Source organism: Aethalodelphis obliquidens, unplaced genomic scaffold, assembly GCF_003676395.1.
Source record: "Aethalodelphis obliquidens isolate GAN/ISIS:26980383/991018 unplaced genomic scaffold, ASM367639v1 scaffold58, whole genome shotgun sequence".
Taxonomy (NCBI): domain Eukaryota; kingdom Metazoa; phylum Chordata; class Mammalia; order Artiodactyla; family Delphinidae; genus Aethalodelphis; species Aethalodelphis obliquidens.
The window spans coordinates 7,119,190-7,182,724 of NW_020838002.1; the positions used below are offsets into that span (position 1 = coordinate 7,119,190).

Genomic DNA, 63,535 nt, shown 5'->3' on the forward strand with positions numbered 1-63,535 from the left:
GCTCCAGCTCTGGAATCAGCTATTTCAGTAAACAGTCCTGCTTCCTTTGAGTGGAGAATGGTATTTAGAAGGCAAACTTGGGTGCTGGGTGTGCTCACTGTTACATATATATATATATATATATATATATATATATATATATATATATATATATACATTTCTCCTTTCCCAATCCAGCATCACAGAACTTAGAACTTATTCTGTTTTTCCCTTTCCACACTTATAACTATTTTCTCTGCTGAGGAACCTGGCTCTCATAATCCTTTATATAAATATATGAAATTCACTTCACCTAAAATTAACTTTTTCAAGTGTACAATTTAGTGGCATTTAGTATTTTCACAGTGTTGTGCAGCCATCACCTCTGTCTTGTTCCAAAACACTTCATCCCCCCGAAAGGATTTCCCATACCCACTAAGCAGTCATTCCCCATTCTCTCCCCTCTCCTCAGCTCCTGGAAACCACTAGTCCGCTTTATGGACTTACCTATATTACCTATATGGATTACCTATATGGACTTACCTATATGGACTTACCTCTATATTTCATAAAGTAGAATGATAAAATATTTGTGTCTGGCTTCTTGCACTTAGCACAATGTCAATAAGGTTAGTTTACACTGTAGTATGTATTAATACTTCATTCTTTTTTGGCCATGACGCATGGCTTGAGGGATCTTAGTTCCCCCATCAAGGATTGAATCTGCGCCCTCAGCAGTGAAAGCATGGAGTCCTAACAACTGGACCGCAAGGGAATTCCCTGTACTCCATTCTTTTTTATGGCTGAATACTATTCCATTGTCTGGATACAGCACATTTTGTTTACCCATTCATCTGATGAATGACATTTTAGTTGTTTACATCTTTTGCCTATTGTGTGTAGTGCTGCTGTTAGCCTTTGTAAGTATTTGTTTGAGTACCTGTTTTCAGGACTTTCAAGTATATACCTAGGAGTAGAATTGCTAGGTCATACGGTTAATTCTATATGTAACTTGTTGAAGAACTGCCAAAGTGTTTTCCACAGCAGCAGTACCCTTTTTTGTTCCCACTAGCAATTATGAGGCTTCTAAATTCCTCACATCTTCTCTAACACTTGTAATTTTCTATTGTTGTTATTATTATTACCATCCTATCATGTATGAAGTGGTATCTCATTGTGATTTTGATTTTCATTTCCCTAATTACTAATGACGTTGAGCATCTTTTCATGTTGAGCATTTTTTCTTGTTGGACATTTGTGTATCTTCTTTGCAGAAATGTATATTCAAATCCATTGCCTATTTTTTTTAAATTGGGTTGTCTTTTTTGTTGTCAAGTTGTAGCAGTTCATTACATATTCTGGATAATAGATCCTTGTCAAATTTTGATTTGCAAATACTTTCTCCCATTCTTTGGAAGAAATCTTTTCACTTTTTTCATAAGGGTCTTTGATGCACACATTTTTAAATTAGGATGAAGTCCAATTTATCATAATTTCTTTTGTTGCTTGTGTTCTTGTTATCATACCTGAGTATGCCTTGCCAAATCCAAGTTCATAAAGATTTACCTCTATGTTTGCTTCTAAGATTTTTATAGTTTTGTCTCTTACATTTAGGACTTTGATCCACTTTGAGTTAATTTTTTGTAGATGGTATGAGGTAGTGGTCCAACTTTATTCTTTTGCATGTGGATATCCAGTTGTCCCAGCACAATTAATGAAGAGACAATTCTTTCCCCATTGAATAATCTTGGCACTCTCGGTGAAAATCAATTGACCATAAAAATATGGTTTATTTCTGGACTCTCAATTCTATTCTCAATTCTATTCTGTGTAGGGATGGGCCCTTGGAGTTCCCTACTCTGCCATTTTCTCTGACATCACTCTATCAATTTTTTAACTTGTTTCATTCATCCCCCTGTATACAACCATCTCCCATAGCAGTTCTGTCCATGTTTCCACTCTCTCTCCTGATGCTTTCCTCACTCCAGTTGGGCTTTGGTATCATACAGCAGACCAGCCCCCTGCTCAGACACTTTCCTTACCCTACTCGTGCTCCAACACCCCCATCAGAATATCCCCCATGTGGAAACCCTCCTCACCCTGCTTGGGCTCTGACACCTGACATCAGGGTGCACCTGTGCATAGACACCCTTCTCATCCATTTGGAGTTTTGCTCCCCACACTGAGTCATCCCACTATGGGAATATTCTTCTCACTGTGCTTTAATGTTCACAACTGGTGGCTCCCAAAAGGGATATCCAGGCTCTGACAACCCATGCTGGGCCCCATCCTGTGGAAACTCTATTCAAACTGTGTTTTTATTCTACACTAGGAGGATTTTCTCAACTCTACCTTCCAATCTCTCTATTAAAGTTTTCATTTCTGTCAACATATTTTAATATCCAAGAACGCTTTTTTGTTCTATGATTTTTAATACCATCTTGTTCTTATTTATGGATCCTATGTCTTCTTGTTTCTCTGAAAGGATGTTAATTATATAAACTTTTCTTCTATTTCCTATGTCATTTCTGTTTGCGTCTCATTTATTTTTCTATTTATTTTTTTTCCCTTTTGTATTAGTGGTCTTCCTGTTGATCCTTGGCTATCTACATTTAAGAGTAAGGGAATAAAATATGAATTCATACCTCTATGTATTAAAGCTTTTAAACTTTACCTTAGGGGTTCAGATGGAAATCAGCTCTTTACTGGAGGACACCCAAGTACCAATACATGGAGATCTATTTTTCAGGAGTTGTTGTTTCTGCAAAGAAAAATCTTGATTTCCTGTCTTTGGCTTAGATGCTCAAATTTTGTTCTGGGGTGAGGAGCGTGATGATCCTCAGTACCTCTTAGACAGAGAAATTACCGCTGACCTCCTTTTCTTATTTGAGTGTGTGACCTCACATTTGAGTTCATGACCTCTACTGTTAGAAGAGTTATCCTACATATGACAGACTTTGCATCCCTGTCAGTATTCTCTTGCCTCTGGTCCATCATGTTCATCCCCGTTTCCAGGTGCTTTATAAGAAGATAGCCTTGTTCTTGGGTGTCTACCCAAAGCCATTGCCAACCACCTCCCCCTTGCTTGTCCCCTATCATAAGTGTTCACCTTCCCAGAACACTTAGAAGACAGGAGTGCTCATGTGTTCATGTGATCCGGTTCATGTGATCACAACAAACAGTGTGTTAGCCTAGGAGATTCTGGGAAAGATTTCTCCTCCAGGAGTAGAGGCAAGAGATGCAGGAGGAGAAGGAAACTGCCCTCCACCCGTTTCCTCCCCACCAACCTTTGAATGAGATCTGTGAGGACTTACACCATAAGGAAGCATGGAGGCCATCTCGGCTCATGAGGGAGAGGCCAAGGGCACCACAGACCCACTGAATCAGGGTCTTGATATCACTGAGCCATGGGTCCTTGTTGGCTCGTCGGCTTTCACACTCTGAATTTTCTTAATTACCTATTTATCCTCCTCCTTCTGTTCTTAGCTCCCATCTTCTTTTCCCTTTCTCCTCTAGCTCTTCACCCTCCTCACATCTTTAATGATTTTGAAGCTGGGATGGGCTGGGTAACGAACACAGAACACTTATAAGCTCCTAACTGCCCTCACGAAGTCTCTTCTGAAACAGGATGGGGTATGAATAAACAGAGGAGCTGCACCGCTATGTTCATCCTCTCAACTCTCTCATCTCTCTTCCTCCCTGCTGCCAGAGAGGCCCGCATCTGTAGGTCATTCTTCTGCATAACGTCCTCCACCGGCTTCTCACCTCCCTCAAGGTAAAACTTAAGTGTATGAGCCTGATCTCTTAACACTATTCACAGTGATTCCTGCCTCCTTTCTACCCTAATGTCCCTTCACTTCCCCTGTGCTCCAACCTTGCCAAGGCCCTGAGGGCTCTTGGAGTGTATGCTGTGCCAGTTCATCCCTGGACCTCTGGTCTTCCTGTCAGAAACACACTTTCCCTCCTTTGTCTGCCTAACACATTTGAACTTTACCTCTGTAAAGTTCATCCCTGAGCATTTTTTCTTGTTGGACATTTGTATATCCAACAAGATATTTGTATAGTCTCCATGTGTTTTGTATAGTCTCCATGTGTTAAGACTCCGAAGTCTTCCTTCTCTTCCAGTCATGGTTAGCTGCTCAGCCTTTTAACCGTTGGCCATTCTGCTAGTAGAGGTATCTCCTCTCTGAAGTGCCTTTATGTGTTCCTGGGTCTGTTTTTCGCATCAACCTGTGAGTTCCTTGAGAGGAGAATGGATTTCTTATTTTTGTATCCGCAACATTGTGCATTGAGGTGTACCCAACCTTCCTTTTACTGCTCTCCTATTCTTAAAAAAGGATAACTTTCAGTTATGCTAACAAATAGACTGCCAAATATTTCCCAGCAAAGATGGGTTTATTCAGGATCAGCAGAGAATTGCAATTCAGGGTCTGCACCCATAGTGAGCCACGTGCAAGTCCCCAGTGGGAAGGGAACTTCTTTATTTAGAGAGAAAAAAGAAGGTGGCAGGCTGTAGTAAAAAAAAGAGCCCATGGCTTTTCTTTGGCTGAGTTCTTGCCAGGAAAGAAGCAGAGTCTTTCTTTTTCCTGTTGGGCTCTGCTATTGTCACAAGGTTTGAGAGCTCCCCCTTCTGGTCTCTCAACACTATTTAATTGAAGCTTCTGTTTATTAATTTTTACACATTTATTGAATGTTCACAACGGCCCAAGTACAATAACTCCAAAACAATAAGCCACATTGTAATCAATTTCTAAAACAGATAACTTGTCCACAATCATGCTCTGAGGAATCAACTTTGGGGTTGAAATGTGTTTACAAACATTTATGTGACTTGAGAGGAGAAATATATAAAGTAGAAGATATAATGGCTTTCTTATTGAAAACCCAATCAGAATTATAACGAATTAGTCCAGGTAATTTAATTAGTTATTGTTAATAATGTTACAGTTAGTGACATCTGACAGTCAAGGAGATTGATAAGACCTAGTCCCTTCCCCAGCCTCAACCCAGGCTATTTTAACGGGTGGTTGGTTTTTAAGTGGAATAAAGCTCTAAATGTTGGGAAGAATTCATGTTTTTTTAAATCTATATCTCTTGTATTTGGACAAAACCAGAGCTTCAGATAGTGTTTTTCTATGTTCTTGCTAAGTATAAATATTTGTAACAAAAGAACTCAGATCATCCTGGAAATCTCATGTAGAAAGGAAAGCTACTGGACACCAAGATTAGAAATTCCAATTCTGGTTCATCATAATAAGAAAATATATGCACTTCCTGTACTAGTCCTTGTATGAAAGGAAGGATCTTACTGAGTAATAATTCATATATAAAGGGTACTAGAATGTTATAGATGGTGCAATAGAATTGGATATGGATGGGGAATCAACCTTGGGATCCGGTTGACAAAATAAAAGACAGATTTATAGGTTTTGTTTCCAATGTAGTATACAAATATCTTCCCACCTATAATGTTGTCCAAGTCAAGGTCAATTAATTCTTTTTAAAAAAGTAAACTATTAAACCAGTCGCCTTGATGATGCTGTGAGAAAGAACTGTTCATTCTGCTGACAAGAACAGTGAAACTCAAAGTCAGTGGTTCTCAAACTGTGAGATAAGCAGCATCAGCATCACCTGAAAACTTGTTAGAAATGTGAATTTTCAGGCTCCACCCAAACCTACTAAGTCAAAAATTCTGCATGGGAGTGTCTGTGTTTTGACATTCCCTCCAGGTGATTCTAATGCATGTTTAAGTGTGTGAACCACTGGTCTATGAAGTGGGTCCTTCCAAAAATCCCAGAAATTTTGAGAGTTTCTGGCCTTTCTAATCTTGATCTCCTAATCTTACATGTCATGAATCGCTACAATTTTCATTGTCATTGGTGGGTTTTTGTTTTGTTGTTTTTTGTGGGTTTTTAAAAAAAATTTTGTTTGCTTGCTTGCTTTTTGCCCTCAAGGCAGACCTTTCAAATAGTAAGTGTTATTTTTTGTTGCTGTGTTGTTTTGTTTTTGGAGTTTTCATATAGAATTATTTTATTTGCACTTAAGCAGATGCATTAACAGAAGGTAGTTTGGTTATAGTCTCCATGTGTTAAATTATTTGCTCATGCGTTAATTCAGTTAATATTCATTAAGCTTCCAATATGTTCCAGGTATTCTTTTTCTGGGGGGAAGGGAGTTTGCAATTTTTTTAATTTTATTTTTTATACAATTTTTCAAGGTTACACTCCCTTTACAATTATTACAAAATATTGGCTATATTCCTCGTGTTGTACAATACATCCCTGTATCCTATCTTACACCCAATAGTTTGTACCTCCCACTCCCCATCTCTATATCACCCCTCACCCTTCTTCCCACTGATAACCACTAGTTTGTTCTCTGTGTCTGTGAATCTGCTTCTTTTTTTGCTTTTTTCACTAATTTGTTATACTTTTTTAGATTGCACATATAAGTGATATCATATAGCATTTGTCTTTCTCTGTCTGACTTATTTCACTCAGCGTAATGCCCTCGAAGTCCATCCATGTTACTGCAAATGGTAAAATTTCATTCTTTTTTATGGCTGATTAGTATTCTGTCGTATCTATATACTGCATCTTTATCCATTCATCTGTTGATGGGCACTTAGGTTGCTTTCATACTTTGGCAATTGTAAATAATACTGCTAGGAACATTGGGGTGCATGTATTTTTTTCAAATTAGTGCTTTTGTTTTTTACGGATATACACCTAAGGGTGGAATTGCTTGGTCATATGGTAGTTCTATTCTTAGTTTTTTGAGAAACCCGCATACCGTTTTCCACGTGGCTGCACCAATTTACAGTCCCAACAGTGTACAAGGGCTCCCTTTTCTCCACATTCTGGCCAACATTTGTTATTTCTGTTCTTTCTGATAACCATTCTGACAGGTGTGAGGTAATGTCTCATTGTAGTTTTAATTTGCATTTCCATGATGATTAGCATTGCTGAGAATCTTTTCATGTACGCGTTGGCCATCTGCATTTCCTCTTTGGAAAAAATGTCTATTAAGTTCTGCCAATTTTTAATTGGTTTTTTTGTTTTATTGATGTTGAGTTGTACGAGCTGTTTATATATGTTGGCTATTAACCCATTATTGGTCCTATCATTTGCAAATATTTTCTCCCATTCAGTAGGTTGTCTTTTCGTTTTATCGAGGGTTTCCTTTGCTCTACAAAAGCTGTGAAGTTTAATTAGGTCCCATTTGTTTATTTATTTTTTATTTTTTGCGGTACGTGGGCCTCTCACTGTTGTGGCCTCTCCCGTTACGGAGCACGAGCTCCAGACGCGCAGGCTTATTGGCCATGGCTTACGGGCCTAGCCGCTCCGCGGCATGTGGGATCTTCCTGAACCGGGGCATGAACCCGTGTCCCCTGCATCAGCAGGCAGACTGTCAACAACTGCACCACCAGGGAAGCCCCCATTTGTTTATTTTTGCTTTTATTTTCTTTACTTTAGGAGACATATCTCAAAAAATATTGTGGCAATTTATGTGAAAGAGTGTTCTGCCTATGTTATAGTATACAGTTGTACATTTATGTCTTTAATCCATTTTGTGTTTATTTTTCTATATAGTGTTAGAGAATATTCTAATTTCATTCTTTTATATGTAGCTATCCAGTTTTCCCAGCACCAATTATTGAAGAGCCTGTCTTTCCTCCATTGTATTGCCTCCTCTGTTGGAGATTAATTGACTATAAGTGCATGGGTTTATTTCTGGCTATCCTGTTCCATTGATCTGTGTGTCTGTTTTTGCGCCCATACCATTCTGTATTGATTACTATAGCTTTGTAGTATAGTCTGGAGTCAGAGTGCATAATTCCTCCAACCCTGATCTTCATTCTCAAGATTGTTTTGGCTATTTGGGGTCTTTTGTGGTTCCATACAAATTTTTAAATTATTTGTTCTAGTACTGTGAAAAATGCCTTTGGTACTTTGATAGGGATTGCATTGAATCTGTAGGTTGCCTTGGGGAGTATGGTCAAATAGCAAGTGTTTCTGAAAGACTTAGAAACTTTTCTTTTTTTGCAGTACGCGGGCCTCTCACTGTTGTGGCCTCTCCCGTTGCAGAGCACAGGCTCCGGACGCGCAGGCTCAGCGGCCATGGCTCACGGGCCCAGCCGCTCTGCGGCATGTGGGATCTTCCCGGACTGGGGCACGAACCCGTGTCCTCTGCATCGGCAGGCGGACTCTCAACCACTGCGCCACCAGGGAAGCCCGACTTAGAAACTTTTTAGCAACTCCCATTGTTCCCTTGTCCCCAGCAAGACTCATTCCAGCTCTGCTTCCTGTTCCCAGTCCAATAATTTCTCCCTAAGGATATCCCTTCGTCCCCAGGGTCATGCCGATGAGTTGTGTGTGTGAGGTATGGGCAGAGATCAGAAAGCTGTGAAGCTGCATAGAGAGGACCTCCCAGAAATATGTAAGACCTGAACTCTCTTCCCCCATTCGGGGCTGAAGGAAGGTGAGAGTCTGAGGGTTTCCACACTTCCGAATAGGTCAATAGTAGCTAGGTTCTTGCAAACACCTGCTGGAGGCTGGAGAGAATAAAAAAGTGATATAGACTTGATGGTACTAAGTTTAAAGTTGGAGGAGAGCCTTGGGAAGTAATTGAGGGGATGTGCTTTTAAGCAGCTGCTTTAGGTTGCATGTAAAACCCAGTAATTTTAACAACCAGTTATAGATGTGGCTTTATGAGATAGGGAACATAGGATAAGTAAATTCACTTTAAAAATCTCCACATAATCAATTACCTCCTTAATACATTAACTTGACAATATTTACTGAGCATGTGCTGTATCAGAGTGGCTGTTCCAAGTCCTGGGGTTGCCAAGATATTGAAATTACGATGTAGTAAGTTGAGGAGAGAAGCTGAAAAAATGAATGATGATAAACCTATAGCAGAGTATGTTTTCGATGTTTAAGAACACTGAAAAATGGGGAATTTGTTCTGTATGGGAGAAATGGTGACAGGAATGACAGAGAGGGTGATATTTTAGTGGGCCTTTTCTAGGGTTGAGAAGGTATGAACAGAATTCCAGGGAACCAACATGGAAATAAATAAATATGGAGTGTGTTTAAGACTTTAATCCATTAAAGAGCTAGTGGTTCATCAGAGGCGGAGATACCGATTAGAAAGGCAGATGGAGCTTACGTTTTACAGCCCTGTATGACATGCTGTGTTGCATGCACGTGTACATGTATCCACCCTGACCTGATCCACAAAGTATTGGATGTGGCTCCTAAGGGGCTCTGGTGAGCATCACTACAAGGATAGAAGTGAGGGGAATGTGATCATTTCAGCATTTAGAAAGGTCTCATGGACAGCTGTGTAGAAAGTGGACTGGAGTGAAAACAAATTGAAGTGAAAAATAAGGGAGTGATCTCTCAGACATAAGAGAATAAATGTATGGATACCAAGGGGGGGGGTAGGATGAATTGGGAGATTGGGATTGAAATATATACACTGCTGTGTATAAAATAGATAACTGGTGGGAACCTACTGTGTAGCACAGGAAACTCTACTTGGTGCTCTGTGGTGACCTAGATGGGAGGGAAATCCAGGAAAGAGGGGATATGTGTATACGTATGGCTGATTCACTTTGCTGTACAGTGGAAACTAACACAACATTGTAAAGCAACTGTACTCCAATAAAAATTAATTTAAAAAAATAAGGGAGTGGTCTCTGATAGATAATGGATTGCATGAGGTCAGGGTGGGAGATGAGACGAGGCAGGGGGAGTGGGGAGGGCACTTAACCCTCACCTGTCACCTCTATCTCTCAACCTCTATGTCCTTCTTCCCCTTTGTTCCCATTCCCTCCCCTGCCCACCATCTTTCCATCTCTTCTTCCTTCACTCATTCTATTCCCCCATTTTCCTTCCTTATAATTTCCTTCCTCCCTTTAATTCTTTGTCTATTTCCATTTCTTCTCCTTCAATATTTTTTTCTCTTCTACTCTTGGATTCAATAACATCTTCTGAAATTGCTGTCCTTTCAGAAGAGCTCTAAGTCTCCTTCAAACAATATATTCATCATCTATTTCTTCACTAATGATAGTTACCCCTCTGCCTCTTGTCTCCACCTCTGATCTGGGGAGCCTCACCTAGTAAGGGACGACCTACTGTGAAGGATGGAAAGAAATGGAATGCCCCAGATGTCCAGCTGTATCCAGAGGCTCCCCTGCATGGATCTGCACACACAATAGCTTTTCACCCACTCAGCAGTTAACACCAGCTATTTATTAAGTACTGACTATGAGCAAGGATGGGTACTGCAGGGCACAAATAAATTATGAATCAAGACTTATGTCTGTAGCATATTATGAACTGTGGAGGAAAAATATAGACACATGAAAAATTCATTAACATTATGATGTGCTAACTGTTGTATGAAAAATGATTGGTACAAAAATGTATTAGAGACTGGAAAGGGGAGGACGTCTTTAGAGCAGGAGACTACACAGAGGAGAGTGATTACCATTTATTATTCCAGGCACTGTTCTAGGAACCTTATGTGTTATTTTATTTAATCCCCTAGACAATTTCTATAAAGAAAACATTTTTCTTATAGATGTGGAAACTGAGATTAAGAGAGATTAAGTAACTAGCTCAAGGCCAAATCTCAAGGAAATAGAGGCTTTGAAATTTGACTGCAGGTCTGTTGGACTCCAAGAGCCTTCCCACCACTATATTACACCGAATCTTTGAAAGGCAGGTTGCATGTGTCTCTGGATGGCTTTAAGATATCTCAAGAATGTGTATTCCAGCACTAACTAGTGAACTCTCCAGAGACAAGGCCATTTAATCAGAACTGGTATTACGATCTGCACATAAATTTCCATCAGCTAGACCTGGACACTGAAAGCACTAAATGGGCAAATAGTGACTTCATGCATCTCTGTCTGTGGTTTGCGTTTTTTAGGTGTATGGAGAAGACACCATGGAATCAGGGAGCCTCACGTGAGTATCAGAATTTGTCTTCCTGGGGCTCTCACAGACTCAGGAGCTCCAGCTCTTCTTGTTTCTGGTGTTCCTGTTTGTCTCCACCTCCACTGTCCTGGGAAACCTCCTCATCATGGTCACAGTGACCTTTGGTTCCCACTCCAAACACCCATGTATTTTCTGCTCTGAAATCTGGCTGTGTTAGAGCTCTGTTTCTCCACGGTCACTGCCCCAAAGATGGTGGTGGACCTCCTCGCTGAGAAGAAGGCCATCTCCTATCAGGGCTGCATGGCCCAGATCTTCTCCTTCCACTCTGTGGGAGGGTCCATGGTTTTCTTCCTCTCATTTATGGCCTATGATTGCCTTGTTGCCATCTCTCAGCCCCTCCACTATGTCACCATCATGAACACTCAGATCTGTGTGGGGCTGGTGGTGACTAACTGGGTGGGAGGCTTCATCCATTCCATTTCCCAACTGACTCTGATGATCCCCCTGCCTTTCTGTGGCCCCAATGTCCTAAATAATTTCTACTGTGATGTTCCACAAGTGCTGAGACTTGGCAGCACGGGCACTTCCCTCCTGGAGTTCCTTATCATTTCCAATAGTGGGGTGCTGGTCCTCATCTGGTTCCTCCTTCTCCTGACCTCCTACTCAGCCATCCTGGTGATCCTGAGGTCTCATTCAGGGCAAGTGAGGAGGAAGGCAGCTTCTACCTGCACCACTCACATTGTCGTGGTGTCTATGGTCTTTGTTCCAAGCATTTACCTCTACACCCAGCCCTTTACCTCCTTCTCCATTGACAAGGCTGTATCCATTAGCCAAACTGTCATGACCCCCATGCTCAACCCCATGATCTACACCCTGAGAAACAAGGAGATGCAGGCAGCAGTGAAAAGAGTAAGGAGGTACCAGCTGGTTTATAAAAGGGAGTGACAGTGGGCAGACCACTTCTCTTTGGCTTTGTTTTCTATTTATAAGGTGGAGTGACAGCCACTGTTTACTGCTTCATAGCTTTGGAAATGTTGTGAAGTTCATCTTAGAACTTAATAATTTTGAAATTAAGCAACTCAGTTTTTTAGGAAAAAGGAAAATATCCTTATTTTTTTTGTGTGTGTGTGAAGGTTGATTTGAACACTTCTATGACAGTAAGATATGTTCCCTTGGAAATATGTTGGAAAGCCACCTCTCCTTTATGCCTCTGGTGGACAGTTTTCCCTTAGGATGACAGCATTTCCCCAGAAGAGCAGTTCTGTTTTCTGCCTTTTGATCTCTTTTCCCGATAACCCTTTTGTTCTTTGTCCAGAGTGATAGAGAAAGTGCAGAACTTGGAGACTTGGCCCTAAACTGGGAGCCTTTGTCCCATTACTTACCAAACTAGTAACCTTGAATGAGCCACCTGACCTCTCTTGCATTCATGGATTCTTCCTCACCAAACTAGCATAAAACAATATCTGTCTCAATAATCTCACTTCTGTTATAAGATTCAAATTTTAAAAATGTGTAAGAATATTTTGTAAACCATGGAACCTACGTAAAGATTATTGTTGTTGTCATTATTCCTGACATTTATTCTTCCATCAGTTGAGTAGTGTTTTGGAAGTAGGGCAGATATTCCTAAGTGCAGTGAGGGAGGCATGGAGAGGGTGGGGGCTGAACTCCAGAGGGGTCATGCAACATGCCCCAGGGTGAAACTGAGACTAGAGAGTGACATAAATTCAGGGGCATGCAGACACTATCAAACTCTTAGAGGAAAACATAGGTAGAACACTCTATGACATAAATCACAGCAAGATCCTTTTTGACCCACCTCCTAGAGAAATGGAAATAAAAACAAAAATAAACAAACGGGACCTAATGAAACTTAAAAGCTTTTGCATAGCAAAGGAAACCATAAACAAGATGAAAAGACAACCCTCAGAATGGGAGAAAATATTTGCAAATGAAACAACTGACAAAGGGTTAATCTCCAAAATTTACAAGCAGCTCAATATCAAAAAAAACCAAACAACCCAATCCGACAGAGGTGGGAGTCTGCGAGGGCAGAACCCAGGGCACGCAGATCCAATAGTGCCTGGTTCAGTTTCTTCTCCCTAATAATGGCGACTTCCACAGCGTCCTGGGTTTTATTCCACTCATCTTGAGAAGGCTTCTGCGCATCCTGGTAGAGGGCGCGGCCGCAGCACTGGTTTTGCATTTTCAAGAGACACTGGGCATCCTCACGCTTCTCCTCGGCCAATTGGCGAAAAAAGTGGCCCACACCATCCAGAGTCCCATTGTTGCTGTTGAAATAGAAGCTCAAACAGAGCCACATGGAGGACAGGCTCTGGTGCTCCAGCCAGGCATCAGGGCTGTGCCACTGAGGTGGAACAGCCAAGTTCAGGACACTGGTCCACAAGAGACCTCCCAGCTCCACGTAATATCAAATGGTGAAAATCTCCCAGAGATTTCCATCTCAACGCCAAGACCCAGCTCCACTCAACAACCAGCAAAATACAGTGCAGGACACCCTATTCCAAACAACTAGCAAGACAGGAACACAACCCCACCCATTAGCACAGAGGCTGCCTAAAATCATAATAAACCACAGACACCCCAAAACACACCTCCAGACATGGACCTGCCCACCAGAAAGACAAGATCCAGCCTCATCCAGAACATGGGCACCAGTCCCCACCACCAGGAAGCCTACACAACCCACTGAACCAACCTTAGCCACTGGGGACAGACACAAAAAACAACAGAAACTACGAACGTGCAGCCTGCAAAAAGGAGACCCTAAACACAGTAAGTTAAGTAAAATGAGAAAACAGAGAAAAACACAGTGGATGAAGGAGCAAGGCAAAAACCCAGCTAACAAATGAAGAGGAAATAGGCAGTCTACCTGAAAAAGAATTCAGAATAGTGATAGTAAAGATGATACAAAATCTTGGAAATAGAATGAAGAAAATACAAGAAACGTTTAACAAGGACCTAGAAGAACTAAAGAGCAAACAAACAGTGATGAACAACACGATAAATGAAATTAAAAATTTTCCAGAAGGTATCAATAGCAGAATAACTGAGGCAGAAGAATGGATAAGTGACCTAGAAGATAAAATAGTGGAAATAACTACTGCAGAGAAGAAAAAAGAATGAAAAGAATTCAGGACAGTCTCAGAGACCTCTTGGACAACATTAAGTGCACCAACATTTGAATTATAGGGGTCCCAGAAGAAGAAGAGAAAAAGAAAGAGACTGAGAAAATATTTGAAGAGATTATAGTTGAAAACTTCCCTAACATGGGAAAGGAAATAGTTAATCAAGTCCAGGAAGCACAGAGAGTCCCATACAGGATAAATCCAAGGAGAAACATGCCAAGACACATATTAATCAAACTATCAAAAATTAAATACAAAGATCAAGTATTAAAAGCAGCAAGGGAAAAATAACACAAAAGGGAATCCCCATAAGGTTAACAGCTGATCTTTCAGCAGAAACTCTGCAAGCCAGAAGGGAGTGGCAGGACATAATTAAAGTGATGATGGAGAAAAATCCACAACCAAGATTACTCTACCCAACAAGGATCTCATTCACATTTGACAGAGAAATTAAAAGCTTTACAGACAAGCAAAAGCTAAGAGAATTCAGCACCACCAAACCAGCTTTACAACAAAGACTAAAGGAACTTCTCTAGGCAGGAAACACAAGAGAAGGAAAAGACCTACAATAATAAACCCAAAACAATTAAGAAAATTAGGAACATACATATCGATAATTACCTTAAACGTAAATGGATTAAATGCTCCAACCAAAAGACACAGACTGGCTGAATGGATACAAAAACAAGACCCATATATATGCTGTCTACAAGAAACCCACTTCAGGCCTAGGGACACATATAGACTGAAAGTGAGGGGATGGAAAAAGATATTCCATGCAAATGGAAATCATAGCAATTCTCATATCAGACAAAATAGACTTTAAAACAAAGACTATTACAAGAGACAAAGAAGGACACTACTAATGATCAAGGGATCAATCCAAGAAGAAGATATAACAATTGTAAATATTTATGCACCTAACAAAGAAGCACCTCAATACATAAGGCAAACACTAACAGCCATAAAAGGGGAAATCAACAGTAACACAATCATAGTAGGGGAATCTAACACCCCACTTTCACCAATGGACAGATCATCCAAAATGAAAATAAATAAGGAAACACAAGCTTTAAATGATACATTAAACAAGATGGACTTAATTGATATTTGTAGGACATTCCATTCAAAAACAACACAATACACATTCTTCTCAAGTGCTCGTGGAACATTCTCCAGGATAGATCATATGTTGGGTCACAAATCAAGCCTTGGTTATTTAAGAAAATTGAAATTGTATCAAGTATCTTTTCTGACCACAACGCTATGAGACTAGATATCAATTACAGGAAAAAATCTGTAAGAAATACAAACACATGGAGGCTAAACAACACACTACTTAATAACCAAGAAATCACTGAAGAAATCAAAGAGGAAATTGAAAAATATCTAGAAACAAATGACAATGAAAACACAATGACCCCAAACCTATGGGATGCAGCAAAAGCAGTTCTTAGAGGGAAGTTTATAGCAATATAATCCTACCTCAAGAAACAAGAAACATCTCAAATAAACAACCTAACCTTACACCTAAAGCAATTAGAGAAAGAAGAACAAAAAAACCCCAAAGTTAGTAGAAGGAAAGAAATCATAAAGATCAGATCAGAAATAAATGAAAAAGAAATGAAGGAAACGATAACAAAGATCAATAAAACTAAAAGCTGGTTCTTTGAGAAGATAAACAAAATTGATAAACCATTAGCCAGACTCACGAAGAAAAAAAGGGAGAAGACTCAAATCAATAGAATTAGAAATGAAAAAGGAGAAGTAACAACTGACACTGCAGAAATACAAAGGATCATGAGAGATTACTACAAGCAACTATATGCAAATAAAAGGGACAACCTGGAAAAAATGAACAAATTCTTAGAAATGCACAACCTTCTGGGACTGAACCAGGAAGAAATAGAAAATATGAACAGACCAATCACAAGCACTGAAATTGAAACTGTGATTAAAAATCTTCCAACAAACAAAAACCCAGGACCAAATGGCTTCACAGGAGAATTCTATCAAACATTTAAAGAAGAGCTAACACCTATACTTCTCAAACTCTTCCAAATATAGCAGAGGGAGGAACACTGCCAAACTCATTCTACGAGGCCACCACCACTCTGATATCAAAACCAGACAAAGTTGTCACAAAGAAGGAAAACTACAGGCCAATATCACTGATGAACGTAGATGCAAAAATCCTCAACAAAATACTAGCAAACGGAATCCAACAGCACATTAAAAGGATCATACATTATGATCAACTGGGGTTTATCCCAGGAATGCAAGGATTCTTCAATATACACAAATCAATCAACGTGATACACCATATTAACAAACTGAAGGAGAAAAACCATATGATCATCTCAATAGATGCAGAGAAAGCTTTTGACAAAATTCAACACGCATTTATGATAAAAACCCTCCAGAAAGTAGGCAGAGAGGGAACTTTCCGCAACATAATAGAAGCCGTATATGACAAATCCACAGCCAACATCATCCTCAGTGGTGAAAAACTGAAACTATTTCCACTAAGATCAGGAACAAGACAAGGTTGCTCACTCTCACCACTCTTATTCAACATAGTTTTGGAAGTTTTAGCCACAGCAATCAGAGAAGAAAAAGAAATAAAAGACCACCTTATTATTTCTGGCTTCTCTTTCTGTATCTCAGATTAAATTTACTTATCCCTTCTCATTCTGGTCTCTATCACCTATTACCCTTTTTGGATAATTTTTCAGAAATATTTTCTGAAATATATCAGTCATTTTTCTGAAATATATAAATACACAAATATATACACATAGACATTATGTTTATATACTTAACAACTTATTATTTTTGTTACATATATTTTCTGTTTTATATATGTACATTATCACATGCATATGCATACATTGTAGTTCATTAATTCTCTTCATCTAATGTCTAATCCACCTGTTTAATTTTTAATCATATTTTTAATTGAATAGGTCATATTTGGTTATTTTACAAATCTAATATTTTCTGAAATTATGTTGGTCTTCCTGTATCTTTCAATACCACTTTAAGTCTGTAAACATTTTACACATTAAAAACGTTTTATATAGCGAAAGAAAGAAAGAAAGAAAGAAAAGGAATCCAAATTGGAAAAGAAGAAGTAAAGCTGTCACTGTTTGCAGATGACATGATACTATGCATAGAGAATCCTAAAGATGCTACTAGAAAACTACTAGAGCTAATCAATGAATTTGGTAAAGTAGCAGGATACAAAATTAATGCACAGAAATCTCTGGCATTCCTATACACTAATGATGAAAAATCGGAAAGTGAAATTAAGAAAACACTCCCATTTACCACTGCAACAAAAAAAATAAAATATCTAGGAATAAACCTACCAAAGGAGACAAAAGACCTATATGCAGAAAATTATAAGACACTGATGAAAGAAATCAAAGATGATACAAATAGATGGAGAGATATACCATGTTCTTGGATTTGAAGACCAAACATTGTGAAAATGACTATACTACCCAAAGCAATCTACAGATTCAGTGCAACCCCTATCAAACTACCAATGGCATTTTTCACAAAACTAGAACAAAAAATTTCACAATTTGTGTGGAAACACAAAAGACCCGAATAGCCAAAGCAATCTTGAGAAAGAAAAACGGAGCTGGAGGAATCAGGCTCCCTGACTTCAGGCTATACTACAAAGCTACAGTAATCAAGACAGTATGGTACTGGCACAAAAACAGAAGTATAGATCAGTGGAACAGGATAGAAAGCCCAGAGATAAACCCACGCAATATGGTCACCTTATCTTTGATAAAGGAGGCAAAAATATACAGTGGAGGAAAGACAACCTCTTCAATAAGTGGTGCTTGGAAAACTGGCCAGCTACATGTAAAAGAATGAAATTAAAACACTCCCTAACACCATACACAAAAATAAACTCAAAATGGATTAAAGACCTATATGTAAGGCCAGACACCATCAAACTCTTAGAGGAAAACATAGGCAGAACACTCTATGACATAAATCTCAGCAAGATCCTTTTTGACCCACCTCCTAGAGAAATGGAAATAAAAACAAAAATAAACAAATGGGACCTAATGAAACTTAAAAGCTTTTGCACAACAAAGGAAACCATAAAAAAGACAAAAAGACAACCCTCAGAATGGAAGAAAATATTTGAAAATGAAGCAACGGACAAAGGATTAATCTCCAAAACATACAACCAACTCGTGCAAGTCAATATCAAAAACACAAACAACCCAATCCAAAAATAGGCAGAAGACCTAAATAGACATTTCTCCAAAGAAGACATACAGATTGCCAACAAACACATGAAAGAATGCTCAACATCATTAATCATTAGAGAAATGCAAGTCAAAACTACAATGAGATAACATCTCACACCAGTCAGAATGGCCATCATCAAAAAATCTAGAAACAATAAATGCTGGAGAGGGTGTGGAGAAAAGGGAACCCTCTTGCACTGTTGGTGGAAATGTAAATTGATACAGCCACTATGGAGAACAGTATGGAGGTTCCTTATAAAACTAAAAATAGAACTACCATACGACCCAGCAATCCCTCTATGGGGCATATACCCTGAGAAAACCATAAATCTAAAAGAGTCATGTACCACAATGTTCATTGCAGCTCTATTTACAATAGCCAGGACATGGAAGCAACCTAAGTGTCCATCGACAGATGAATGGATGAAGAAGATGTGACACATATATACAATGGAATATTACTCAGCCATGAAAATAAACGAAACTGAGTTATTTGTAGTGAGGTAGATGGACCTAGAGTCTGTCATACAGAGTGAAGTAAGTCAGAAAGAGAAAAACAAATACTGTATGCTAACACATATATATGGAATCTAAAAAAAAAAAATGGTCATGAAGAACCTAGGGGAAGACGGGAATAAAGACACAGACCTACTAGAGAATGGACTTGAGGACACAGGGAGGGGGAAGGGTAAGCTGAGACAAAGTGAGAGAGTGTCATGGACATATATACACTACCAAATGTAAAATAGCTAGTGGGAAGCAGCTGCATAGCACAGGGAGATTAGCTCGGTGCTTTGTGACCACCTAGAGGGATGGGATAGGGAGGGTGGCAGGGAGGGAGACGTAAGAGGGAAGAGATATGGGGATATATGTGTATGTAGAGCTGATTCACTTTGTTATAAAGCAGAAACTAACACACCATTGTAAAGCAATTATACTCCAATAAAGACGTTAAAAAAAAAATTCAGGGCCATGTCTGCAAGACTCTGACTACTTACTGCTATCCGCCCCCCATTTTCAGACTCAACAATTCTTGCAAACAGGAATGGGAATATCCACTCATTTCCTCATTCATTTATTCATATTTGTAAATATTCCAGCATTCATTTGGGGCTTAATGCATTACTTATCCATAGAAAGTGCTCTATAATGGTTTGTTGATTATCTGTCTCTATATATACCCCCATTCCCCTTCCTCCCGACATTGATTTCTGCCAGTTTAGTCTTCCTTACATCCATCTGGGAATTTCCCCCCCAATTCACTGGTGTGCCCTGCTTGCTCTTTGCCTGGACCTCCATGCCACACACCCATCATTTCTCTCCTCCACTATCACACTGGGGCTTTGGGGTTAAGCAGAGTTGAAGAGAAGAAATAGGCTACGGTTAGATTTGCGAGGGGCTGCAAACCCAACAAGTTTAAATAAAAAGAGGGTGTTTATTTTAAGGATATAAAGCTCTTCTTGAAATAAAGTGAAGTTGGGTATTACGGGAATAAGCAACTGTCAGGTCTGACACAGCAGCTGGTCCCTCCTTCTCCCCCCCTCCATTCATCAGTCCCTGCCTATGCAGTCGCCTTGTACATGGCTCACATGGGAGCCTCTGCCCCAAAACCTGACCTTTTCATGCTCCTTCAGCAGTCAGCTAGGTCAGTGTCTCTGGATTCAAATTCCAAAGTTCTCTGAGAATAATCTGATTGGCTGAGGTTGGACCACATATCCCATGTGGCTGAGGGATGTGCAGGTCGTGTGACATAAGTGTGGCCATCCAAGCCCACCCCTTCAGCAGGGATTGTGGGTGAGGGTTGTCCCCAGAGAAGGAGCGTGTGGGTGGACAGACTCCCCCCAAACATGTCTGGCATGAAAGGAACAAGTAACACACCTCTTAATTGGCACTATCCAGGAAACTTGTCACTAGTTATGTCTAGACATTCGTGTTTTTATTCATTCATTAAGTATTTATTGTGTCTACAATTTACTCCTTCTGTCCTACTTTATTCTTTTTACCCCTAGGTTCTTGGAAAAGTTCCTGAATTTGTTTTGTCTGAACCAAAGAAAGAAAGGACAGGAGCCTGAGGAAGCAGGGCATTCTGAGAGGACGCAGGTGGCTGTGGCAGTGGCTGACCCAGGAGGAGCCATCAGCTGTTTCTGAGGGAGCTGGGATAGAGGGAGAGCTAAAAGCAGGAGAAGAGGCAGCTGGGGTACCCAAGGGCAATGATGCCTGCCTGGATCTCCACCTATGGCCGTGTCTCCTACACTGCATTGACACAGGGACATACCAAGGACAGGGCAGAGGGTGCCTGTACAGGCCATAAGGGTTTTCTTTTTCTCTGTTGAGTTTTAAAACAACAGGAGGTGCTTTTATAATTGCTATGCTCACTAAATAATGTCAGTACTAAAATACTCCTCCCTGCCGGGTGGGTTGCTCCCTACTCTTCATAAACCTGGTACGTGTGTGTGTGTGAGAGACAGAGACAGACAGACAGACAGGATTCTGAGAAAGTGGGAGAATTAGAATTAGAGAGGGAAGAGCAGAGGCCTTATGAGGGAGGAGTGTGAGCGGTTGAAAGAGGGGATCACGTGCTCCCTTAGATTCTGCACAGGTGTCAATAAAGCAGCCAGGCTGTGGGGTGGCCGCTGAGGTGAAGGCTTGGGGGAGGGAGGAGGGTAAGCTGCAGCCTGTCTTCCATGACAGAGAATGTGCCCCAGGAGTCCCTGTATAGCTCTCCCAAGAACCTGGACACGGGGCCATGGGCCTTGGGCTAACCCCGCAGTGCGAACAGACAGAGAAGCCACGATGGCCAGGAGGCGTGCTGCTTTGCACTGGGAACTCTCATGGGGAAAGGACATATTGTCTCCGCTTCTCATCCTCCCCACCTCAATGCCAGACGGGAGGGGCTGGAAAGAGGAAGGAAGAAGTGTGAGGAGATACACAAGGAACAAATGGACAAATAAATAAATAAGATAATTTCATAGAATAAAAGCTATGAAGGAAATGCAGGGGGTAGTGTGACTGATAGGATGGGCAGCATTGTAAAATGTGGCTGGTGACGCAATCTCTGAGGAGGGGCTAATTCAGCAAAGACCTGGGCAATGAGAAGGAGACAGTCAGACAAAGATCCAGGTGACGGGCAAGCATTCCAGAAAGAAGAGACAGCACGTGCAGAGGTCCTGGAGGTTAGAATGAACTTTTTGCCCAGAGGAAAAAGAAAAGGGGACAGTGTAACTGGAGTGTTACGAACAAAAATGATCTTGGTAGGAGGTGAGGTCTGAGGTGTTATGTTAGTTACCTACTACTGCCTAACAAGTCAGCCTCAGACCTAACAGCTTAAAACAAAGCGATCATGTATTATCTGTCACAGGTTCTGTGGGCCAGGAATTCCGGCAGGGCATGGGGGAGACAGCTCATCCCTGCTTCCGGATGTCTGGAGCCTCAGCTGGAAGACTCAAAGGCCAGGGATGGAATCGTTTGCACTTTCACTCACTTACGTCTGGCTGTTGATGTTGGTGTCAACTGGATGCCTAGGTGAGGCTATTGACTAGTTTCTCCATGTGGCCTGGGGTTCCTCACAACATGGTAGTTTCCAAGGACAAGTGTCCTAAGAGAGAGAAGGAGGTGGGAGCTGAATTCTTTCTACATCTAGCCTCAGAAGTCCCATAGCATCACTTCTACCACATTCTATTAGACAGAAGTGAGCATTCAAGGGAGGGGAATTAGACTCCATCTTTTAGATGAGGAGACTCAAAGAATTTGTGGGCATACCTTTAAATTACCACCGATGATGATAGGAACCAGATCATGAAAGCGTTTGAATTTTATTCTAACTGCAATGAAAGTCTTTGGAGGGTTTGGGTGTAGAAGGAAGTAGTGACATGATATAACTTATAATTTAAAGAGGTCGTGTTGGCTGCTAGGCAGAGAATGGTTACAGAGGTCAAACCTGGTGGAGTGGGTTAAGAAGTCGACTTGGATTCAACTTCAAGTTCTCGCACTGATCAGCTGTTACCTTGGGCAAGTCTCCTAACAGTGGAGGGCAGGAGTACGCTTCTACATTTATATGGATTTATGTAGAGGTTTTTCCTCCTTCAGACCTACAGGGGCGCGTTTGTTTCATGCCTCGCCTCTGTTAGATGCCTGTTTTCGTTCACCACCGTAGCCCTAGCACCCAGGGCAGGCCCTGGATTGTAAAGGCTGTCCATAAATTTTTGTTGAAAGCATAACCAAACAAACAACATTGTAAAACCCCGCATTAGTCCTTGAAGACAGTATCCACCAACCCAATAAGCCTTTAGTAACTGGGAGAAGTATCGGGGGAGCACCTGACTCCGTCTCTTCTGGGATAATCCTGTACCCATTCTGGATGTGAGGCCTGATTCCATTCAGAACCATTATCACTGCCTAGATAGACACAAAGAGAGCCAAGACCTGCCCTTGCCCCAGAGCCCAGCACAAGTGGCAGACGGAGGACAGCCCACTCTGGCATCCGGTCATGGTGCATTCGTGGGACGACGTGCCTTCCAGGGACGAGGTGGGAGGAGCAGGGCAGAGCCTTATTCCCTCCCGTGAGCATCTCAGAAGACTGTATTGGGGGCGTAGGACAGCAAGAGGGGCGAGAGAGAGGAACCCTCACTTAGCACAAAGGGCTCTGGCTAGTGGACTTTCTGTCCTTGACACTGGACGCTGGCTCCAGCCACCTCCAGGGCTGCCAAGGGGCTGGGACCACAGACCCGCAGACGCATCACCTCACCAGTGAGAAGCTGAAGAGGCTGTGGCTGGCGGGACGGGGATAAAACCCGCACGATCGTTCAAGTCATTGTTTGCATTTCTGAACCTTCTAAATTGTAAGCGCCCCACGCAAGAGACTGTTGCATTCAACAGGGGGTCTAAATTCCTACCGCTTTCAGGCATTCATTCCTTCTGGATGCACTGAGATGCCAGGAGGCAAAAATGGATGCGTGTGGGCTCTTTCTGGTGGAGAAACTGCGCAGCAGTCCCTCTCAGGCTCTGGGACCCCGCCCACCCCCCTTGCTCCAGACTGGCTCCCATCCCCGTGCTGCAGCGGCCACCCTAGAGGTGGGGAGCTGAGGAGAGACAATCGGAGCAGCCAGGGCGGCCTGTCAGGCCCTCCTCCAGTCCCACCCGTGGGGCAACCTTCTCAGGCCTGAGGCCCCTTCCAGCCTGTGTGTGGAGGCTTCTCTCATCAGGTCACACCCATGCCCTTGGGAGCCTGGGGGAGAAGGAAGCAGCTTGTAGAGTCAGACCCAGGCTGAGATCCCTTCCTGGCTCCAAGATGGTGACACCTTCTTTCCTCTGTACCCCAACAATAAAACTGAGGTCCCGGGCGGTAGCAGCTGCCTCGTAGGGGTGTTGTGAGCACTCAGATGAGTGCAGTAAAGCACAGAGCACAGGCTGGCGAGCAGCAAGGGCTATGGACCACCCCGAGCCAGCCGCGGTGCCCCCCGCCCCTGCTGGAACCCGCACCTCCCGGCCTGTTACCTTACAAGCAGCAGTGCCCGGCGGCTCATATGTCCCACTGAGTCCTCTCACTCATGACGTCGCTCAGGCAAAACACGGTCTGCCGGTTGTGCAAGCCCACGGTCCTCCTCCCCTAGCCCCGCGCCTGCCCCTGGGAGTCCCCAGTCTGATGGAGGAGGTGAGGTACAGCTCTCAGGTAAGGCCAAGGCAGGCGGGAGGGGAAGGGATGGCCCTCAGCTGCCCCCACCCCCAGCCTGGACCTGCACATCTCAAGTGCTCACCAGGGACCACCCCTGCCTCCTGAACATCCCTGCCCTTCGCTGATTTTACCAGCTGGTCAGAGAGGTCAAGCAGCCGGGGTGGCACTGGGCTCCCAGGCCAGCTGGCCAAAGCCCCATGGTGTTTTTCCTGGCTTCCCAAGAAACAGAACACTCTGAGCTGCCTCCCTCTGGGAGCCCTCAGCTCCGGTGCATACCCATACACACAGGACTACACGTTCACACACCCTTGGCCTGCCCCGGCCTCTGGCCCGGGGTGTAGCCGCTGTCGTTTGAGCCAAGCCCCTTAGTCTCCCTGCAGACCTCAGTGTTCTTGTTATGAGAACAGAGCCAAGCGCCCCATTCCCAGGCACCCCCGGGAACAGGAGCAGGCCCTGGGCCCCACTCCACTGCAGCTGTCCCCACGGGGGCCGTTGGAGCTGAGCAGATAAAGAGATCCAATCAGGCCTGTGGCCAGCAGCTCCACCGTGGCTGGCAGACGGTTCTTGTGAAAGCAGTTGCAGAATCTTGAGGTTTCAAGATGGCCAGAGGAGGGCAGGAAGGAAGTTTCTTTGGTATTGACAGCCGAAAGATGCCAGGGTTGGAAGGCTCCCTCGTGGTCCAGGGTCTGGGCGTCAGCCTGGTAGGGCCAGGCCTGCAACAGTATCCACTGACCCAGGGCTTGCCTGGCCCAGGGACAGCAACACCCCTGACCAGAGGCACAGGTCCTAATAGATGTACAGGCACAAATCCGCCCCCTGACCCGAGAGCTGTGACAGGTGAGGCCGTTGATGTGTCCATTCCACACATATGTATTAAAGCCCTGCCAGGCGGTGGGTTAGAGGCTGAGGCTACAGTGAGCAACAGAGCAGGTACGTATCTTCTCTGTGTGGCTCTCACAGACCTGCAGGGAGCTGGGGCTTAATAAAATTCAAGCACAGAAATACATGTATAATCACAGCTCTGCTAAGCTCTAGGAACGCAGCTGCAAGAGTAAGGAACAGGAAGACCTGGCCACCCGAGTCATGGCCAATGGGGCCGGGACAGTAGAAGCTCCGTGTGGATGGGGCCTGGAGGGTCAGCAGGAGGCACCAGGCACAAAGGAGAGGGGCCTTTGTGGTTGAGACCCATCGCACGTGGCGGGAGGCCTGTCTCAGGAGTCGAAGCCAGCGGGGTTAGAGGGCAGAGGAACAGAGAGAGGAGACGGAGCTCTGGAGAAAGGGGGTGGCTCACCAGTCTGGCTCCTTAGGAGATGCTGCTTGGAGGGCCAAGATGAGTCCCAGAGGGGACGGCATGCTGGGACCAGTGTGCCAAGTCCCCCAGGGCCTCATACTCCCATGGTCGCCAGGGAGGGAGCTGGTGGAACACAGTTGAGGAGCTGGCTGGTCAGGGCCCCAGTCCCCAGGTGTTCCCAACCCTTCTTATGGCCCCCTTATTCCTAGTAGCCTCATCTCCTGTCACCCCAAATGGTCTTTTTTTTTTTTTCCAAGTGGTCTTTTTGATGGGTCTCACTACAAAGCTTTTCCTCCTGTGGGGCCCCATCTTGGACTCTTATTTTGCCCATTTCTCTTTCAGAGGAAGAGCTCTCCCACAGCTCCCCAGCCGCTGAGGTCCAGCCAGGCCCCCGGCCTGTAAGGAGCCTGGTTCATCCCCAGCAGCGGGTTCTAGACTCCGCCTATAGAGGCAGGAGCTCACGCAGGCCTTGCAGGGAGCTGAGCTTCTCAGACACCCAACCCAGGGGGGCAGCCCACCCTGGCCTCCATGCTCAGTGGGCTGCCCGTTCTCACACCCTTCCTGCAGCTCCCACTTCAACCGCCTGCAGCTCCAGCTCCTGGCCTCTTGGCCTTGCACCGGGAATAGTCATGGGGCCCACCTAGTGCCCACCCGAAGGCTCCATGTCTCCACCATGGTGGCACTCAACCCCCTGCCCCACTGCACCTACCTGGCCTATCGGTGTCAGAACCCTGGGAGCTCCAAACTCTCATCTGGGAAAGGAAGAGGAAATCGCATCTGGTGGGGGAAGGGACATGTCCTCCTTTGCGGGGTGAAAGAGGGCGCGTGGACTCATGGAGCTAAATCAGGACATGACACGGTTCACTCATGCTCCACAAACATTTCTGAGCACTGGCCAGGCCCCGTGTGTTGGGTCCACAGGTGCAAACAAGATCGGGTCTGGGGTCCCCGTGGTCAGTCCGGGAGGGGGACATGGTGACAGCATGCCTTCAGTACAGCCCATTTTGTGCATGACAGAGCATCAGCATAGGTTGCTCTGCAAACAGAACACAGACCATGTTGAGGGGTAAACGGGAAAGGGATGAGGGAAGGCTTCCTGGACGAAGTGGTGTCTCAGCTGGGCTGTGAAGATGAGTAGAGGTGAGTCAGGCAAAGGGAAAGTGTAGGAGGACCCAGAGGCGAGGGAGAACATGGTGCATTCAGAAAGATTCTGGGAAGTCAAGGCTGGAGTGTGGTGGGCAGTGGGGAGGGGTGAGTGGAGGCTGGAGAGGTCCTATGGGGCCTGGGAGAGTGGAAGGATTGGGGGGTCCCTGGGCTGCTGCTGAAGGGACATTGTGCATAGGCCCTGCGGACCATGGCTGTGCACACTAGGATCCTGGAAGGGCCCGGGCTCATCCCCGGTTCAGCTCATGAGCAGCCCCTCCCCCACCCCCAGGCACTCAGAGCCCGGTGCTCCCCCTCGACCCCCTCCCCAGGGACCCAAACTTGGGATGTGTGTGGAAGGATTTGAAAGCTTTCTGACTTGTCATTTAGTGAGGGCAAGAGGAAGGGGCAAAATGCCAGTACCAAGGCCAGGGCAGAGGACGAGCAGGAGATGGGGGGCATCGTCTGTAGGGAATTTAAAAGTACCAAGAGCATGGATGAAGTGTTGGACTGCTTCCTGTGCTCGTCACGTGTCAGCAATTCTGAACAATGTCAATGATGAAACGCTTCTCCCCAAAGACATCTTTCGTTGGTCTAGATTCTAAACAATTGCTGCAATTACCCGTTGCTTTAACAATTCTATGTGTAAGCTTCAAATGAATGCATTTTTATTGCTTATCCTTTTTTTTTTTTTTCTGCTGTACGTGAGCCTCTCACTGTTGTGGCCTCTCCCGTTGCGGAGCGGCCATGGCTCACGGGCCCAGCCGTTCCACGGCATGTGGGATCTTCCCAGACCAGGGCACGAACCTGCGTCCTCTGCATCGGCAGGCGGACTCCCAACCACTGCGCCACCAGGGAAGCCCTATTGCTTATCCTTTATTATGTACTGTGTTCCACGTGGAAGTCAATTTGCAGAATTCCCAGTTATACGGTGGCTCCCTCAGTTACCTGCATTGGCTTCGAGGGTAAGTTCTAAGGGTTCAGAATCATCCGAGCTGGCTCTTGCTATGCTTTGTGCCCCTCATCCCCTGTAGCATCACATATTCTTGCTTTTAAAAGGCTGGCTTAACATAAACAGTGTTAACTACTGTGATTGCGAAGAATGAGACAGAACTTGACTTTCTTCCATTCTGTCACTCTTTGTGACCATTTGGAATGAGAATTTGTGTTTAAGATTTAAAACAGTGAAACAGAGTGCAAATTGTGAAGTATAATATTTTTAAAGTGAAAATTTAAATTATTATGTGACTATTTTACTGAATTTGAATATCGTTAACGTTGAGATTTGTTCTTTAAAATTTTTTTATTTTAAAACTAAAAAAACGCATCAAGAAAACAGAAACTGTAATGATACATTAAGTATTAAAACTACCAATATGTAGGTAGTTTTTTCCCTTTATTTAAACACATTCATGTCATTAAAAAGTATTAATCCACTACTCTTTTCCTTTTTATATTGTAGTATTTTATTTTTATTTCATTACTGGGATGATTATGTCCAAATTTAATAAGTGAGAATTTCCACACATTTCCTTTCTAGCCATTATTATTGCTTTTTTTCATTTAATGAGTGTTACTGAAAATAATTTTGTGGTGGAGAGGAGGAGGTATCAAAAACGAATCTGCTCCCATATCAGATACTCCAGGTCGCCACTGGGCAACACTTAGCCCCGAGGAAAATCTCTCCAGTGAGGTCCCAGTGGGCATTATGAAAAGCCCATGGGGGCTTCTGAGGGACCTGTGGCCCTTGCCCACACTCCTCTCCTGTTGTCTCTGTGTGGTTGACCCTGACCCCAGAAAAAAAGCAGATGACACAGCTGACCACTGTGAGACCTGGCGAGGGCCACGCATGTCCAGGCCTGCCCCCCAGGGAAGGTCAAAGCGGGAGAGGGGGCGGATCCCCCCCAGGAGGGCTTCTCCCTCCATCACTGTCACTCCACTCAGTTTCCAGTGGCCTGGCTTGGGCAGCCGGCACGCCCACTCTGACGGGAGGGTGCTCGGAGACCAGGATCTGAACAACCCTGACTTTGGAGGTCTCCCTTCCTTTCTTCCTGCCCTTCTTCTTCCCAGGCACCGGGGCCTGGATGCTCTGCAAAGCTCTTGCACTCACTGCCCCCCACCCTTCCACCTCATGGTAACTGCTGGAGTAGGCTCAGCAAAGGAAGCAGCAATAGGGCAGAATGACAAGGCTTGTCAGACAAACACCGTCCAGCACCTGCTGCATGCCTGGCCCTGGTAGCGTTTCACCTTTATTCCATAACAGCTCTGCAAGGTAAACAGAGAAAGGCCTTCTGTTAGACAGTGAGGAGGCAGGCTCTGAAGCTGAGCAGCTGAGCCAGGTGAATGACGGTGCTGGGATCTGGACCCAGGCCAGGTCTCTCTCACCTCTCTGTACTGCTCTCAACAAGCTCCTGGGTGCTAAGTGCTGTGGCTCCCAGAGGGAGCCTTCCTGCAGCATCAGCAGAAGCCTGGGAGCAGACAAGAGCGTCAAGGTGGTTGCAGAAGAGGGGCAGGGTCCCTTGCCTGGACACCGCCTGCCTGTCCAGCCCTGCAGCCCCGGGAACCCGCCTTCCATAGACTGGTTGTGCAGGGTTTCTTGGAGGCTCCTTCCTTTCTGCTTTCCTCCATCACCACCTGGAGCGGTCAGCACGCCAAAATCCCCCAGAGAAGGGCCAACATGGCAGGGATGGGCCTAGAGCCCGGGTTCTATCTCAAGCTCGTCTCAGGGACCATGGCAGCCCGCAGCTGCGGCAAAACCCGTGCACACCTCGCTACTGCTGAAGAATGAGAGTCCTCTCGGGGGGAGAGCAGAGCTCAGTCTGAGTCCTCTCCGGGGGGGACCCTGGAAGGAGCGCGACCTCGGTTCCATACGCCCTGCCCCAGCTTCCAATCTCCTGGGCACATCTGGGATCCTGAGGGCAGGGGAGGCGAGCACATTTGGGGAGTACTCCACATCTTTTGCAATCTCTCTCCTTCCTGAGGGTCACTGTCCCACTCTCACAGGCCTGGAAGCTGAGGTCCGGGGAGCGGTGCGGTCTACCCCGGTCACATGGCGGGTCAGCAGCAAGGAACTCGGTGGGCGTGCTGCAACTGCACGGTGACGGTCCGTCCTGACCCTGTGCAGGAGAGGGGCCCCCGCTGAAGACAAGGAGATAAGATCAGCTGGCCCAGGCCCTCAACTGGGGCTTGTGAAAGGGGTTGCTGAAGGGGCTGTTTCGAGAGCAACCGGCGGGCCGGTGCTGTTGCTGTGGGAAGAGGCTGCGGAGGGCCCGGCGGCTGCGTTAGGCGGGGCGGGGCTCGGAGGGCAGGAGTCGGGGACACCCAGCAGGCACAGCGACTGCTCCGAGGAAGGGATGGACACGTCCACCCGAAGAAGGGGCGAGCGCAGGCAGGCTGCAGGGTGCAGCGAGGGTGACTCTGGGGCTGAGCGCTGTCCAGGCAGACCAGGATGGGGTCGGAGCAAAGGATGAGCTTGGCTCATCCAGTGGCATAAACCAGGAGTAAAGGCCAAGGGGTGTGAAGTCCTGGGCCCTGGAGGGAGCGCCGACTGGGGGCGTTCTACCCTTCAGATGCAGAAATGGAGGCCCAGCCAAGGTGGTGCAGGCCGAGCGGGGTCCAAACCCAGGTGGGTCGGAGCCCACCGCCTCCCCTAAGGAAGCCACTGCTGACCAAGCCCATAGAAAGTCAGAATTTACACCGAGCGTGTGGTGCAAACCTGCTACTGACGTGCACTGAAGAAGTGCGCAGAGAAGCGCTAAGCCCCAGGCAGGTCCTCAGCTTGCACGGAAGCCTGCTGCCATCACTCTGCAGGGTGCTTCCCGGTGACTTCGCACTGTGTCCCCCAGATGGCGCATGAGGCAGCACCTTGATTTTCACTGCTAGGCCCTGCTTCCGCCATCACCTCACCTTCCCCTGCATCTTGGAGAGAGCTGGAGCAAGGGGGAGGGACCGAATCATTGACCCCACATCATTCATCCCCTCAATCAACTTACTGAGCACCTACCGAATACTAGGCCTTGTGCTGGGGACTGGGGAGATAGGACAGTAAGACAGACCCGGCTTCTGCCCTGCTGGAGGAGGAGAGGGGCCTTTCCTATTATTCAGCCCAAGTCCCATTTTAGGAATGTGGAGACTGAGGCTCAGAGAGGGGAAGTGACTTGCCCAAGACCATACACATAGTTAGGGGCAGGACCAGGCGCAGCGCTCTTCTGAGGCACACCCAGCAAATATTCACTGAGCGACACCTGTGTTCTAGGCACTGCTCTGGGCCCTGGGAGAAATCTATCAGTGAACTCGATAACAAAGAGGCGGGGGATGAAGTGAGCAGATGAAAGAACATCTCCATGTTGGTGAGGGGTAAAGTGGGGTGTTTCAGTGTCACAACTGCCCCCAAATGAGAGGGAAGTCCCAGAGCTCCACCTCAAGAGGCTGGGCTTCTGAGGCCCAGAGCTCCCCTCCCTCCCCCAGGACAGGCTATAAAAGTCCCTTCCCAGCTACTTCCACAGAAGAGCAGGAGGAGGTGAGAGGTATGCTCGCTTACCACCCTGTGGCTGGGGTCTCGCTGCAGAGATGAAGTTGCTCCTGGCCCTGGTTGGGCTCCTAGACACCCTCACCCTGGCCCGGCTCTCTGAGGGCACCACCCCAGGTAATAGCCCCTTGGACAGCCAGGGAGGAGGGCAATGGAGTGGGAAGCACTTGGGTCTGAGGGACCTGTGGCTGCCCTGGACCCTAAGCCTCCTTCCCTCTGAACAGCCTCCCCTAGGGTAGTGGAGACCTCAGTCCTCCAGAGCTGCATAACAGAGGCCAAGTTGCTAGTGGATGCCGCCTACAATCAGACTGAGAGGAGGTGGGCCCGGGCCTGGGTCTGGGGACTGCATGGGCCTGGAAGGGTTGATGATGGGGGATGGATGGACTCTAGCCAAGGTCATCTCACCCATCACCTGCCCCTGGGCACCTTGGGACAGTGCCATGTCGGTAGAGAGTCTCCCTTCTATCCATCCTTCTGTCTGTTTACACCGTGCTGACTGTCCACTGCCCAGGCTAGGGCTCTGCTGGGTGTGTCTGCTTCCTCTCTCTAGCCCTCCCTTCTCCTCTTCTGGGCAGCATCAAGCAGCGGCTTCACAGTGGCTTGGCCAGCCCCATGGACCTCCTGTCCTACTTCAAACAACAAGCAGCGGCCACCAGGAGAGTCGTTCAGGCTGCCGATTATATGCATGTGGCCTTGGGACTGCTGGAAGAGAAGTTACAACTCCAGGGGCCCGGATCCTTCAATGTCACTGGTACTGCGGAGTGGAAGGAAGCCAGGAGGGGGTTGCAGGGTGCACGCCTCGGGGTGTTGGGAGGGGAGAGGGGAAGGGGATGGGAGGTACAGAACAGACCAGCTCTAGAAGAAGCTAGAACCCTGCCCACTGTCCCACCCGCAGATGTGCTAACGAAATCCCAAATGCGGCTGCTGTCCCAGGCCAGTGGCTGTGCACCCCGGGATGAAGCCGAGAAGTGCAGTAACAAGTACCGAACCATCACTGGGAGATGCAACAACAAGTGGGTGCTGGGGCAGCACCTCACCTGGTGGGGCCCAGTTCCCTCCTCTCCTCCCCAACCCTGCTAACCCCAGCCTACCCACCACTGCAGGAGGAGACCACAGCTGGGGGCCTCCAACCAGCCCCTGGCGCGCTGGCTGCCAGCCGAGTATGAGGACGGGCTGTCGCTCCCCTTCGGCTGGACCCCCAACAAGAAGCGCAATGGCTTCCTCCTCCCCCTTGTGAGTCAGGGCTGAGGGGCTGGAGGATGTTCCATCTCTTCTAAACGTGGGGAGTAAAAGCACAGCCCGGAGTCGGACAGGGCTCGAACCAGGCTGTCCCACAGGCTGGCTGATGACTCTGGGCAAGGACTCCAGCTGAATCAGTTTCCTCAGCTGTAAAACGGCCGTAAAACCCACTTAATATTGCTGTTGTGACTATTAAATAAAGTCCTTGATATAAACACCCATGTAGGATGTGATATATTAATGCTAGCCATTACAATATTGTTTTTTTCTGAAAGAATTCATGTCAAAGTACCTTGCTAAATATAAGAAGCAATACATCTTAATGTAGTTCTATCTATTGACCTAAACTATTTCACATTTAACAATTTATCAATCTTCTATTCATATGCCAAAATAACAATCTGTCATCTACCCATCTATCAACATCTATTTATCAATTTTTCTTCCGTTGATCTTTCCATCTATCCAATTCTCTGTTTATTATCCATCGCCTAGCAACCAATCCTTGCATCTGTCAATCAGTTCTACCATCTAATTATCTATTAGTCTATAAATTGATCTATCAGTTTCATCTATTTATCTCTCTGGAGAAGCTGGTGGGGTCTGAGCCAGCTGACCTGGCCCGTCCCCTTCCTGGAATTACTCCTGGAGTCCTCAGGAGCTGGGCTGGAGAGCATCCTTGTAGGAATGACAGCCACATAGGAAGTGGGACAAAGCAGGAGAGGAGAGGGGAGGGCAGGGGAGGAGGAGGGACTGTGTTAACTCCAGCAGGGGCAACCTGCCACCCCCTGAGTCCTGGGTTGGCTCTGACACCTTGCAGAGTCAGCGCCCCATGCTGATCTATCTCCCCACCAGGTCCGAGCCGTCTCCAACCAGATCGTGCGCTTCCCCAGTGGGAGCCTAACCACCGACCGGGGCCGGTCCCTCATGTTCATGCAGTGGGGCCAGTTCATTGACCACGACTTGGACTTCGTCCCTGAGTCCCCAGCCAGAGTGGCCTTCACTGTGGGCGTCGACTGTGAGAGGACCTGTGACCAGCTGCCCCCCTGCTTCCCCATCAAGGTACTTAACCCTGACTCCCAGGCTCCTGATGTGGCCTCCACCTCTGGCAGAGAGCTGGGGCTGGGCATCTGGTACCTAGTGCACCTGCCTTAAGGAGCTGCCTGTGACTCTGGAGTATCAGACAGAGATGCACAGTCTGGCACAGACGCCTGGTTCTGTGTGTGTTTGGGGGGGGGGGGGGGGGCAACCTGCCAGGAAGTCCCGGTGCTGGCCTCAGAGAAGGGGAAGAAGTTGAGACTAGCCTTGACCCCTGGGTCCCTTTCCAACAGGGGAAGCCTTTAGGGTCTCTTAGCTCTTGCCCTTCTCTCCCTCCTGGGGTGGTCTGAGGGCCCTGCAGTTCTCACCATTTCCTGGGATCGGGCTGTGAGCACGGTGCTATCCTTCAGCTGAGAGGCAAGGATGGTGAGGGACACTAGGGAAGAAAAGAAGGGCTCCAGGGAGCACAGCCTCTTCTGGGGACAGAGGGGACCCTCTGTGCGCGCGCGCGCACACACACACACACACACACACACACACACACACACACACTCACTCGTCCCTACTGGGTAGGGCAGCGTTCTCGCGACATGACATGTGAGGGCCCCTGGCTGGCTCCTTCCTCAAGCTCCTCTGGGGAACTGTCCCTCATCTTCCTATTATACCTTTAGCTCTTGACTTTTTTTAATTTATTTAATTTTTAACATCTTTATTGGTATATAATTGCTTTACAATGGTGTGTTAGCTTCTGCTGTATAACAAAGTGAATCAGCTATACGTATACATATATCCCCATATCTCCTCCCTCTTGGCTCTCCTTCCCACCCTCCCTATCCCACTCCTCTACGTGGTCACAAAGCACCGAGCTGATCTCCCTGTGCTATGTGGCTGCTTCCCACTAGCTATCTATTTGACATTTGGTAGTGTATATATATCCATGCCACTCTGTCACTTCATCCCAGCTTATCCTTCCCCCTCCCTGTGTCCTCAAGTTCATTCTCTACATCTGCTTCTTTATTCCTGCCCTGCTGTTAGGTTCCTCAGAGCCTTTTTTTTTTAGATTCCATATATATGTGTTAGCACACGGTATTTGTTTTTCTCTTTCTGACTTACTTCACTCTGTATGACAGACTCTAGGTCCATCTACCTCACTACAAATAACTCAATTTCGTTTCTTTTTATGGCTGAGTAATATTCCATTGTATATATGTGTCACATCTTCTTTATCCATTCATCTGTTGATGGACACTTAGGTTGCTTCCATGTCCAGGCTATTGTAAATAGAGCTGCAATGAACATTGTGGTACATGACTCCTTTTGAATTATGGTTTTCTCAGGGTATATGCCCCGTAGTGGGATTGCTGGGTTATATGGTAGTACTGTTTTTAGTTTTTAAGGAACCTCCATACCGTTCTCCATAGTGGCTGTATCAATTTACATTCCCACCAACAGTGCAAGAGGGTTCCCTTTTCTCCACACCCTCTCCAGCATTTATTGTTTGTAGATTTTTTTTGATGATGGCCATTTTTACTATTTCCTTACCCATGTTAGGGAAGTTTTCAACTATAATCTCTTCAAATACTTTCTCAGTCCCTTTTTTTTCCTCTTCTTCTTCTGGGACCCCCATAATTCGAATGTTGGCGTGTTTAATGTTGTCCCAGAGGCCTCTGAGATTATCCTCAGTTCTTTTCATTCTTTTTTCTTTATTCTGCTCTGTGGTAGTTATTTCCACTATCTTATCTTCCAGGTCACTTATCCGTTCTTCTCCCTCAGTTATTCTGCTATTGATCCCTTCTAGAGAATTTTTAATTTCATTTATCGTGTTGTTCATCATTGTTTGGTTGCGCTTTAGTTCTTCTAGGTCCTTGTTAAACGTTTCTTGTATTTTCTCCATTCTATTTCCAAGATTTTGCATCATCTTTACTATCATTACTCTGAATTCTTTTTCAGGTAGACTGCCTATTTCCTCTTCATTTGTTAGGTCTGGTGGGTTTTACCTTGCTCCTTCATGTGCTGTGTGTTTTTCTGTCTTCTCATGTTGCTTAACTTACAGTGTTTGGGGCCTTCTTTTTTCAGGCTGTGGGTTCGTAGTTCCCGTTGTTTATGGTGTCTGTCCCCAGTGGTTAAGGTTGGTTCAGTGGGTTGTGTAGGCTTCCTGGTGGAGGGGACTAGTGCCTGTGTTCTGGTAGATGAGGCTGGATCTTGTCTTTCTGGTGGGCAGGACCACATCCAGTGGTGTGTTTTGGAGTGTCTGTGACCTTATTAAGATTTTAGGCAGCCTCTCTGCTAATGGGTGGGGTTGTGTTCCTGTCTTGCTAGTTGTTTGGCATAGGGTGTCCAGCACTGTAGCTTGCCTGTCGTTGAGTGGAGCTGGGTCTTAGCGTTGAGATGAGATCTCTGGGAGAGGTTTCGCCGTTTGATATTACATGGAGCTGGGAGGTCTCTGGTGGACCAGTGTCCTGAACTCGGCTCTCCCAGCTCAGAGACACAGGCCTGACACCCGGCCAGAGCACCAAGACCCTGTCAGCCACACGGCTCAGAGCTAAAGGGAGAAAAAAAGAAAGAAAGAAAAAGAAAGAAAGAAAGAGAGAGAAAGAAAATAAAGTTATTAAAATAAAAAATTTATTAAAAATTAAAAAGATTCTTAAGCAATAGAAAAAAAGAAAGAAATAAGAGGACAACAAACCAAAAAAACAAATCCACCAATGATAACAAGCACTTAAAACTATAGTAAAAACAACAACAGGGCTTCCCTGGTGCTGCAGTGGTTGAGAGTCCACCTGCCGATGGAGGGGACGCGGGTTCGTGCCCCGGTCTGGAAAGATCCCACATGCCGCGGAGCGGCTGGGCCCGTGAGCCATGGCCACTGAGCCTGCGCATCCGGAGCCTGTGCTCCGCAATGGGAGAGGCCACAGCAGTGAGAGGCCCGCGTACCACAAAACAACAACAGCAACAACAAAAACAGAACCCTAGGACAAATGGTAAAAGCAAAGCTACACAGACAAACTCACACAAAGAAGCATGCACATACACACTCACAAATAGAGAAAAAGGAAAAAAATATATATAAAAAAATGGAAGAGAGCAACTAAATCAATAAAGAAATCTACCAATGATAATAAACTCTAAATACTAAAGTAAGATAAACATAAAACCAGAAATAAATTAGATGCAAATAGCAAACCCCAAGTCTACAGTTGCTCCCAAAGCCCACCTCCTCAATTTGGGATAATTCGTTGTCTATTCAGGTGTTCCACAGATGCAGGTACATCAAGTTGATTGTGGAGATTTAATCCACTGCTCCCGAGGCTGCTGGGAGAAATTTCCCTTTCTCTTCTTTGGTCGAACAGCTCCCGAGGTTCCGGTTTGGATTTGGCCCCACCTCTGCGTGTACGTCGCCTGAGGGCATCTGTTCCCGCTCAGACAGGACGGGGTTAAAGAAGCCGCTGATTCGGGGGCTCTGGCTCACTCAGGACAGGGGCAGGGAGGGGCACGAAGTGCGGGGCGAGCCTGCGGCGGCAGAGGCCAGTGTGACGTTGCACCAGCCTGAGGCGCGCTGCCCGTTCTCCCGGGGAAGTTGTCCCTGGATCCCGGGACCCTGGCAGTGGCGGGCTGCACAGGCTCCCAGGAGAGTAGGTGTGGATAGTGACCTGTGCTGCACACAGGCTGCTTGGTGGCGGCAGCAGCAGCCTTAGCGTCTCATGCCCGTTTCTGAGGTCCTCGCCGATAGCCACGGCTCGCGCCCGTCTCTGGAGCTCCTTTAAGCAGCGCTCTTAATCCCCTCTCCTCGCGCACCAGGAAACCGAGGCAAGAAAAAGTCTCTTGCCTCTTCGGCAGGTCCAGACTTTTTCCTGGACTCCCTCCCGGCTAGCCGTGGTGCACTAGCCCCCTGCAGGCTGTGTTCTCGCCGCCAACCCCAGTCCTCTCCCGGCGCTCCGACCGAAGCCCGAGCCTCAGCTCCCAGCCCCGCCCGCCCCGGCGGGTGAGCCGACAAGTCTCTCGGGCTGGTGAGTGCTGGTCGGCACTGATCCTCTGTGCGGGAATCTCTCCGCTTTGCCCCCCGCACCCCTGTTGCTGCGCTCTCCTCCGTGGCTCCGAAGCTTCCCCCCTCCGCCACCCGCAGTCTCCGCCCTCAAAGGGGCTTCCTAGTGTGTGGAAACCTTTCCTCCTTCACGGCTCCCTCCCACTGGTGCGGGCCCCATCCCTATTCTTTTGTCTGTTTTTTCTTTTTTCTTTTGCCCTACCCAGGTACGTGGGGAGTTTCTTGCCTTTTGGGAGGTCTGAGGTCTTCTGCTAGCGTTCAGTAGGTGTTCTATAGGAGTTGTTCCACGCGTAGATGTATTTCTGATGTATTTGTGGGAAGGTGATCTCCATGTCTTACTCCTCCACCATCTTGAAGGTCTCCCTAGCTCTTGACTTTTAAGCCAAGCATAGCAAATGCCACCTCAATTTAGAGTTACATTACTCGATGTGCAGGTCTGTTTTCACGGAATTGCCAGCTTCCTGCAACCTGTCCTGGGTTTCCTCGACCTTCACCGTCTCCGAGGCACCCGGCACAGAAAGGGGCTTAGGAAATGTCTGTTGAATTGAATGGAATGAAAGGAGCACAAGCCTCATGTCAGGAGAACTAGGTTCTAATCCCTCCTCTCCCGCTAACGAGTTGTCACTTCCCCTCTCTGAGCCTCAGTTTCCCCACTTATAAAATGAGGATCTAAGGCCTCGTCCTTTTTTTTTTTTTTTTTTTTTTTTTTGTGGTACCCGGGCCTCTCACTGCTGTGGCCTCTCCCGTTGTGGAGAACAGGCTCCGGACGCGCAGGCTCAGCGGCCATGGCTCACGGGCCCAGCTGCTCCGCGGCATGTGGGATCCTCCCGGATCGGGGCACGAACCCGTGTCCCCTGCATCGGCAGACAGACTCTCAACCACTGCGCCACCAGGGAAGCCCCAGGCCTCGTCCATTTCTAACCTTTCATGCCTCTATGACACAACATGCTAAGGGTGCTCGGATGACCTGGTGAGCAGCGTGAGTCTGGATGAGTCAAGGAGGGCTTCCTGGAAAAAGGGAGTTTTGAGCAAGGTTTTGAAGCAGGTGGGGGATGACCAGGAGGAGTGAGCTTGCTCGGGAGGGGCCCCAGTGTCACTGGCTCCTCTTCCACCTCAGATCCCACCCAATGACCCCCGCATCATGAACCAGCGTGACTGCATCCCCTTCTTCCGCTCGGCACCCTCGTGCCCCCAAAACAAGAATGAAGTCCGCAACCAGATCAACGCGCTCACCTCCTTCCTGGACGCCAGCATGGTGTACGGCAGCGAGGACCCCTTGGCCATGAGGCTGCGCAACCTGACCAACCAGCTGGGGCTGCTGGCCGTCAACACCTTCTTCCATGACAACGGCCGGGCCCTGCTGCCCTTTGACAACCTGCACGAAGACCCATGCCTGCTCACCAACCGCACCGCGAACATCCCCTGCTTCCTGGCAGGTCAGACTGGGGGGACGGAAGGACGAAACAGCCAGTCCCTGGGCTCCGGGTTGGGAAAGCCTCGTGGGACTCGATGGGGGTGCATGGCTTCAGACCTCAATATTAGGCACACAGATCTGTGCATAGTCATCCCAGAATCAGTAAGTTGGAAGGAGTCCCTTTGTGAACCCGGTGTGTGGCCGGAGATCGCCACTTGACTCTCTTCGGTGATAAGGGGCTCACCCCCTCTGCTGTTCATCTGGTGTGGTGCTGACTGCAGACAGCCCCTCCCCCCCCCCATTTTGATCCAATGCCCATCTGTTGCTCTTCATCATGCTTCTAGAACCTCGGAGAAAAAGCTCTATCTTTCACACAGTAATAGCCTCTTTAATAACCTGAAAGTAGCTTTCACTTTCGCCTACCTTTTTTTTCTCCTCTGGGCTAAATTCCCTTAGAATCTTCAGTTTCCCCCCTGCTCTTGCTAGACACTGTCACCTGGTCCCTTCTTCTGGAGGCATAATCTGAACTCTCCTGGGGGTCTTTGCCCCTGCCCCCCTTGCTGGTTATCATAATGATGGTCATCGCTTCTGGTTACTTACTATATTTAAATGTGCCATCTCTAATCCTTACAGCAGCCCTGAAAGGAGAGCACTATGAGCACCCTCGTTTTGCAGATGAGACACTCATCAGGGAAGATAACTAACGTGCTCCAGAGCAGAGTGTCAGATGGCAGAGTCCACAGTGAGGACTCAAGTCAGTGTAGTGGCCAGGTCTGGGCTCTTTCCACTCTGCTCCACCACCTCCTTTGCAGGGAGTCAGCTCCAGCCCCTTTTCTAAGGACTGTATGTTTCTTTGCTCCTGGCAAGAGCGGCATGCGCCTTCACCAGAGGTTTACTTAAGAGTAGATTGAATAAGACCACATTACAAGGGCTTAGTTTAAAGCCAGCAAATGACTGTGTGTAAGGCCAACCTTTAGGAACGTACTTTCCTTCCCGGCCTCTAGGAGAAGGTCTGGCTACGGGAACAGGCTCTGCCCAACCTTCCTTCTTCCTCCTTCCATGGGGCTCCCTGGGGAGAGCAGCATGACACCAAGCCCAAGCTGGGGAGAGGTCCAGCCCCCGGGAGAGAACGTGCAGAAGGATACAACCCACAGGACAGGTTCCTAGAGTCACCCAGGACCCTCCACCAGCTGTGGATCTGGTAATCCTGCAGAGCAGAATCATTAGGCAAAAGGGTTCCTGCCCAAGACCAGCAGCTGCCCTGTGCCACCTCGCGCAAACTCATTCCCGTAACTTAGGGACCCGAGACTCCACTGTCCTCCCACTCCTGGCCCATTGTGTTTGTCAGTGGAGCCTCACAGCACAGCTGAGGAGATGGAGGTCCAGTGAGGGCCAGGAGTTTGGCCCAGGTCACAAAATCCCACCACCTCTTTCTAGTCCCCAGAGCTCTGTCTGCCTTAGCAGAAAGACATTGCTCTGGGAAGGACTATGGTGACTCTGAACTTGGGGTTTTCAAGGTGACAGCCGGTCAACTGAAACCCCGAAACTGGCAGCCATGCACACCCTCTTTATGCGAGAGCACAACCGGCTGGCAACTGAGCTGAGAAACCTGAATCCTCGGTGGACCAGTGACAAGCTGTACCAGGAGGCTCGGAAGATCGTGGGGGCCATGGTCCAGGTAGGGGGCCCTGGGTCTCAGCATCCCTTGGAAGGCAATCTGGCGTGAGAAGCCATCCTGGGGGATGTGCCTCAAGTCAGCTAGGTCTGGGTGGTTGAGAGGTTCCTGAGATCTGACCTGTATCCCCAATACTGCCGCTAGCTCTCTCTGTGGCCCCGTTCATGTCACCCAGCCTCTCTGGGCCTCAGTATCTCCATCAGACAATGGGAGATTAACATCGCCACATTTGACATACTGCCAATAAAGAATCAATATGTCTGAGCAGCGCTTCGAAAAGCAAAAGGTCTGTCCAAAGGCAGGGGAGTGGGGTGGGTGGCCACTGAGGTAACGTTCCTCCTCCATCTTTTCTTCCAGATCATCACCTACCGGGACTTTCTGCCCTTGGTTCTGGGCAAGGCCAGGGCCAGGAAAACCCTGGGGTCCTACCGGGGGTACCGCCGCAATGTAGACCCCCGCGTGGCCAACGTCTTCACGCTGGCCTTCCGCTTCGGCCACACCATGATCCAGCCCTTCATGTTCCGCCTGGACAGCCAGTACCAGGCCTCAGCACCCAACTCGCGGGTCCCACTCAGCTCCACCTTCTTCGCCAGCTGGCGAATCGTGCACGAAGGTGACCAGGTTTTCCAGAGGCAGACAGGGCGAGGGGGTGGGGCCCAGCTTAGTGTCGGAGGCCAGGCTACTGCTAAGCATCTCCCCAAGTGAGTGAAAACAAGACAGGCGCCACCAAGACCCTCAGTCACGGGCCTCCCGTCCCCTCCGGGATTAGAGGATTTCTAAAAGGGGAGGAGACTGGTGGTTGTGGTCCTGAAAGGAGCTTGCCTTCTCGGAGAAGTGGGGGTGATTGCTTTTCTTGCCGGCTCCAGCTCCCTTCACGTCCACCCAGGCCACCGTTTCTGGATACAAACATTATAGAATGTAAGTGACTGGCTTGTCCAGCTCTGAGCTAGCTTGGCATCATGTGACGACCCTCGGGGCTTCCAAAAGGCTGGTCTAATCTGTGTTGCTCATATTCCCCGCCACCAGGTGGCATCGACCCCATCCTCCGAGGCCTCATGGCCACCCCTGCCAAGCTGAACTGTCAAAATTCCATGTTAGTGGATGAGCTCCGAGACCGGCTGTTTCAGCAAGTGAGAAGGATCGGGCTGGACCTGGCAGCTCTCAACATGCAACGCAGCCGGGACCATGGCGTCCCAGGTGAGGGGGCTGCCCGCCCCTTCCCAGGCTTCCCCAGAGCAGGGTTGCTGGTGATGGTTGGTTGGGGGGAGGGTTCAGAGAAGACCCTTGGCGCCTCCTTTCTGACTGGGACTGTCTACAGGATGCGCTGAGGCTGATGCCACAAAGCATCCCTGAGGCCTCCTTGTTGCTGTCCTGCCACATCTCCTCCATCCTCCATAGGGTCTCTAGCTTTAGGGTCACAACAGGACCAGGACTTGGACGCAGGAGCTGAACAAAGGAGATCAGGACTTTCCACGTAGAGAAAAACAGTGGCTTTAAAAAGCAGGGAAGGGCTTCCCTGGTGGCGCAGTGGTTGAGAGTCCGCCTGCCAATGCAGGGGACACGGGTTCGTGCCCCGGTCCGGGAAGATCCCACGTGCCGCGGAGCGGCTGGGCCCGTGAGCCATGGCCGCTGAGCCTGCGCGTCTGGAGCCTGTGCTCCGCAACGGGAGAGGCCACAACAGTGAGAGGCCTGCGTACCGCAAAAAAAAAAAAAAAGGCAGGGAAGAGCTGCTCCATGCCCCACCACCCTGGCAAGATCCAGGGAGGCAGTTCCAGGGATATAGAAACTGGCTCTTGGCTCTAATTGGGCAAAGAGCCTGAGAGGCAGGGAACAGGTGGAGTAAAAGTAACGGCCTTGGTTGTTTGGTGAGGCCACAGAAAGACTTCATCTCAGGAAATAAGAAAAATTAGGCACTTTGCTAGGATCTTTAATGGATATTAACTCTTTTAGTCCTCCCAATGACCTTGAAAAGCAGCTGTGACAGACATTTTTATAAATGAGAAAATAAACTCAGAGACATCTAGTAATTGGCCCAAGCCCACGTAACTAGGAAGTAGTAAAATTCGAATCAGTTTCAAAATTTCTCCTTCCATCCCCCTGTTCAATCCACGATGTTAGGGGAAGGCTTTGGCCACAGCCTCACTCATCTCTCCCTCTCCCCATCTCCTACTTCCCTGTCTAAACACAACCCAAAGCCCCATCTGCCTCTGCTAATTTTTGGCCGTGAATAATAAAGGGTGGGCAGTTTCTACTGCACCGAACACAGCCCCTGGCTAGCACACAGCAGGCGCTCAAGAACCTGAGTTTCTTTCCTTCCCTACGCTTGGGTGCTCCTGACAGCTAGTGTTGTGGGCGCCCCCTGCTGGAGGTCTGATATTGCTAGCTGCCCAAGCTGCCACACGGTTTCTGTACCCTCTAAACTGTCCCACAAATAGTGTACTGATCGCAGCTCTTGCAGTCTCCTCCAATCCCTTCCCAAATTTGGAATTGGAAGGCCTGGTCTGAACTCCACTTAATGGTGGGGTGACCTTGGAAAAGTCACAGTTGCTCAAGCTCAGCGAATATCCATTGATAACACTGGGATTACAAAGTACCTCACAAAAATGTGAGGATCCTGAGAGATAGCCGCACAGCAGTGCTCGGTAGTGGTGAAACCTTATGTGGTTTTCCTTTGTTCAGCTTGGGGGCTGGGGTTTGGGAGTTGTAGTTGGGCTGGTGTTTCTTTGAGTCACGGCAAAGCTATCTTCCTCCTATCTTAATGGTCCCCATCATATCATGTGACTTGTCATGGTGTGGGATCCTGATGGCTGAGAAATCAGTATGGTCTTTGTTAGTTTCTGAGTAGGTGAAAAAAAAATTTTAATTTTAGTTAAAATTTTTAATTTTAAATTATATTGAGATATAATTAACATATCACAAAATTTACCAATGTAAAGCATATAATTCAATGATTTTAGTATATTTAGAGTTGTGCATCATATCTAATATCAGAACATTTTCATTACTCACAAAAGAAACCTAGTAATATAGTCACTCCCCACCCCCACTCCAGCCCTTGACCATTACCAATCTTCTATCTCTACATATTTGCCTATTCTAGACCTTTCATATAAATGGAATCATATAGCATGTGGTCCTCTCCTGAGTAGATAAATTTTATCCATGTTCTTCATTTCTTGGTTCACTCACTCATTTATTCATTCGGGCATTCTACAAATCTGAGAGTCTTTCCTGTTCTAGATAATGTCTTACTTGTGCCTGATTAATGCCACGATAGTATCATTGTGATTGTGAGTGTTGGGTTACGACAGCTTCTTACATTAGGACACACTCCTCAGCGTGTGCGCAAAGCATGGTTGTCTGCTCGCACTGCAAATTAAGAGGGCAGTGGTTTGGTCTTTGGAAGGTTCAAGGCCTCTTCTGCCAGCAGGGGTTTTCTTCTGCCCAATATTGCCTGACCACAGAGCTCCCCCGGGAGAAATCGCGGCGAGCAGAAGCTAATGGGAATCCGCAGGGGTAAGACCGAACTGCTCCTGTCCTCTCTCCCTACAGGGTACAATGCTTGGAGGCGCTTCTGCCGGCTCTCCCAGCCCCGGAATCTGGCACAGCTCAGCCAGGTTCTGAAAAACCAGGGTTTGGCAAGGAAGTTCCTGGATCTCTATGGAACACCTGACAACATTGACATCTGGATCGGGGCCATCGCAGAGCCTCTTTTGCCAGGGGCCCGAGTGGGGCCTCTCCTGGCTTGTCTTTTTGAGAAACAGTTCAGAAGAGCCCGAAGTGGAGACAGGTAAGTGCCCCTACCCTAAAGGGACCAGCCCCAGAGGCAGGGCAGAAAAGCACTAGAATTTCAAGACTCAGCAATGAGAGAAAGTACTCTTTTTAGCTTCATCTCTTCCAAGTACACAGGATCTGAGACCAGGAGCTCCTCCCTGGAGAGCTTGGTAAGAGGCAGAGAGAGCACTTGCCTGAGTTGGAGGCACCTTTAACTCAGGAGAGAGACTTCTCAGCCTCACTGTTCCAGGCTTAAGGATCCCAGAAAACATGGGCACAAAAGCTAAATCTGGTTTCCCTCCAATAAGCTTGTGGTTTAAGACTTGACTTCTTATTTGGATTTGGCATTTACCTGGGTTCAAGTCCAGTCCTGGCTACTTAAATTACTGTGCAATTAATACTGGGCAATTTACTAGACTGCTGAACTTGTTTCTTCCTTTATAAAATGGGGATCATACCTATTTTGCAGGGATTTTGGAGAATTGAATGAAATAATGTATGTAAAGTACCTCACACACAGCAGGTCCTCATTCCTGTTCATCCCTGCCAAACTTCACCCACATCTCTCCGCTGTCTTGGTAGGTTCTGGTGGCAGAAACGGGGTGTTTTCACCAAGAGACAGCGCAGGGCCCTGAGGCACATTTCCTTGTCTCGAATTGTGTGTGACAACACTGGTATCACCACCGTTCCGAGGGACATCTTCAGGGCCAACACCGACCCCCGGGGCTTTGTGCCCTGCACCCGCATCCCCAGCCTGAATCTGTCAGCTTGGAGAGGCAGATGAGGCTTCTGCAGGTAAGGGGGACCTCCTCCAACAGCCCTGGGCTGGGTCAGGCCCTCACATCCTTCCCTGGACAGGACAGCTGAGTCCTCTCAGGCCCCTAAGCAGAAACAACAGAACTTGTCTCTAGCAACAGATCACGCTTGCACAGTGGCTTCCCAGTGTGCTAGCCTCTGGGTTGATAGGTAACCCCAGGGCCCAGGACTTTGAGGCGCAATTAGGAAGTATCCAAGTAGCCTCAGCTTGGTCACCAACACCCTAAGAACAGCTCAATCTCCGGACATCCAGCAAGCTCCTCACTTGGCCACTTGTGCTGCTTCCGCAGGAGTCCATCCCAAGCCTCCGACCTTGGAGACCTTGGAGACAAGGAAACCTGGGGAAGACCACAAGGCTACCTCCTCCCCTGGAGCAACTGCTTCCTGATGATGCTTTTGCTGGCTATAGCTCAGAGCTGGTTCTCTGGCTGGGAGTGACGGCCAGGGTTCCCAGCAGCAATGAACCCTCCTGCAATGCGAGCCTCTTATGTAATAGGTCACATGTCAGCTCCAGGTGCAAGGGCTCGTGAGCCAAGCAAGGGGGTCCTGAGGCCCAGGCAAGAGGAGTCATCTTCATCTCCAGCCACTTTCATCTATTTCCCACCCTGTCCCTGACCCCTGCCTATGACTGGGAGGCCACAGAGTCCCAGCCTCCAGCCACCCCATGGTCTTTCTCTGGAGCCTGCAGGCTGCACAGCACCCTCTGCTTCTACCAATAAAGCACCCCTGAGGGCAGAAGCTGGTTTCTGCATTGGGCTCAGGGGGGGCGCGGGCTGGACCTCAGTCCCATGATTTGCTCCAGATGTTTAAGAGGAGTGCTGCTAAGACACAGCTGGCACTAACCTTAAAGCCTCCCCTGGAGGCTGAGTTTAGAGCATCAAAAGAAACACTGTGGAGTAGGAAAAGGCAGGGAAGGGCAGCAGCGTTAGGGGCCCCGACATTAAGGAGAATAGCTTGGCCGTGAAAGCGACCCAAGCAGAAAACCAGCCAACAGAACGTCAGTCAGTATAAAAAGTTTTTATGTACAAAAAGCACAATAAAAGATGACAGCTAGCTAGCAGAAAGGACTGGGCATTGCCTTCAGCCTTCATTTACTATAGAAACAAGCCCCCAGCAGGAAGGGGAGGCTACCCTGGGAAGAGGAGGCTGGGTTCCCAGGCCAGGAGTGTAAGATCTCTCTCGCCTTCTTTCTCGGGCCTCCATGTGTAAAGCAGGTGTGGAGCAGGTGGTACTGCTGCCCTCTGCCACTGAGACCATGAGACAGGCCGGAAAGGAGGCTGTGTCAAGGACAGAACTAACTTTGGGCTTCCCCCCAAAACTGGTCTCAAACCAAAAAGCCTGTCTTGTTGCGATGGTCACTTGCAGTGGCTGACATATGAAGACAGGGACCATATGGGGGCCACAGGGTGTTTGGCTTTGTTGCCACCCAGCAGCTGAAGACCAGGCAGGGGTCCAGCCCAGGATTCTCAGCTCTTCCGGTTCTCAGCAGGTCAGCGGGGTCTCTAATCAGAAAGACGAAGAGGGCCCAGGCCTTGGATATCACCCGTCTTGTCCTCGTGCACGGTGGGCCAGGACTGCAGTGAGCTAGGAGACCATGGTTCCCGAGGGGCTCACGAGGTCCTGGGGAAGGCTTTCTCGGGCCTCCTGCATGCGGCGCCGGGCTCGACGGAAGGCTTCTGTGAGGGAAGCAGACACAGGAGTCAGCTGCCATGGTGTGGGGGAAATGGGGCCCACGGGGATGCTGGAGGGGGGTGTAGCTGGAATTGGGTGGGGGGAAGCCTACCTAGCACATTGTGAATGGAACTTTGCTGGCTGAATCCCTCCAGACGGTCCAACACGCTCCTCATCCTCTTCCGGAGAGAACTTGACTCCATGAAGGCCCTGCAGGGGAGCCCGCCACGTGGCCATGGCTGCTCTTGCAGCCCTCAGGGTCAGAAGCCCCAAGGCGAAGGGCGATGGCCACTCACCTGGACTGCTGCAGACAGTGCAGGCGGAAGGTGACACTGCCTGTGGTCTCTGTGCGGAGTCCAAAGCGGCTCAGACGCTCACCCTGCGGCACCCGGTTAACGTCAGGTTTCTGTTGGTTCCTAGACCCCAGGCACCACAGTGGCCTCACTCCCATTCTTATTCCCCTTCTTGGGGAGAACAGTTCTGTTGGGGAAACTTCATCCCAACACCCAGATTCCACCACCTCCCAACTGTAAATCAAGGAACATTCCGACCTCGTTCGAGAATCAGCAGTCTTATAAGCTGCCTGCCAATCCTCTGATTCCTGAGGACTCAGGGATGGGCTGGAAGGAGGGGCCAGTTATTCCGACAGGGACCAGGGGAAACCTCTAAGTGTACTATTTTCCAGAGCTCTCCTAGGATAGCAGTGATCTTTGTACCTGGTGCAAGATGTGGCCGAGACAGGAGGGAAGGGACTAAGCAATAATGAAGCAATGAACAATTAAGAGTCCTTAACCCAGATTCCACCTTACTCCAGAAGAGATAGGGACATAAGTTCCCAGCATGAAGTCTCCCCAAAGACAAAAGTCACCTTGAAGGTTCCTGGTATCCGCACGTAGGAGAGGTCCTCCAGCTCCAGAGAGCCGCCAATGAAAAACCTCCTGAGCTCGGCCACCGGGCCCAGCTCCAGCGGCCTCCACGTAGGGACCGTCAGGGTGTGCGAGCCTGTGCAGGAAGCGGAGAACGGGGCCGGAAATGGCACGTGCTCCCTTGCTGCCTTCCCGGCAATGACACGGGCCTCGCCACCACCAAAACACCTGGTCTGGTAATGGCCTGACCTCTGGTGAAGGTCATCAGAGTGGTTTAGGGTACCCACTTGAAAATCAATCAGATGGAAATTCAGATCTCAGCTCTGCCAGTTATTACCCGGGCACCAGGACAAGTTTCTCAACCTCTCTGAACCCCATTCTCCTCACCTAATAACAACACCTATGCCTCACAGAGTGGTGGGGAGAATTAAATGAGAAGCACTTAGCACACTGCCTGGCGCACAACAGAAGACAGCAGCTATTATTTCAAAAGGAGCTGACCCACTCAATACATGTCCGCCGAGAGCCCATCTTGCCACGCGGCTGCTCCCTCGAGGCCACGAGTCAGATCAGAGGAGCCGGAGGCAGAGCCCAGAGCTGCTCAGCTTCCCAGTTAGCTGTCATTTCACCCAGTTGTCTCTAACAGAGGGGGAAAATTTCCTCAAGAGGAGCAAGGAAATCTTGCAAGTTAAGTGCTTCTAATTCCCAGTCATCCCTACTCCTCACAGGAAGTGGTCGAATCTTCTGAAGTGTTAGCCTTATTTCTAGGAGCTAGGGCACATGGGCCACATGAAGGGCAGGGATGAGCGGTCACCTGGGGTGGCAGGCAGCACCACAGCCCCGTAGCCTTCCACGCGATACCTCTGCCAGAAGTCCAGCGAAAGGACCTCGCAGTAGAGCACAGGCCATGCCGGGAGAGCACCTGCAGCAAGGGGGAGAAGCGGCCAGGTCATGGGAGGCCTTCACCAGGAGAGGGCCTGTCTGAGGGGCCCCAAGGCCGAGCACCTGCCGGGCCACTCACCGGCAGATTCATCCTCGTGGAGGAAGGAGGCCTCAAACGTGAACGGGTAGGAGAAGTAAGCCACATTATCCTAAAAAAGAGGAATGTTATTTTATACTCAGTGTCATGGGGTAGACGAGGGCTCACTTGGAATTTGTTTTCCCTGTAGCCAATGACAAGGTCACCATCCCAAGGGAAAAAGAAAAACTATCACCCCAGGTAGGAAATAAAAGGCTGAGAGGTGAAGGGACACCCAAACCCGAGCTGCTACCACTCTCAAAAAGGCAGAGAGAACCCTTGGACCAGGCATCCCTGCAGAGCCCACAGCGAAGGGCCGGACCCAGCCCTGGAATCTTCCCCAGGCCGTGAGCGTGATAATCTTCAGATGCCTTCCCCCTCCTAGGTGCCCCCTCTCGCTGCCCTACCGTTCCCAGGGACTTGGTGGCACAGGTCTGTGTTATTCCTGAGAGCTGCTGGAATGCTGGGCTTGACCAGCCTGAAAACCAAAGACCACATATAGTAAGCCAACGGGGAGGAAGGCAAGCAGTTGAGAAAAAGACAAAGTTCCTGTCTCCATTCACTCACTCGTTCATTTCACGTTCACTGTGTGTCTGCTATGTGCTATGACCGATCACTGGGGACATCTTGGTGACCAGATAAAAAAGCTTCCTGTCTCTCATGGGGCTACCATTCCAGTTGGGGGTGGGAGGGGGGAACAGACAACAAACCAACCAACAAATAGACTATCAAGTAGTAACAAATGCTAAAGTAAAAATAAAACAGGGTGAAGGGACTGAGTGGCTTGAGGCTCATTTAGACGGGGTGGTGAGGGAACACCACTCAGAGGCGACACTTAGGCTGAAACCTAAACTAAAGCAGAACCAGTCGTGCAAAGATTGGACACAAAAGCTTTCAGACAAGAAATGGCCCTGAAAAGGCCCTCAGGTGGGAATGAACTTGGCCTGCTCAAGAACAGAAATTACAACTGCAATGCTGTAAGGGAGGGATAGGCAGGGGCCAGCTCGTTCAGAGAATGGAGTCTGGATTTGGCTCTAAGTGGGAAGGGAAGCTGTTGGGGCTTTAAGTTCAAAAGAGACACAACTGGTTTACATTTTAAAGGCTCAGTTAGGCTGTGGTGCACGTGGCAAACGAAATGTAAGAGGGAGCAAGACAGGAAGTGAGAGGATAAATTAGAAACCTAATGCTTCGGCCTAAGCAAGAGATGACGGTGGCTTGGCCCAGGGTCCTCGAGAGAACAGAGGATTCAAGACATCTTCTGGAGACAGAACTGCCAAGAACTGCTGATAGAATGAATGGCGGCGGTAGGGAGCTAGAGAAAGTGAGGAGTCAAGGATGTCTCTTAGGTTTCTGGTATCAGAAACTAAGTAGATGACATTGCCATTCTGCTAAGATGGGCAAGACCATGAGGGCAGGTGTGAGGCAAGAGGGGGAATCAAGAAGCTTTTGGTCATGTTAAACAGGAACGACAAGAGGTAAGTGGACATGACTCTGGAGTTCAGGGGAGAGGCTAAGGCTAGAGAGGGACATCCGGGAGTCTGAGACATACAAACAGTACTGAAGCCACAGGATGTATGAGGCCACCTAGAAAGACCGTGGAGAGAGAGTAACAGAAGGCCAGGCCCAGCCTTGGATACTCTAATAGTTTTAGGTCAACAGAAGATGAGGGAACAGCCAAGAAGGCCGCTGAGCCCCCAATGAGAGAGACGAGAGGAGCACAGAGCCAGAAGCCAAGAGGACAGTCTCAGCGAGGAAAGTGAGCTGTGGTGAATGCTGCTGAGAGGCCAAGTAGGGTGAAGGCAGAGATGTCACCACAGGGTTTCACATCTTGGAAGTGATCTATGACCTTGAAAGGAACAGTAACAATTTCAGTGGAGGAGTGGGGAAGGAAGTCTGACCGAATGCCTCCGGAAAACTGTCAGAATGGGTAAAAAGAGAGACTTATGAATATTACTTACTAGTAGTTGGCAATTCCACGAAGAAGTGGACGTAAAGATTGTCAAACTCATAGCCTTGGGCTGAAACTAAGAAAACAGGAAACTGTTTCAGGTTATCCTCCTATCACCCTTAACAGCCGCCCCAGTCCTAAAGGGCCTACCCACGTGTGGAAGCGAGTCCCTCAAGGGCCAGGAACTCCCTGTGCTTCCAGGAAAGACACATGCCTGAGTCTCCCGAGTGCTGCGGACAACCCAAGGGCTCTACTGGGGCGGGGAGGATTACTCCACAGCTAAATCTGACACTTGCAAGCATCAAGGGGCTTCTGTCTGGTGAGACACTTACCTACTTCTCCATTTACAAAGAGCCGGAGGGCACCTGGTACCGTCTGAGGTAGAGAGAAGTGGGGACAGATCAGGAGGTCTGAGGGAAGCGACACCTCTCCTCCAGCCTGCCCGTAAATCCCCAGAGGGCCTGACGCTGGACGCCAGATCCAGCTGTGTGACTAATCCCGCTTCCTCCCCACCTGCCACTTCTCCATAAATCTGTTTCCTTCATTTCTAAAGTAATGTAATGGAAAAAGCACCTAATTTACATGGTGGGGAAGGCAACAAAGTGTGGGGTATTTACAAGAACGGCCAAGAGAAGCAAACACAGCTGCCTGCCACCGTATGGCGAAAGGCTAGAGACCCCGGCTCCCTCTAGAGGGAGGTCAAGAGACCAGGAAGTTTCCTTGTTAAATTATTTGTGTATCTATCTTATCTCACTTTTTAACACCGAAAATCTGTTGCTAATACAACACAAAAATAGTGAAAGTTAATTTTTTAGAGAGAGAGAGGGAGACCACCAGGTAACTCTCTCCTTGTTTCCAGATCTAGAAATGGAACTCCTGGAATAAGAGAAGACAAAGAATAGGACCACAGGATTACGGACTTAAACTCTGTTGTTTTGTTTTAAGAGCCAAACTATTTGACAAACAGAAATGACACCCCTCCCTCTCTATGGGGCATTAGGAAAAATATCTACATGAAGAGCAAGGAAGACACTTTTCATCTTTATATTTATTTATAAAATGAATTACAAAGTAATACATGAATGCACTCCCACTGATAAAAATTCAAAACCACCTAAGTTTAGAGAATAAAAAGTAAACATTCCTGACATGTCCCTCTCACCACCCAATAGCCATCTACCATTTCCCAATCCCACCCCCTCCCCAGAGAAAGCCACCCATAGGGTGTGTGCCCTTTGAGACCTTTTCCTATGCATTAACAGTTCTATATCAATATGCAATGCTTCTAAAACATAACAAGGACTATACTCTAAATGTTGTTTTTTACTTTTTTCCACTGAGGAGTATGTCTTTGGGACCCTGAAGAGAGAGCTGTCACTGAGCCGCAGTCAGAACGCTCTGGCTACAGAAACCCAGCTGGCGGAGCTGCAGGAAACCCAGCTACTCACCGTCTCAAAGTCAGTGCCCACGAGGCTGTTGAGATACTCCTTGTGCCGGCCATAGAGCTGAGGAAACAAACCACACTGAAACTCAAGGTGTGACCCCAGCCAGACCAGGGTCCAGATCTGCATGGGAGGGAGAAAAGCAGCAGGAGTGGGACGTGCCACAGAAAGCTGGGCCTAAGCATCCCAGACACTGACATCTGAGAGTGAAGCACAGAGGCTCTGGAGTCCACCGGTCTGGGACCAACCTGGCTCTCGCACTTACGTGACCTCGGGCAGACTGCTTAGCTTCTTGATCTCCATTTCCTCATTTATAAAGTGGTAATAATAAAAATATTCACCTAAAGGCTTGTGGTACAGTCTAAATGAAATAAAGTATGTGAAGGGCCTAGCACAGAGCATGGCAAATGCTCAAATAAATGGTCATTATTGTGATGATCTTATAATAGGATCGAAACCTTACATCTGACATGTCAGCAGCGCTTCCCAAGTCAGGCAAGGCCTCTAAGAGCAAGGCCTTGCAGCTGCTGACCCAACCTCGGCCGCGGCCTCGGCTCCCAGCTCTCTGGTTCCCAGACTGAACCAGCACTTACGTCCCTGAGCGCACGCTGCTCCCGCTCTTCCTCCTCAGGCTGTGCAAGGGAGGACACGCTGTCAATCGTATACTTCCACAGCTCCTGCTTCTCCCCGTCTGTCTCGATTCTGTAAGGTCAAAGCCACAAAGGGACTAACTCAGCAAACAGGAGGTGGGGCCCTCCAGACCCAGCCCAGGGAGGAGCCGATTTACAGTTCTGTTATTCTAAGACGTAAGATGAGGAACAGTCAGGCCAGAGGAGAAGACCTGGCCAGTTCATCTCTCTCAGTTTTGATTAGTCCCTACACGCAGCAGCACAGAGAATTATTTTCACTTGACGACACTGATGAAGGCATCACTTTCAAATCCGGGTAGGTGCATATTTTCTGAGAAAAGGTTGCCCAGTGTCCTAAGGGTCTATGACCTGGAACACAATATGAACCACTGGCTCGGAATTTAAAAGTTAGAACACATGAAGGGCTTTCAGAGAATCTCCTCAACTTGGGGCAAGAAGTGAAGCCAAGGAAAGCAATGCCAGTCTCCGCCATCCCTTTCTTCCTCTTCTCACCTGTAGGGTCCTCTGGAGCCAGTGAAGTCAGGTTTTACTGTGATCACACCATTACTGTCCACCTTCAGAGTACAGAGGACATGTTCATACTTCTTATAGCCAAGCCTAGAAACCAGGGAATTAACACCAGGGTTCAAGACTGCTGCCCCACCTCCAGGGAAAGAGGAAGAGGTGTTCAGGACATATCAGGGGAGAGGACAGAGGCTGGAGTGAGAATTGTCACGGTAAAATACTCTCTTCCAAAGAAAAAGTAGAAGGAAAACATCCCTCCCTCCCATATACCTGGGATGACTATAACAGGAGAGTGATGGTTAGTGACAGGAGAAGAGAATGAAGGTCTGAGCTGGGCAGTAAGAAGCTTCACTCACTTTCCATAGGGACCCAGGTCTGCCATGATGTACATTGTCTGAAGAGGGGTGTTGATGACATGGCTGTTCCGGATGAACTCTTCTGAGGGTTCCCAGGTGACGATTCGTGACTTAAGGATGCCACCCTCCCTGGGAGACACCACAGGAAGGGTCACTTCCCTGGCACCCCCCGAACAGCCTGAAGGAGTAGCTCTGGGGAGCACACGAAGGTGGAGGCCCGCTGCAGGATGGGACGCTCGAGTTGGTGGGCATACGGGGAACACAGGCATGGACGGACCACAGAGGCCGCCACGGCCCTGTACACACTTGCACTCACATCCCTCGCCTGTCCTGCCGTCGCCGCCTGACATTTGCCATTCGCTCGACCAAGAATGACGGCATTTCGCTGGCTGCGGTGGTCATTTTCTGACAGTGCTGGGAAAACAGAGCAGCCCAGTGTAAGCCTGCTCAGGGCCGTGTGGGACCAAGGACCTGGAGGGAAGTCTTCCTTCTGAAACTTCACACAGAACCTGAACCTCAGCGCACGGCCACCTCACAATCACACTGACGGCGGGCACAGTGGCACAAACAGCCCAAGGAAGAGCCCAACCAAGCCTTGGTTTGCCCAAAGGTTACAGCAGCACATTATCCTTGAGAAATGAGTTTATTTATGCTCATCTTAAAATGAGCCTGCAATCTCTAAACACATACCAACAAAAGGTTTGGTGAGTCTGCCTGGTATCCTGTGGAAAACCCTCCCATGGGTAACTGAACACTATCTGTAATTTTCTTTTGTTTACCAAAACAGACAACCCAAATTTTATATGCTACCAACCCACAGCTTTCCTGATATAAGCATCAATCTTTCAAAAACATTCACTTAACACCTGGCTCCTTGCAGAGATCTACAAGGTCACAGACAAAAATCAGATAATATAGGCACTCCCCTCCCTCAGGAGAGTGATGGTTAGTGATGGTTAGAATATCCAGAAGAAAATGTAAAACAAGTCCATGAGGGTATAGCTGTCATAGGCAAACTGAGGATATAAGCCATTCCCCACGCAGTACTGAATCCTTCTTCAAACCCATATATTCAGTTTCGGCTGAATCCGTGATGAATTTTATCTAAATGGCTCTAGACTCCATCCACCTGTCTGATCTCATGATGCACAGAGGAAGCCAAACCCAGTGGTTGCTTCTCCCAGTCTGTAGGCTGCAAGCCTGTGATTAGAGACACTGCCGGCTCCCCCAGGCCCTCCAGCAGATGGAGCCGGGAGCAGCAGCCTCACCACCCGCAGACTGTGCCCACCTACTCCAGCTTGGCTGCCAGAAGGTCTGTATCCCCTTAACAGGCTTCCGAGTTAACATACAGAGAGGCCGGAAAGCTAGGGCAGACAAAGGTGAAGGGAGCTACGGTGCTTGGGGAAGAATGCTACCTCCTCCAAATTGGTGTATCTATCAGAGTCAGTGTAGGTAAAGATTCGTCGGTTCTTCCTGCCATCCATATCCTCCAGCTTCAGAATCTCTTGGCGGTACTGATGATCCAAAGGGCTCTGACAGGCTGCTTCATTTTGGTACAGATCTACTTCGAACTGAGGTCACAAAGAAACAAAGTTCTACTGAGAATATGTCAAATTTTGCTCCTGTAACAGTTTGGTCAAATTAGTTCTATAGAGCTGATGCAACTTGACATGTTCTCATAGCCAACTGTCGTTTATCTAAACTAATGGAGGACAGGAGAGCCAACGAATGTTAGAGCTAAAAGGAACCACAGTGATAGTCTAATTCAATTCTGCTATTACAGAATTGACATACCAAAACAGTAATTCTGCTGTTTTGGTATGTGGCCCAGAGATGAAAAGTGTCTTACCCAGGATTATAAAACTGGGTAGTGGCAGGCACTATATTCCATTGACCCCATAAGCACAACAGTGGAAAGTATAAACTGTTACAAGCTTTCTGCAAATCAGTTTAGCCATATGTATCAAGAATCCTTTCCTGTGACTAGTCAGGTGGAGGTGGACCAGGGGTAGGCAGACTGAGCAGACAAGGGACACTGGCTCACCTGGCTGAAGAGCTTCTCTTGCCACCCAATCACGACCTCCTCCTCTTCATCTACCTCCGGGCGGTGTCCACCTCCAAAGACAACAGAGTGAGTCAAATGTTTGAGCCAAACTAGCACCACTTCTCACTCTGTGGTTGGTTATAACCAAAGTCCCTGCTCTTATATTTGCCACAAAATCAGTTGGAGTTCACTGATCTATGAAGCACTCACTCTAGACTTACTCTATAGAGGCTGTGGATATGTGTAGAAGCCAAGATTAGGACCCAAGAAGTCTTAATCACTACTCTGATTTGAAAAAAAGGAAGTCATGCCTTCCAGGAATTATTTGATCTAATTCAGTGTCAAGAGCTGACATTTATTAGATACAGGCTAAATAGCTCTTCCTCAATCCCAACTGCCTACATTTGCTAGACAGGAACTGTGGCATTTTTATCTTCACTATTCCTGAAGCCGTATATCTAGAATCACTAACACTATAACCTTAAGAGACCAAGTATCAGGAGAGAAAAGGAAAGACATACAACTGATTTTTTTTTTTTTAAAGAACCAAATCTAATACACACACTCCTAGCTGAGTGTGCCTTTTCCAAAGACACATGCTTCACAACCTGCCAGCTCACACTCTTGCCCAGGAATATTTTTGAACAGAAACAACAAAAGCAGAGAGACCAGTGACCTAACGCAAACACACTGTCCTCTCTTCCTCACTTTTCTGGCTTCCCAGATAAGGAAAACTGCTAGAACACAGACGGTGTTAATATGTACATTTTCCAAGCAGACCCCAATTTTTAAGCTGTTTTAAAAAGTGTTTAGTTGTATGTTTCAAGCTTGGAGTGATATTTTCTCTTAGGAAAAAAATGCCACAAATGGTATTTAGGTTGACAGGCAAATTTATAACGTATCTAAAGTATGGTATTTGCTATTTCCCTACATTTGACCACAATTCGGATCAGCATCTTGACGGCAGGAATCAAGCCTTATTCAATTTTACACAACGTAATGTAGTAGTTAAAATTGCCTGGGATCAAATCCTGGCTTCAACATTTACCAGCCCTGTGACCTTGGACAATAAACCCATCCTCTCTATACCTTTTCTCAGACTATAGACCTGGGTCTACTCTGTCTTAAGAGGTAACCTCCACCCTAGGCCCTTCCCCAGATCCCCACGCGGCCACATCACCACCATTCACCCACTGGTGGATGGGTGAGGCCTAAAAGTGGCCAAGTCTATGAGGTCCTTCCCAGGCTGGGCAGCAGGCTGGCAATGGAGGTAGCTGCTTGATGTAATTCTTTGCAGGTGGACTCTGCCAGGAAAAGAGAAGCCCAAAATTCTCGTTACAAAACACTCAACCAGGAGATGAGCGCAGAGCAAAGATGGAGAAGCAAAACTCAGAAGAGGGTACGGCTACCAAGAATGTGGCGGGGTGCAGGCGACAGAGGGGATGTGAGTGGGGCACGGGGACCTAAGGAGAAGACGATGGGAGAGTGTACTGGAGACACAGGGCCTCGAGAAACTTGGGAGGGGCAGGGTCCTGAAAGGGTGGGTCTGGAAGTTGTGAGTGAAGAGGGTGCCGGGTAGCGAGGGAGACGCGGGGAGACGAGGTGACCGCGGTCAGGACTGCAAACCCAAGTGAGGGTCCCAGCAAACAAGAAGCGAAGTTCAGGCTCTAATTATCTGACAGCATAAAAGCACGGGGCTCTGGGGTGATGCGACTACCGGAGGCGGAGGTTGCGCACGGGGTCCCAAGAGCGATACACGGCCTCTCCGGTGTCAGTGCTCCAGACGGTCTCCGCCATGACAGCTGCGCTGCGCGCGACTGCGCCGGAAAGCGCGCCGCCCCAGTTCCCCTGGCAACGGAAACGCTGGGTTAGGGAGGCGGGAACCCGGTTCCCTACGCGGCGCGGCAGAGCCCCGCCCGTTGCAGGCGCAGGCCAGTTGGTGCCAGCGCACGCTTCGGCTGGGGCTCGTGCGGGGTTGCCGCTGATCCTGAGTGGGAACGAAGCTCGCTCATACCCAAGGCCAGACTTGATGCACTTTACAAATGAGGAAACTAAAGCAGCGCTGGAGGCCGCTTTTATACAGATTCAGACAGAAATGGTGATGGACACCAAACCCAAGCGTCCTGAGTTCTCAACTACTACTTTTTCCACCACACGACACAGCCTTCCACTGAATCCTGGGAAACTTTGGCCTCCTAATCGGTGGAGGTGACTCACAGAATGCACCCATTCTTCCCAAAGGAGTCAGGGGAGGTGATGACGGTTACCCAGACATGAAAATATATTCTTGGAAGAAGGCAAAAAAGTGTCAAGATTTATTAATCCTTGTGTTGGCATTCACTGAACCAGAGAAAGAAGAAACAAGGAAGCTAACAGTAAGGAAGGAAAAGATGTCATTATTGCACTGGGTTTTCCCCTGCGTGTGTTATTTCCGGATTTTTAAGCCACCTTAGTTAGATACCTCACTGGCCTTGGGAAAAGTCAACAAAATGCCATTATGAAGACGTGCTTCACTGGACTGCCAAAGGCAGGACACACCATAACCTTCAGTCTAGCTCCCTGACACCCTGGGGATGTCAACAATTTTCAGCCTTTGACATTTGCTGCTTCCTCAACAGAGTAGGCAATTGTCCCCTGAACTCAAGAATCTCATGCCAGTTTCATTATATGGCATTGGGAGCCCTAAACAACAAAGGTGCTGTTGTGTAACACTAAGGACTCACCGTAACAATAGCCCTATTTATTTAAGATCTGATACAGCCCGGGTGCTTTGTTTGTATTGTCCCCAATCCTCCTAGAAACCCCTTAAGTAGGTATTTGTTATTCTCATTTAATCAATGAAGTTATTGAAGGCCAGAGCTTGAAGGCTGAACTCTAGTAAGGGGTGAAGGAGCTGAGATTCCAGGCCAGGTCTGTCTTTTGAAGCCTGAACACCTTCCACTCTGCTTCACGACCTCTCACCTACCAATTTATTCTATAAGAGCACACAGTTGCCAATCTGGGAAATAATTATTTCGACAGGTGAAACCATGGAGGCAGAATATTAGCTTTTAAGAGAAAAGCCACTCTAATTTTTTCTTTTAAAGTTGTGCATAGGCAACACTGTGCCACATGAACAGCAAATGATAAAGGTGGAGCCAGGACCAACAGTTTAGTTTTATACCAAATCAAACTTATAGCAAAGTCAATCTGACATAGACAAAATAGGTACTGTACCACATGGTATGGAAATATAAGTTATTTGTCTAACCATAGTTGAATTATTTTTATACAGGTAAACTAGATTTTTATTCTCCTTATTTACTGGTATAAATCAGGATTCTTAAAATTGGGATCCATGAGGAGAGTTCAAAGGGTCTATTGACTCTTTCCCTTACCAGTAGGGGGTACCAGTATGAGATTAAGAGATACAAAGTACTATGTATAAAATAAATAAGCAGCAGAGATATACTTTACAGCACAGGGAAATATAGCATTATTTTGTAATAACTTTAACTGGAGTATCTATAAAAAATATTGAATCCCTATGTTGTACACCTGAACTAATATGTTCTAACTCAACTCTATGTCAATTAAAAAAAACCTCCCTAGATTTTTGTGGGGGCCATTTTCTGGAAAGAGTCCATGGCTTTTATCAGATTCTGGAAGGAGTTTGTACCCTGATATCAAGAGTAGCCTGATCCCCACTACATTTATATACTGACATCTTCTTAAACATCAAAAGTTTGGATTATATAGCATAAAGGCCAAAATCCCTTGTACCACCCCCAGCAACCCTTCCTCCCCCATCCCCAGTCAGGAAGGTTCAGAGTTGACATTTAATGTGTTCTCCCTAAAATGGAACCATTATTTGGAGGTTTTTTGTTTTTTGTTTTTTTGGCTAGAAAACACTTACACAAACCATCACAAAGGGTAGATATTGCCTCCATTTCACATATTTATAAACCAAGACATTAATTGTACTACTCAGTCTTATGACCAAGAAGTATAGAGCCTGGACTTATGTTCAGGATGTTTTGACTCAAACCTATGGACTCTCCTTTGAACTGTGCTGCCTCCTTACATCTACTCCCACCCCCAACCCCCATTTTTTCTTTCTTAAACCAGCCACATCTGAGCTATATCATAACAGCCCAATTGCTCTCTCTTTCCCCTCTCCAGTTGGTACTTTATAACTTACTTGGGCTCTCCCCACTACAAGACTTTAGGAAAGCAGTTCTTCAAAAATTCTTCTGGGTCCCACAGTGTCTATGCTTTATGCCTAATTACTATCCCTTGAACTCACCTTGGTCCAGAGAAGAGATCCTACTGAAATGGAACAACCTTATGAGGAGTAACAGACTTGACTCTTGCTTTTCTCTCTTTCTCCCTGACTTTGAAGATGGAGGACGGGGCCATAAACACACCATAAAGCAGAAATTGTCAGATTGGATAAAAAGCAAGATCCAACTATATGCTGTCCACAAGAAGCTCACTTTAAATATAAAGACATTGGTACTTTAAAAGTTAAAAAAATGAATGAAATCTTGCCATTTGTGACAACAGGATGGACACAGAGGGTATTTTGCTAAGTGAAAAAAGGCAGAGAAAGAAAATTACTTCATGATTTCATTTATATGTGGAATCTAAAAAATAAAACAAGTGAACAAACAATGAAACAGAGATATAGATACAGAGAACAAATAGGAGGTTGCCAGAGGGGAGGGAGGTGGGGAGAGGAAAGAAATAGATGAGGGAGATTAAGAAGTACAAACTTCCAGTTGCAAAATAAATGTCATGGGTATGAAATGTACTTTGTGGAGAATATAGAAAATAATTTTGTAATATCCTTGTATGGTGACAGATCAAAACTAGACTTACCATGGTGATCATTTTGAAATGTATAGAAATATCACATCACTATGTTGTATAACATAATGTTGTAGGTCAGTTATACTCCAAAAACAAACAAACTCATAGAAGAAAGATCAGATTTGTGGTTACCAGATGTGGGGGGTGGGGGGAGAGGGAATTGGATGAAGACAGTCAAAAGGTGCAAATTTCCAGTTATAATAAAAATAAGTACTAGGTATGTAAGGTACAACATGATAAATATAATTAACACTGCTGTATGTTACACGTGAAAGTTGTTAAGAAGGTAAATCCTAAGCATCCTCATTGCAAGGAAAAATATTTTTTTCTATTTCTTTAATTTCGTATGTGTATTTTTGTATTCTGTAATTTTGTATGAGATTATGGATGTCTACTAAACTTACTGTGATAATCATTTCATGACATATGTAAGTCAAATCATTATGCTATACACTTTAAATTTACACAGTGCTGTATGTCAATTATATCTCAATAAAACTGGGAGAAAACAAAAGTAGGAAAAGAAAAAAAATGTTTTTAAAAGTTAAAGGATGGAAAAAGATATACCAAACAAACACTGATCAAAAGAAAGCTAGAGTGGCTATATTAATAACAGACAAAATAGACTTCAAAACAAGGGATATTATCAAGAATAAAGAGGTATATTTTGTAATGATAAATGCATCGATTCATCAAGAGGATATAAGAAACCTAAATATTTATGCAGTTAATAACAGAGCTTCAAAATACATGAAGCAAAAATTGGTAGAAATGAAAGAAATCCACAATTATAGTTGGAGATATCAACACTTTTTTCTTTTTGTTTGTAATACAAGCATTTATTTATTTTCTTTTTAAAAAATATTACAATATCATATTAATTTCAGGTGTACAGCATAGTGACTCAATATTTTTATAGATTATACACCATACAAAGTTATTACAATATTATTGACCATACTACTTGTGCTGGACATTTATCCCTGTGACTTTTATTTTTTAAGTGGTAGTTTGTACCTCTTAATCCCCTTCACCTATTTTGCCCATCCCTGCACGCTCCTCCCTTCTGGCAGCCACAAGTTTGTTCTCTGTATCTGTGAGTCTGTTTCTGTTTTTTTCTGTTTTATTATACTTTTTTCTTTTTTAGGTCCCACATATAAGTGAAAATGTTCAGTATTTGACTTTCTCTAACTTATTTCACTTAGCATAATACCCTGTAAGCCCATGCATGCTGTTGCATATGGCAAGATTTCATTCTTTTTATGGCTAATATTCCATTGTGTATAATATTCCACATCTTCTTTATCCATTCATCTATCAATGAACTCTTAGGTTGCTTCCATACCTTGGCTATTGTAAATAATGCTGCAATGAACATTGCAGTGCATATACCTTTTTGAATTAGTGTTTTCATTTTCTTCAGATAAATACTCAGGAGTGGAATTGCTGAATCATATGGTAGTTCTATATTTAAGTTTTTGAGGACCCTCCATATTGTTTTCCACACCAGCTATACCAATTTACATTCCCACCAAAAGTGCATTAGGGTTCCCTTTCTACCACATCCTCACCAACACTTGTTATTTGTTCTCTTTTTGATAATAGCCATTCTGAAAGGTGTGAGGTGATGTTTCATTGTGGTTTTGATTTGCATTTCCCTGATGATTAGTAATGTTAAGTATCCTTTTTTTTTTTTTTTTTGTGGTACGCGGGCCTCTCACTGTTGTGGCCTCTCCCGTTGCGGAGCACAGGCTCCGGACGCGCAGGCTCAGCGGCCATGGCTCACGGGCCCAGCCGCTCCGCGGCATGTGGGATCTTCCCGGACCGGAGCACGAACCCGTGTCCCCTGCATCGGCAGGCGGACTCTCAACCACTGCGGCACCAGGGAAGCCCTGTTAAGTATCTTTTCATGTGTCTGTTGACCATCTGCATGTTTTCTTTGGAAAACGGCCAATTCAGGTCCTTTGCCCACTTTTAAATCAGATTTTTTTAATACATTGAGTTGTATGAATTCTTTATATATTTTGGATATTTACTGTTAACCTCTTTTTAGACATATCATTTGCAAATATATTCTCCCATTCAATATGCTGTCTTTTCATTTTGTTGATGATTTCTTTCACTGTGCAAAAGGTTTTCATTTCGATGTGGTCTCATTTGTTTATTTTTACTTTTGTTGCCCTGGCCTGAGGAATCACATCCAAAAAAATATTGTTAAGACCAATGTCAAAGAATGTACTGCCTATGTTTTCATGGGAGTTTTATGGTTTCAGGTCTTATATTTATGTCTTTAATCCATTTTGAGCTTATTTTTGTATATGGTGTGAGAAAATGGTCTAGTTTCATTCTTTTACATGTAGCTGTTCAGTTTTCCCAACACCACTTATTGGAGAGACTATCTTTTCCCCATTGATTGATTTGTGGATATTGAACCATCCTATTGTCCCTGGAATAAATTTCACTTGATCATGATGTATGGTTCTTTTAATGTATCATTGAATTTGGTTTGCTAATACTTTGTTGAGAATTTTTGTGACTGTGGTCATCAGGGATATTGGCCCATAATTTTTTTTTTTGGTAGTGTCTTTGGTTTTGATATCAGTGTAATGCTGGCTTCATAGAATGCATTTGAAAGCATTCCCTCTTCTTGGAAGATTATATGTTTCCAGAAATTTATCCATTTCTTCTAGGTTGTCCAATTTGTTGGCATATAGTTGTTCATAATATTGTCTTATGATTGTTTTTCTGTGTTATTGATTATAACTTCTTTCTCTTCATTTCTGATTTTACTTGGGCTCTCTATTTTTCTCAATGAGTCTGGCTAAAGTTTATCAATTTTGTTTATCTTTTCAAAACAGAGCTCTTAGATTTGCTGAATTTTTCTATTGTTTTGTTTTTTCAGTCTCTTTCATTTATTTCTGCTCTGATCTCTATTATTTCTTTCATTCTACTAACTTTGGGCTTTGTTTGTTCTTTTTCTAATTCCTTTAGGTATAAAGTTGGGTTCTTTATTTGAAATTTTTCTTGTTTCTTGAGGTAGGCCTGAATTGCAATGAACTTCCTTCTTAGAACTGCTTTTGCTGTGTCCCATAGATTTTGGAAAGTTTTGTTTCTATTTTCATTCATCTCACAGAATTTTTAAAATTTCATCTTTAATTTCTTCAGTGATCCATTGGCTTTTTAGTAGCATATGGTTTAGT

At 46.8% G+C, this 63,535-nt stretch overlaps 3 protein-coding genes and 1 long non-coding RNA gene across 9 annotated transcripts; 2 read left to right on the top strand and 2 right to left on the bottom strand.

The window, feature by feature from the left end:
• Window positions 1-10,938: 10,938 nt before the first annotated feature.
• LOC113609669 (olfactory receptor 4D2-like) lies at window positions 10,939-11,873 on the top strand. Its single transcript, XM_027087107.1, is given in 2 exon segments — window positions 10,939-11,095; window positions 11,098-11,873. Coding segments are annotated over 2 exon segments (933 nt in total).
• Window positions 11,874-28,706: 16,833 nt separating this feature from the next.
• Window positions 28,707-29,250, bottom strand: LOC113609641 (uncharacterized). Its single transcript, XR_003428747.1, has 3 exons — window positions 29,227-29,250; window positions 28,845-28,927; window positions 28,707-28,724 (listed from the first exon to the last, which is right to left on the bottom strand). It is a non-coding gene; the product is annotated as an uncharacterized LOC113609641 (long non-coding RNA).
• Window positions 29,251-30,977: 1,727 nt separating this feature from the next.
• EPX (eosinophil peroxidase) lies at window positions 30,978-45,723 on the top strand. Its single transcript, XM_027087162.1, has 13 exons — window positions 30,978-31,104; window positions 31,212-31,305; window positions 31,563-31,738; window positions 31,883-32,000; window positions 32,091-32,220; window positions 33,082-33,288; window positions 38,424-38,742; window positions 40,238-40,398; window positions 40,753-41,008; window positions 41,422-41,592; window positions 43,948-44,185; window positions 44,752-44,964; window positions 45,276-45,723. The coding sequence occupies exons 1-12, from the start codon at window positions 31,029-31,031 to the stop codon at window positions 44,951-44,953; spliced, it is 2,148 nt and encodes a 715-aa protein (XP_026942963.1). The 5' UTR covers window positions 30,978-31,028; the 3' UTR covers window positions 44,954-44,964; window positions 45,276-45,723.
• Window positions 42,307-57,351, bottom strand: MKS1 (MKS transition zone complex subunit 1). Of its 6 annotated transcripts, none has more exons than XM_027087164.1 (20): window positions 57,202-57,345; window positions 56,679-56,788; window positions 55,485-55,555; window positions 54,856-55,011; window positions 53,757-53,854; window positions 53,441-53,569; window positions 53,073-53,177; window positions 52,524-52,632; window positions 51,937-51,993; window positions 50,821-50,863; window positions 50,499-50,564; window positions 48,948-49,018; window positions 48,544-48,613; window positions 48,337-48,444; window positions 47,525-47,658; window positions 46,953-47,035; window positions 46,769-46,866; window positions 45,829-46,661; window positions 44,628-44,754; window positions 42,307-43,202 (listed from the first exon to the last, which is right to left on the bottom strand). In XM_027087164.1, the coding sequence occupies exons 1-18, from the start codon at window positions 57,279-57,281 to the stop codon at window positions 46,570-46,572; spliced, it is 1,680 nt and encodes a 559-aa protein (XP_026942965.1). In that variant the 5' UTR covers window positions 57,282-57,345; the 3' UTR covers window positions 42,307-43,202; window positions 44,628-44,754; window positions 45,829-46,569. The 6 variants fall into 6 exon arrangements, with proteins under 6 accessions (XP_026942965.1, XP_026942964.1, XP_026942970.1 ...); XM_027087163.1 differs by having other exon boundaries at window positions 42,307-43,232; XM_027087169.1 differs by lacking the exon at window positions 53,757-53,854 and having other exon boundaries at window positions 42,307-43,232; window positions 57,202-57,351.
• Window positions 57,352-63,535: the final 6,184 nt, after the last annotated feature.

Coding starts and splice junctions, on each gene's coding strand:
- EPX (XM_027087162.1), top strand. CDS start 31,029: ATGAAGTTGCTCCTGGCCCTGGTTGGGCTCCTAGACACCCTCACCCTG. Junction 31,105..31,211: donor CTCTGAGGGCACCACCCCAG/GTAATAGCCCCT, acceptor CCCTCTGAACAG/CCTCCCCTAGGGTAGTGGAG. Junction 41,593..43,947: donor CCGGGACCATGGCGTCCCAG/GTGAGGGGGCTG, acceptor CTCTCCCTACAG/GGTACAATGCTTGGAGGCGC.
- MKS1 (XM_027087164.1), bottom strand. CDS start 57,281: ATGGCGGAGACCGTCTGGAGCACTGACACCGGAGAGGCCGTGTATCGC. Junction 56,789..57,201: donor GTGCGCAACCTCCGCCTCCG/GTAGTCGCATCA, acceptor TTTTCCTGGCAG/AGTCCACCTGCAAAGAATTA. Junction 51,994..52,523: donor AGCAGCGTGCGCTCAGGGAC/GTAAGTGCTGGT, acceptor TTGTTTCCTCAG/CTCTATGGCCGGCACAAGGA.